At 41.4% G+C, this 72,089-nt stretch overlaps 4 protein-coding genes across 5 annotated transcripts in view; 2 read left to right on the top strand and 2 right to left on the bottom strand.

Annotated features, from left to right (window-relative positions):
- The window catches only part of LOC307266180 (cytochrome P450 2K1-like), a gene marked incomplete at both ends in the record, with an annotated part of 4,993 nt that extends 1,416 nt beyond the window's left edge, over positions 1–3,577 (bottom strand). Inside the window, 7 exons of the mRNA XM_080048127.1 lie at positions 1–42; positions 377–518; positions 1,145–1,324; positions 1,540–1,700; positions 2,312–2,461; positions 2,585–2,747; positions 3,371–3,577. The exon at positions 1–42 is cut by the window's left edge and continues 143 nt beyond it. Coding sequence (XP_079904253.1) covers positions 1–42; positions 377–518; positions 1,145–1,324; positions 1,540–1,700; positions 2,312–2,461; positions 2,585–2,747; positions 3,371–3,577 — 1,045 coding nt within the window. The remainder of the gene's footprint in view (positions 43–376; positions 519–1,144; positions 1,325–1,539; positions 1,701–2,311; positions 2,462–2,584; positions 2,748–3,370) is intronic.
- Positions 3,578–10,415: 6,838 nt separating this feature from the next.
- On the bottom strand, positions 10,416–15,139 carry LOC307266181 (cytochrome P450 2K1-like; the record flags this gene model as incomplete). Its single annotated transcript, XM_080048128.1, has 9 exons — positions 10,416–10,599; positions 10,866–11,011; positions 11,339–11,523; positions 11,851–11,992; positions 12,869–13,048; positions 13,364–13,524; positions 14,123–14,272; positions 14,396–14,558; positions 14,939–15,139. The coding sequence occupies 9 exons, from the start codon at positions 15,137–15,139 to the stop codon at positions 10,416–10,418; spliced, it is 1,512 nt and encodes a 503-aa protein (XP_079904254.1).
- A 4,563-nt stretch (positions 15,140–19,702) lies between these two features.
- On the top strand, positions 19,703–31,846 carry LOC307265722 (uncharacterized protein; the record flags this gene model as incomplete). Its single annotated transcript, XM_080047517.1, has 8 exons — positions 19,703–20,235; positions 20,430–20,759; positions 20,860–21,135; positions 21,864–21,950; positions 22,038–22,066; positions 22,538–22,594; positions 24,315–24,383; positions 31,733–31,846. Exons 1-8 carry the CDS (start codon positions 20,175–20,177, stop codon positions 31,844–31,846), a joined length of 1,023 nt encoding a protein of 340 aa, XP_079903643.1. The 5' UTR covers positions 19,703–20,174.
- Positions 31,847–40,107: 8,261 nt separating this feature from the next.
- vash2 (vasohibin 2) lies at positions 40,108–66,545 on the top strand (the record flags this gene model as incomplete). 2 transcript variants are annotated; one of them, XM_080048362.1, is made up of 9 exons in its annotated part: positions 40,108–40,266; positions 41,009–41,186; positions 50,811–50,899; positions 51,385–51,441; positions 51,851–51,925; positions 58,313–58,550; positions 59,278–59,421; positions 62,628–62,746; positions 66,476–66,545. In XM_080048362.1, the coding sequence occupies exons 1-9, from the start codon at positions 40,121–40,123 to the stop codon at positions 66,543–66,545; spliced, it is 1,116 nt and encodes a 371-aa protein (XP_079904488.1). In that variant the 5' UTR covers positions 40,108–40,120. The 2 variants fall into 2 exon arrangements, with proteins under 2 accessions (XP_079904488.1, XP_079904489.1); XM_080048363.1 differs by having other exon boundaries at positions 40,108–40,270; positions 41,028–41,186.
- Positions 66,546–72,089: the final 5,544 nt, after the last annotated feature.

Raw genomic sequence — 72,089 nt, 5'->3', positions numbered from 1 at the left:
GACGGCTTCCTATCACTCTGCTCAGTTCCTCCTGGACCTGGTCTGAAAGACACATTGTTTTTGTCATAAAAATTGTTTTGATGATTATATAGATGATGTCTGCGGCAGTAAAAACCTTGCTTGGACTGTTGTGTGTGTATTAAAGTTACTACGAGGAACTTTTAGTTTTTGTCAATTCTTGCCCTTTGGACAAAAGTGGTAGTGTTTTTATCACGCCAGCTGTTGTTCTTGGGTGAGCGTATACCCATGACAAAGGCATTAAGTAAAACTATATAAAAATAGCATTCTTTGCACTGATGGTCTCGTTTGCTGTTACATATTATGGGACCATTTCAGAAATATTTAAAAGTGCCTGTAGCTAGTTTAAGCTCCCTACCTTGTATTTTTGGATACTTGGCCATAAGCAAAAGTCCCCATCTCAGTGTGGTTGCTGTGGTGTCAGTTCCGGCAGCAAACAGGTTATTAACCGTCACCATAAGGTTTTCCTTGTGGAAGCGACTGTTGGTATTCCCAGAGTCCTGCAGGTAAAGATGAGAAGGTTAGACAAACAAAACAGATGCAACATTTATTTTTAAATTAATTTTAAATACTTTTTATTATTTCTTTTCGGTTTGTTTTAAATATAGAAATTGATTGGGTTGTCTTATCAATTTTAACTCTACATATGGCCTTGGAATTGTGTCCACACAGTTTAACCTGCCAAGACCTCTGTGAATTATTATTTTATATTTGCACTCCTACTTTGTGTTGCAACTGTTGCAAAGATCTTAAAGGTGCACTATGTAACTTTGGGTGTGTCAGAAAGGTGAAGATTCTCTAAGGTATATTCTCATTACTGAATAAATAAACTTTAATCACAGGAACATGTGACCCCAGGAACACTGTTTGAAGTCAGAAAGCTTCCTGAAAAGTTACTGTTTCATTGTTGTTGTTCACAGCAACCAAACCCACAGTTTGGTTTACAAACATATTCTAGTCTTACGTTTGGTTGATTAACAAATAACTCAATTCTAAGAACCACACTTTTAGACTGAATATGTTTTGTAAACTAACTGCAGGCTCTTCAAATGTAAAGGCGTACCTCTCCCCTGAAACGGCGTAGTGCACCTTTAATGTTGTTTAAAGTGATGAAATGTTTCCAAACCTCCAGATTTTGCTTTCGGACCAGAAAGGCGTCTACAAATCCTCTGCACATCTCTGGATTGAGGGTCTCCTTCAAACGGCTGAACAGACTTAAATTCTGTGTTTTATTGGCTTCATTCCATTTGAGGAGTTCTCTCGTGTGAGAAAAGAATCTACCTATCCATGGGAATAGGTTGTACAACTGTTTGAACAAAATTAAAACAGGCGTATCGTTAGGCCTTTGTAAAATGTCTATTATTCACTATATTAAAGGTGCTTTGAGGAACTTTCCGTTTGTGTTAATTCTTTCTTTAATTTCTTTCAGAAATATTTAAAAGTTCCTCGTAGCTACTTGAAAAGCCCTATGTTGAAAGTTAGACTATAAAAAACATAAAAAACAAACATGTTTTTTGAGACCTGTATTGATGGGGATCCCGCAAGTTGAATAATTCTATTTGCTCGATGTACCATGGCCGCAAAGTCTGGATCATCGTATTCAAACCTGCTGCCATAAACAATGGAGCAGATTATGTTTGAAGCGGCATAATTCATTGGATTGGTTGTGTCAAAGGCTTCTCCTGTAATAAGGCAAGGCAAGGCAATTTATTTATAAAACACAATTCATACACGGCTGCAATTCAAAGTGCTTTACAGAGAAAAAACTAAAATAGGTCATTGCAAAAAACAAACAGACCTATTACAATTAAAAGTATGCAAGAATTAAAAAAAACGTATTAACGTAAGACTAATAAAAATTAAAACAAGTGCAGATATGAAATAGACAAGAAAAGACAAAAATAATATTTTAAATTACATCAGGTAATAGGGGAGAGTGGGGTGAGTTGTGCCACTTTTCACTCAAAGTGACTTTAAAGTGAGGCCTCTACAGTAATGTCTCCAACTAAAATATGTAGGCCTATGTATACTTGAGGATGTGGTGCATCCCTGGCAAAAATACCTTTTGATCTGAAATAAACTGTTTAAGAAATATAGCTTTCGGAAAAAAGCTTTCTTTAAAAGATTGTTAAGTGGTAGCCAACCTCAAAATCTGGGAGCTTATTCCAGGCATGAGGGGCATAACAACTCAAAACGGGAAACAAGAGAAACAGGTCAAACTAAATCATGAAGGTGTGTCTTTTTCTAAAGCCTGATTTGTTCGTTAATATGCGACTGGTTATAAGACACATACCTTTACATTTCTTAAACACTTCAACAAGGTATTCGCATTCCTCAACGATTTTGTCCTCAATCGCCTTCTTGCCCATCCCAAAGTCTCTCAGGTTGGTCAGAGCAAAGCGCCTCATCTCCTTCCATGTATCACCATTGGACCATATCACCCCTGAGAAAAAGTGTATCAACAAAATATATCTAATAATTCTCTGATTATGGACAAATGTTGTAAACAAACAACAATAATGATATCGGATGATTTTTAAAAAAATTTAATTATGTCTTTCTTTACCCTGTTCGTTACTAATATCTTTTAAAATTTTCGGGGGATCTCTCTCTCCAAACTCTTCGGCGTGAGTGACGAGGGCTGCCTTCACTGTCTTGTATCCGGCCAAGACGACCACTTTCTTTGAGCCGAAATAGAAGGTGAACACGGATCCATATTTTTTGGAAAGCTAAGAATAGAAAAAAAAACACACACACACAGTAGTCAGGGCTATAACTTAAAAATTCATGGACATTTTTGAGTGAAAGTTGTCATATTGCATATTTCTGAAAGTTCAATTTGTTTGCTCAGTTTATTTATACAGGTAAATCCCATTGCAACCGGAGACTCTTTTTCAATGGAGACGTGTTCCCATTCACACACCGATAGCAAGCAAAGTATCAGGAGCAATTTAGGGTTCAGTGACTTGCTCAGGGACACCTAGACGTGGGAATAGAACCACTGACCCTGTAGTTGAGAGTTCACTGCCCTACCCACTTGGCCACAGCCGCCCTTCATGTAAAGGAAACAGCAGTGGCGAAGTGGGAAGCGCAGTCGTTCTCTGGGCTGCAGGGTCGGAGGTTCGATCCCTGCCACATGTCCAAGTGTCCTTGGGCTTAGAGACATTGAACCCCACATTGCTCCCAATGGTTCAGAGAGCACCTTGCATGGCAGCTGCTGCGTATGAGTCTGTGTGTGAATGGGTGAATGTGGTAAGAAATTAAAAGTGCTTTGGGGCAAGGAAAATCAGCTAAAAGAGCGCTATATAAGTCGTCAATTCCAATTACCATTTAAATCGTAATACTTCCTCACCTGCTGTAGTGTGTGGTGGGGTTTCTTCAGATCCAGTTGCAGCAGATTGCCTAGTATGGGAAGAGGTTTTGGTCCCGGAGGCTCTTTCCCGTTCTCCTGGGAGCTGAAGGCGGATGAAGAGATGAGATAGATGAGCAGGAGGACCACCACAGCCCCCAGCACTGAGGCACAACTGAAGGACTGCACAAATAGATCTAATGTCCCCATGATTTAGACAGGAAAATGCTATCCAATATAATCCAAGCTGAGTTTAATGCCCTGCTGCTTCAAGTGTTGTGGGCAAAACTTGCAAAGCAAGGACCTATGTATGAAGTTCCCAGAGTGGGCAGGGGCCTGTTTTTACTGAATCTGGTAAATAATTTATCGACACAGTCCTCCGTTGTAGAGGAAGAGGGTGGTCAGATATATAAAAGCTGAGGTCAAGTTACTGGGCCAAATCCTCTTCATGAATAGGTAAGAGATTAAGGCCAGAGCCTACATGTGGACTCCAGTTAGTTAGTTAGTTAGTTAGTTAGTGGGAACATGTAGCCTGTCTCTGCTTAGAAGATAAACTAATCTAATCACTAAATGCTCCTTTTCTGCTTGTTGTGACTTGTTTATTTACCACGTTATCTTGAAGAAGAGGGGATCGCTATCATGGTAAAAGGCCTCATAGCTCAGTGGTTAGAGCACTGGTCTTGTAAACCAGGGGTCGTGAGTTCAATTCTCACTGGGGCCTGGAACCTATATTTGTACCTTGATGAACTTAAGACCTTACACAAACATATGTCATCATCCAAAGGACCAGTGAATCCTGGACGACTGATGGATAGTTTCCACCTTTGCTGATACCTGATACGCATTCCTGACCTATTCTGAGCATAACTCCTCCCATGTCAGCAGGCCTGTGTCGGCATGTGCACAGAATGAAAGACAGACAGAGACGGAGAGCAGCAACGTACACAGACATTTACAGTGACCTCATGACGTTGCTCTCTTGCTGTAAGTCATTACTGAGGGCTCAATCCAAACAAAAGCCATGAGTAAAGTAGCAGGGTGTGTCCTCCCTTTGTCATTAACAATAAAACGATGTTCACATTTATACGTGAACAGGTAAGGCCTCATAGCTCAGTGGTTAGAGCACTGGTCTAGTAAACCAGGGGTCGTGAGTTCAATTCTCACTGAGGCCTCAAATCTTTATTAGTAGGGTCTCGATGACCTTTGGAACGGGCAAAAGTGACCCTACTCAAAACTGTGTCTGTATAATCACACTGGCATCAGCTTGACTTGTTCATCGCTAAACTTGACTCCTTGAACACTGCTATAACACTAAAGGGCTGATTGTGACACAGACCACTTCATGATTGCTTAAAGGAATAGTTCAACATTTTAAATTTTTAGTGATTTGCATCACTTCCCGGCTCATTATAAGGCGACAGAAACCTTCCCTTTAACTGTGCATGCATTTATGATGAAGTTTGGGGCATAAGCCACTCATCCAGGCTAGCTTAACCCTCCTGTTATGTTCATTTGTCAGGAACAGCAATGGTGTTCCGGGTCAATTTGACCCGGGACATGTTTAAATCTCCAAAAGATGTCCTAAACCAAAAAAAATCCTAACAAGCAGTGTGAACATATCATTACCAACTCCATTACTAACTATTCTATCAATATTTAGTGCAATGTGGTGTTCCTTACCTCTAACAGGTAATGGTTCAATAAGGATAATTCACTCGTTTTTCATTAAAAAAAATACATGTTCAAACTTTTTTTGTAATGTTTCACCACTTTATTAGGGGGCCAAGCCCGAGTAGGGCTGGGAACCCTATTGTTCTTGTAGGGATTATTCCTATTTTTCTCCGCGTAAAACTGATGCTGCAGCCCAAACCGTAAAGGGTAGGGACATGCCACTTGCATGACTAGATCCAGGTCCATGCCTGGTACGCAGACAAAAAAATTCAGACATGCCGGCCACTAGGTGGCGCTACAAAAAAAGGAAAACGTGTATAACTTCCACACCGAAAGTCCGACAGTCAAAAACTTTATATCCACAGATGCCCACAAGTCAGCTGCATCTTTTGAAATAGGCCACGCCCATTTGCGATAGGATAGATTTTTTGCTACGTCGCAAAAACTGTGTCAGTCAACAAAACATACTCCTCCTACAGTTTTTGCCCGATTTGGACCAAACCAAAAGCATTATGCTCTACCAACTCCCACGAGCAAAAGTTGGTCAAATAATTTTTCTACGACCATCGGAAGACCAAACGCTAGAGCTTTAAAGATTCGATTTTTCGATATTGAACATTTCTTCTACTTTTTATTTGAAATGGTGCTGCAGCCCAAACCGTAAAGGGCTGGGACATGCCACTTGCATGACTAGATCCAGGTCCGTGCCTGGTACACAGACGAAAAAATTCAGACATCCCGGCCACTAGGTGGCGCTACAACAACGGAAAACGCGTTTGAGGCTTTAACTCCCACACAGAACGTCCGACAGTCAAAAACTTTATATCCACAGATGCCCACAAGTCAGCTGCATCTTTTGAGATAGGCCACGCCCATTTGCGATAGGATAGTTTTTTGCTACGTCGCAAAAACTGTGTCAGTCACCAAAACATACTCCTCCTACAGTTTTCGCCCGATTTGGACGAAACCAAAAGCATTATGCTCTAATGACTCCCACGAGCAAAAGTTGGTCAAATAATTTTTCTACGACCATCGGAAGACCAAACGGTAGCGCTTTAAAGATTCGCCGATTAGCTTCCTTGTAATACCTTGTACGTAAGTGATCATAAATCCAAAACTATACATCGTATCAAGACAATATTTTAGAAATATGGTCGTACTGTCCTAATGAACATCCTCAAAAAAAATTGGAAAATTTCGCCAAAAGGGGGCGCCAAAAACACAAAAAGTATACATCTCCTTATCCACTTGAGCATCTTTCTCTGCAATTTCTTTGCCTTTTGGTCTATAACAACCAAACCGAACATCCCACATTCAAAAACTTTACGTCCCCGGATTCCATGAAGCGAGGGGCCGGCGCCGCGGACGACGACGCCCGATCCCGAGTTGCGCAGGAGGCTTGGCCCCCGTTCACAACTGCTCGCAGTTCTAGTTAGGGGGCCAAGCCCGAGTAGGGCTGGGACCGCGTTTTGCAGAGCAACGCGGTTCCCAAGCCCTGCGGGGCAGGGAACCCTATTGTTCTTGTAGGGATTATTATTCTTTTTATTTTTCCTTACGTAAAAGTGGTGCTGCAGCCCAAACCATAAAGGGTTGGGACATGCCACTTGCATGGCTGATCCAGGTCCGTGCCTGGTACGCAGACGAAAAAATTCAGACATCCCAGCCACTAGGTGGCGCTACAACAAAGGAAAAGGCGTTTTGGGCTATAACTTCCGCACCGAAAGTCTGACAGTCAAAAACTTTATATCCACAGATGCCCACAAGTCAGCTGCATCTTTTGAGATAGGCCACGCCCATTTGCGTATATATACATTTTTTGCTACATCGCAAAAACTGTGTCAGTCACCAAAACATACTCCTCCTACAGTTTTCGCCCGATTCGGACGAAACCAAAAGCATTATGCCCTCCTAACTCCCACGAGCAAGAGTTGGTCAATTAGTTTTTCTACGACCATCGGAAGACCAAACGGTAGCGCTTTAAAAATTTGCGAAAATCTGTAAAAAAAAAAAAAAAGAGGGATTTTCTTGAAACTCAAGGGAGACTATCATGGGGCATACTTGAGTCTATCAAAAAAATATGGGCAAGAAATTCCTTTGTGGGCCGGACTTATTAAAAAAAAGAGTTTTTCAATTTTTTTGCCTGTTTTCGCCATTTCCTAAGTCTTTCGGCGGGAAAATGGGAAAATTCAAATAAGTGTCTTTACAATGGAGAGGTTGACAATTTGATTTTGCTATAACTCCCCAACCGAACATCGCACATTCAAAAACCTGACATCCACTTCTTCGGTACATTGAGCCGCATTTTTCTACCCAACGTAATTTTGCAAATGTCATCCATAGGGGGCGCCAAAACCACAAAAAGCAAAGAAAACGCGTTTGGGGCTATAACTTCCACACCGAACATCCCACAGTCAAACACTTTATATCCACAGATGCCCACAAGTCAGCTGCATCTTTTGAGATAGGCCACGCCCATTTGCATATGGGATTTTCTTTCGCTACATTGCAAAAACTGTGTCAGTCACCAAAACACACTCCTCCTACAGTTTTTCTCCGATTTCGACGAAACCAAAAGCATTATGCTCTACTGACTCCCACGAGCAAATGTTGTGTAAAGAATTTTTCTACGACCATCGGAAGACCAAACGGTAGCGCTTTAAAGATTTGCACATAGCTACCTTTTACCAAACTGCTCCTAAATCCAAAACGATTTATCCTATTAACACCAAACTTCACACATGTGTTTGTCCTATGGTTCTCAGTCTGGTTCTACTTTTTCCTTAAATTGCTCCAAAAGGGGGAGCCAAAAACACACTTCAGCATCTTTCTCTGCCATTACTTTTGTCTTTTGGTCTATAACTCCCAAACCAAACATCCCACATTCAAAAACTTTACATCCCCGGATTCCGTGAAGCGAGGGGCCGGCGCCGCGGACGATGACGCCCGATCCCGAGTCGCGTGGGAGGCTTGGCCCCCGTTCACAACTGCTTGCAGTTCTAGTTATTATTATTATTCTTCCATGTTTTAAAGTGGTGCTGCAGCCCAAACCGTAAAGGGTTGGGACATGCCACTTGCATCACTAGTTCAGAGCCCCGGTCTCTCAGCATACAAAAAAATTCAGACATCCCGGCCACTAGGTGGCGCTACAACAAAGGAAAACGCGTTTTGGGCTATAACTTCCGCACCGAAAGTCCGACAGTCAAAAACTTTATACCCACAGATGCCCACAAGTCAGCTGCATCTTTTGAGATAGGCCACGCCCATTTGCGTATATATAAATTTTTCGCTACATCGCAAAAACTGTGTCAGTCACCAAAACATACTCCTCCTACAGTTTTCGCCCGATTTGGACGAAACCAAAAGCATTATGCTCTACCGACTCCCACGAGCAAAAGTAAGATAAAGAATTTTTCTACGACCATCGGAAGACCAAACGGTAGCGCTTCAAACATTCGCGCAAATCCCCCCGAAAAAAAAAAAAAAGGGAATTTTCTTGAAACTCAAGGGAGACTATCATGGGGCATACCTGAGTCTATAAAAAAAATCTGGCCAAGAAATTCCTATGTATGCCGGATTTATTCAACAAATTAGTTTTGCACTTTCACTTCCTGTTTCGAACTATTTGGCGGGAAAATTCAAAAACGTGGAGAGGTAGACAATTTGATTTTGCTCATAACTCCGCAACCAAACATCGCACATTCAAAAACTTGACATCCACTTCTTTGGTACATTGAGCTACATCTTTCTATCTAACGCAGTTTTGCGAATGTCATCCACAGGGGGCGCCAAAACCACAAAACGCAAATAAAACGCGTTTGGGGCTATAACTTCCACACCGAACATCCCACAGTCCAAAACTTTACATCCACAGATGCCCGCAAGTCAGCTGCATCTTTTGAGATAGGCCACGCACATTTGCGGGGGGGGATTTTTTTTCGCTACATCGCAAAAACTGTGTCAGTCACCAAAACACACACCTCCTACAGTTTTTATCCGATTCGGACGAAACCAAAAGCATTATGCTCTATGGACTCCCACGAACAAAAGTTGACTAAATAATTTCTCTACGACCGTCGGAAGACCAAACGGTAGCACTTTCAACATTTGCACATTAGCTACCTTGTACCAAACTGCTCCTAAATCCAAAACGATTCATCCTATTGACACCAAACTTCACACATGTGTTTGTCCTATTGTTGGTTCTACTTTCTCCTTAAATTGCTCCAAAAGGGGCCGCCAAAAACACACTTCAGCATCTTTCTCTGCCATTTCTTCGCCTTTTGGTCTATAACTCCCGAACCGAACATCCCACATTCAAAAACTTTACATCCCCGGATTCCGTGAAGCGAGGGGCCGGCACCGCGGACGACGACGCCCGATCCCGAGTCGCACGGGACGGCTTGGCCCCCGTCCACAACTGCTTGCAGTTCTAGTTACTTTTGAAACACTGGAGAAAATGTGAAAAGTCTCCAGAGACATTGTGGCTTGAAATATAGCCCTGCCAGGATGAGGCGCCCCAAATACGCATCTAAATGTGTTTTGTCCAGCTCCTTCCACTTTTCTCCCAAAACACACCTCCCTTCTAGATTAGTCATTTCCAGAATGTTTTTCTGTACGTAATGAACTGCTTTAACTTTGCTTTGCAGGATTAGTAAATTCCCCTGATGAAGCAAGTCCATTGCTGTGAAACCAGTCCCTCAAAAAGTACCAGTTTAAAATTACCTACCTTATTTACTTCAATATTGTTCTTCAAGTATCTTTTTATTGAGCAATTCAATCCCACATATACATTCAGGGCATTTTTGTGGCCATTACAATTGGGCAATGTGCATATAGAATTGGAATCATCATGAAATAAAATTGTATATTAAGCACAAAAGTAATACATAAAACAAAGGAGAACAGGTAACTTAGGGTAAGCGTACATTAATTAACTGTTGCTTAAATAAGGCTTAATAAGCATTTACTAAGCATTACCAAACTGTTAATAAATGCTTAATAAACATAAATTAAGCATTAACTAACTGTTATGCTTAGGTTATGCTTAACTAGGCATTAGTTAACGAAGCATTAATTTACTATATATAACTAAGCATTAACTTGGCACTAACTAACAGTTTACTAATGTACCCTTATTGTATTGTGTTGTGTTTCCGGAAAGCAAAATGTGAAACTACCTCAATATTGTTGAACACATATATTACTGTTAAAGTGCATGGTGTGTTATTCGTTTTTAAGCCCCTCTTGTCACTTTATTTAAAAAAATTAAAAATGTTAACCTTCATTTATACAGGTAAATCTAATTGAGACCGGACACTCTTTTACAAGGTACCGGTTTCCATTCCCACACAGCACATTCATACACCGATAGCAGCTTTCACATGCAGGGTACGGCACACAGTTTATGGATTGAAGGGTTGAGTGTGAGGCCCACACGCGGAGTCAGATCCAGTTCACCCTCTGATACTCCGGGCGGAGGAGAGAAACGGAATCTTTGCAGGAGGGTCGCGAAGAAGATGAAGAGCTCCATTCTGGCCAGACCTTCTCCAAGACAAATCCTTCTACCTGATGGGGACAACAGTGCGAAATGTTCACAATAGGGGTGGTTAAAAACACTGATTCATGTAAAAATCGTGATTCCTAATGTCTGCCATTTTAAATCGATTAACAATTTGCAATAAAAAAGTCTTGCTCAGGGACATTTGGACTTGTGGCTGGGTGACTGGGAATCGAACCACCAACCCTGTAGTTGAGGGTCTACCACCCTAACCACTTAGCCACAACAATGCCCTAACAATGATCTTAAAGAAGTGATGTCTGAATTCACCGACCTGCAGAGAAGGGCATGAAGGCGTCTCGCTTCAAGAACTTCCCGTCTTTGTCCAGGAAGTGAGCGGGATAGAAGGTGGTTGGCTTCTCCCACTCGCTCTCATCGTACAGAACGGAAGACAAGAGAGGATACACCGTGGTGCCCTGGACACAATGAAGAAAACCGGGTAGGTTTAAATAAAGTGTCTGTCTGTCTGTCTGTCTGTCTGTCCGTCTGTCTGTCTGTCGTTTCTCTCTGTCTTTTTTTTTTACTTTTTTTAACTTTTTTTAATCAGTTTTTGAAGACAACCACAAATAAACATACATTTAGTGTGTAGGAAAGAGGCACAATGAAAATAAAAATAAATGTTTAAAAAATAATATAATAATAATAATTAAAAAAAGTAAAATAATGTAAATTTTTTTTTTTTTTTTTTAATAAATAAATAATAAAAGGAAAAAAAACATATATTTATCTACTGTATATCTAACCTTTTTAATGAAGTGACCCTCGAACGTTATATCTTGGCTGGTTTTGTGAGGCAGTGACATGGGGAGAATGTTGGCAAATCGCTGTGTCTCATGGATGACTGCGTCAGTGAACGGCAGATTCTTTCTGTCCTCAGTCTGCGCTTGACGACTTCCTATCACTCTGCTCAGTTCCTCCTGGACCTGGTCTGAAAGAGACATTATTTTTTCATTTAGATGATGCCTACGTCAACAAAACACTTGCTTGGACTGTTGTGTGTGCAATGAGGAACTTTTAGTCTGTGTCAATTCTTGCACCCCCTTTGGACAAAAGCGGTAGTGTTTTTACCACACCAGCTGTTGTTCCTGGGTGAGCGTACCCACGGCAAAGGCATTAAGTAAAACTATATAAAAATAGCATTCTTTGCACTGATGGTCTCATTCGCTGGTACATGTAATTTATGATCTTCAGAAGAAAAATTAGACTGTTTCAGAAATTATTTAAAAGTTTCTTGTAGCTAGTTTAAGCTCCTTACCTTGTATATTTGGATACTTGGCCATAAGCAAAAGTCCCCATCTCAGTGTGGTTGCTGTGGTGTCAGTACCGGCAGCAAACAGGTTATTAACCGTCACCATAAGGTTTTCCTTGTGGAAGTGACTGTTGGTATTCCCAGAGTCCTGCGGGTAAAGATGAGAAGGTTAGACAATCAAAACAGATGCAACGTGTGTGGTTAAATTAATTGTACATACTTTTTATTAATTTTTTTGTTTGTTTTAAATATAGAAATGGATTGGGTAGTCTTGTCACTCTACATGTGACCTTGGAATTGTGTCCACGATCAGAATTGAGGGTCATATGATTAGAAATTACCTAAACATTTTCCCATTGATACTTCTTCAGCATCTTAAATTGGCGTTTTTCGGAACAAAATTGGAATATACAGCAACCGTAACCCTAATGGCTCGGACAGACATAAGGCTATAGCTTCAAGCTTTGGTAAGGGCCTTCGGATCTGGGGAGGCCGGAGCAAAGTCCAGAAAATATAAAGTTAAAGAGTCAATAAAGATGGGCACTGCTTGAGTTTAACCTGCCAGGAACTCTGTGAATTGTTATTTTATATTTGCACTCCTACTTTGTGTTGCAACTGTTGCAAAGATCTTAAAGGTGCACTATGTAACTTTGGGTGTGTCAGAGAGGTGAATATTTTCTAAGGTATATTCTCAGTTCTGAATAAATAAACTTTAATCAGAGGAAAATGTGATCCCTGGAACACTGTTTGAAGTAATAAAGCTTCCTGAAAAGTTGTTTCACTGTTGTTGTTTACAGCAGCAGGGCCCACAGTTTAGTTCACAAACATATTCTAGTCTTACGTTTGGTTGATTAATGAATAACTACATTCTAAGAATTACATGTAGAGCCTGCAGTAAGTTTACAAAACATATTTAATGTTTTGTAAACTTACTGCAGGCTCTTCAAATGTAAAGAAGCACCTATCCCCTGAAACTGCGTAGTGCACCTTTAATGTTGATAAGTGATGAAATGTGATTCCAAACCTCCAGATTTTGCTTTCGGACCAGAAAGGCGTCTACAAATCCTCTGCACATCTCTGGGTTGAGGGTCTCCTTCAAACGACTGAACAGACTTAAATTCTGTGTTCTATTGGCATCAGCCGATTTGAGGAGTTCTCTCGTGTGAGAAAAGAATCTACCAATCCATGGGAATAGGTTGTACAACTGTTTGAAGAAAATTAAAACAGGCCTATCGTTAGGCCTTTGTAATATGTTCACTTATTCACTATATTAAAGGTGCTTCGAGGAACTTTCCGTTTGTGTTCATTGGATAAAAGCGGTATGAGTTTTTACTACGCCAGCTGTTGTTCCTGGTGAGAGTACCCATGACAGAAGCATTTATAAAAACTATATAAAATAGCATTCTTTGCACAATTTTTTTTTTTTACTGTTTCAGAAATATTTAAAAGTTCCTCGTAGCTACTTTAAAAGCCCTATGTTGACAGTTAGACTATAAAAAACATAAAAAACATTTGAGACCTGTATTGATGGGGATCCCACAAGTTGAATATTTCTATTTGCTCGATGTACCATGGCCACAAACTCTGGATCATCGTATTCAAACCTGCTGCCATAAACAATGGAGCAGATTATGTTTGAAACGGCACAATTCATTGAATTGGTTGTGTCAAAGGCTTCTCCTGTAATAAGGCAAGGCAATTTAATTATAAAACACAATTCATACACGGCTGCAATTCAAAGTCATTGCTAAAAAACAAACAACCCTATTACAATTGTACTACAATTAAAATTATGCAAGAATAAAAAAATAAGTATAAGTAGTATAAGTATAATAATACATAAGACAATTAAAAATGAAAACAAGTGCAGATATGAAATAGACAAGAAAAGACTAAATCTTTTTTTGAAATTACATCAGGTAATAGGGGAGAGTGGGGTGAGTTGTGCCACTTTTCACTAAAAGTGACTTTAAAGTGAGGCATCCACAGTAATGTCTCCAACTAAAATATGTAGGCCTATGTATATTTCAGGATGTGGTGCATCCCTGGCAACAATAACTTTTGTCCTGAAATAAACTGTTTAAGAAATATAGCTTTCGGAAAAAGCTTTCTAAAGTGGTAGCTAACCTCAGAATTTCTGGGAGCTTATTCCAGGCATGAGGGGCATAACAACGCAAAGTGAAAAACAAGAGAAACAGGTCAAACTAAATCTTGAAGGTGTGTCTTTTTCGAAAGCCTGATTTGTTTGTTATTGTGCGGTTGGTTATAAGACACATACCTTTAAATTTCTTAAACACTTCAACAAGGTATTCACATTCCTCAACGATTTTGTCCTCAGACGCCTTCTTGCCCATCCCAAAGTCTCTCAGGTTGGTCAGAGCAAAGCGCCTCATCTCCTTCCATGTATCACCATTGGACCATAACACCCCTGAGAAAAAGTGTTTCAGCAAAATACATCAAATAATTATCTGATTATGGACAAATGTTGTAAACAAACAACAATACTGATATCGGGGGTAAAAAAATATAATTTAATTATGCCTTTCTTTACCCTGCTCGTTACTGAAATCTTTAACAATTTTCGGGGGATCTCTCTCTCCAAACTCTTCGGCGTGAGTGACGAGGGCTGCCTTCACTGTCTTGTATCCGGCCAAGACGACCACTTTCTTTGAGCCGAAATAGAAGGTGAATACGGATCCATATTTTTTGGAAAGCTAAGAATAGAGAAACACACACACACACACACACACACACACACACACACACACACACACACAGTAGTCAGGGCTGTGACTTCAAAATACATAGACATTTTTGAGTAAAAGTTGGCATATTGTATGTTTTTGAAAGTTCAATTTGTTCAGTCTATTTATACAGGTAAATCCCATTGCAACTTGAGACTCTTTTTCAAGGGAGACCTGTTCCCATTCACACACACATTCATACACCGATATCAAGCAAAGTATTGGGAGCAATTTAGGGTTCAGTGTCTTTCCCAGGGACACTTTGAACCAACGACCCTGTGGTTGAGGTTCTACCGCCTTTCGGTTGCAGGGTCGGAGGTTGCAGATCTAAATCTTAAGTACTTCCTCACCTGCTGTAGTGTGTGGTAGGGTTTCGTCAGATCCAGTTGCAGCAAATTCCCGATTATGGGAAGAGGTTTTGGTCCCGGAGGCTCTTTCCCATTCTCCTGGGAGCTGAAGGAGGATGAAGAGATGAGATAGATGAGCAGTAGGACTACCAGAGCCCCTAATAGGGAGATTGAGCTGTAAGAAAAAAGATCTAATATCCCCATGACTTTAAAAAGAAAATGTGTCCTTTCAAGTGTAGTGACATAGGATACGTTTGCTGTGCTGCTCCCTTCTAGTCTGTGTGTGTTTTGATATGGAGGAATGCCTTTTGTATAGCTGCCAGTGACGCAAATAGTCCAGCCCACACAGGTAGGGTAAAAGTAAACCACTGACCCTTATCAGCACACTAGGAGAGTAAAGAGTGCTTGGTAGTAGTTTAATTGTGATGTTGTCTGCAGTTTTGTTATCTTAAATGCCATAATCTTAATGTTGACATGCGGATCATAAAGGGAAAGTTATTCAGTCTGTACAGAGGTGGGAAGGGAGAAATGAGGTAAAAGGTTCAAAGAGAAAGGTAACTATGAGCCACTTGTTTTCTCTTTGCTTTTGGATGTAAGATTTGCTAACAACTGGTTTAAAAAATTAACACTAAATGTAAGTTTTAAAAAAAATTAAAAGTTTGCTTTCAACTCAGTTTTTCTAGTTGTAATATGTGTTTAAAACTTGCTTTAAATAACTGTAGTCTATGTGACGTTTAATCCACCAGTGACAACTAAGCATATACTAATTTACTCTTTAAATTAATCCAAGGTTTGTGAGTCTTAACCCCCCAATTCTGTATGTTTTAAATCGAACAACATGTTGACATGCACTGATCTAGGAACCTGAACTCTCACTGACATAATAAAATATAAAAGTACACAGAAAGCTTTAAGTAATAGGTTAACAGGATATGTACTCACTCTCATGATCTCAGAGATTTCATTTAATGAGACACTAAACCCTGGTGGATGATACACTCGACTGGATCAAAGTTAAAGCTTATCTCCAAATTACCTCAAATAAAAATAAACTTTCTATTTGTACCAACATGCTTTATACAGTATGAACTCTGTTCTCAGTCGCAGTTGACCCATCAATAAAGTTGACCGAAGCCCCCCCCCCCCCCCCCCCCCGCTAGAAGGCTCATTCCTCTTCACAGCAGACCCGAGTCGTTCTCTGCATGTCATTGCCCTCTCTCTCCCCATTTCATCTCTTATCTGTCTCTCCGAACTTTGATAAAATGCCAAAAATGCCCTTAATCTTTTCCTTAGCCTAAAGTCTAGTTATAAGCCTAAAGCTGTTTTTTCTGTAGCTCGCCCCGCACTAAAAGTGACAAAACTATATTTTATAAATGTTTCTAAAATCACGAAATGAAGACGTGTACTTATAAACAAAAGAAACTTCGCATTTAGAAGTGAAACAGCATATTGGAAGTGAAGTGTGCTGTGGTTTGGTTTGATGTGGTTCTAAAAAACCATCAAAGGCAACAACCACATATTCAGGTTTCAGTTTCAACCTACGGGTTCCTGTCGTTAGATGAGTTTATATTTTGACCTGAAGTTTCTCTTGTTAAAGGTGCACTATGCAACTTTAGGTGTGTCAGAGAATTGAACATTTTATAAGGTATATTCTCGTAACTTAATAAAACACACTTTCTTCACAGGAAAATTGGATCACTTGAACACTGTTTGAGGTTAGAAAGCTTCCTGAAAAGTTTCACTGTTGTTGTTTACAGCAGCAGGGCCCGCATTTCGGTTCAATGACATATTCTAGTCTTAGGTGCTGGATAATAAATATTAGTTTTGATTTATAATGATAGAATTATTCAAAACTAAAGATTTCATGTAGAGAAAATATGTTTAGTAAACTAACTGCAGGCTCTGGGAATGTAAACAAATATTCCCCTTCCTTAAAACTGCATAGTGCACCTTTAACACAGACTAAGGTTAGGTTGTCATAGTAACATCTGTGAAAACACATTAGTGGCTTCATATACATTGCGCCACACGCTCCCTTCCTGCTCTGCTTCCCCATTTAGTATTTAAAAAAAAAAAAAAACCTCAGTTAATTTGCCTGCACTTCTCCATTCTGCACACACACTCACCCAGGCCTCAAATGATCTTTTTCAGGCTGCTGTATGTTTGAACTCATTTTGATTCTGGAGAACGCTCGTTGTCAAAATCATTGAATATCTCCTCATGATCAGCTACTTGTCCATACTGTGTGTGTGCGGAAAAAACGGGTGTTAGTAAACAACCTAGCCTCTTTAAACTGTTATGTAAACAATGTGACTAACAACATGCCTGTTTGTTTACAGAGCCTATGCTGTGTATTATCACTTTAATTATTATTATTAACAGTATTGACAGGTAGTGGATCATGAGGAGATCTTCACTGATTTTGACAAAAAGCATTCTACAGAATCACTGACTCCACCTTTAACTGCAGTAAATGACTGAGATGTAAAAAATAAATGAAATAAAAAAGTATTTGGCTTTTTCTGAAGTCGGGGAAATGGAAAGCTGATTTTCTCCGGGGGGAAAGTACACGGCAACAAAGAGGAAGTGACACATTACTGTTCATGGGAAGAAGATTCTTCATTTTTTCACTCCGAAATGTGGAAAGCGAGAAGAGAGTTTGTTGGTTCGATCCCCAAACAATCCAAAGCGCCTTTGAGTCTCAGAAAATCAGTGAAAAGCTCTGTATAACTCAAGTCCATTTACCATTTATATCTTTAAGGACAGTTCATATACCATTCATGTTCCTGGATGAATTGATTCATAAGATGCTTTAGAATAAATAAAATGCTGATACTTTGCTGATGGGCCTTCAGTGCACCAAACAGACTAAAACCGATATTCAAAAGTGGTGAACAGTAAGATGTAGATACTGATTCAAACTTGAAAACGTAAAATAAACTTTTTAATAAACAATGTTTGAAAAAAAAATGTTATGCAATTTTGAAAATAATTTAGGGATGTGGCCATTCTGCAAAAGGAAGTGAATGCAGTACACTCATCTTAGAGATGCACAAGTTACCAAACACTTTTCGGGTTAGGAACAAGAGAAGCGAGATGGCTCAACTCAGACGGATTAATATTTATTTCTTTGTGATACTGCTGCTTCACTTTACAGGTAAGAATATACGCAACACAGAAAATACACATTAGATAACATTACTAATAGTATTGAAGTATCTTACACTAATTAAAGTAAGACAGCCAAGTTTGGCGTTTGTATTTTTTGTTTGTATTTAATATAATCCCCAAAAGTAACTACAAACATTCTTATTTTCTTTTTCATTTATCTATATTCTTCAACAGCAGTCACCGGACAAAATCCCCTATTCTTCACTGTCAGACGAGGAGAGGAAGTCACTTTGCCTTGTGACAATGTGATAGAAAATCAGCTCAACTGTGACATTACTACATGGTTTTCCTGTAGTGGTTCTAGCAGTAACTCAGTAGAGCTGGTTACTAATGGGCAGATTAGTGATGAGATTGACAGGAAGAAAGCCGACAAACTGAGTTTGACAGAAAACTGTTCCCACACACCTATACACGCGAACAAGACCAACAGTGAACTATCAGGTTAAATTGACCAAGTGTGGACTTCTATTTCTGGTCATTTAAAAAATACAACACAATAAAATATTTACTTTTAAGGCCTTCTGTCATAATATTACTTACATTTTTTGAAGAAGTTGTCAAGGGGGGACTCGAATCCTTGGGGGATATCAACATATCAAAGAGGGGACTCCATTCACTGCAGCAATAGAGCTGTATGTGCCTATTGTTTCACTCAATGAGTGTTTGCTTGCTGCACTTACTGTGTGTGTGTTTTTTTTAAATGGATTATATAACTTTAACTTTAACAATGACTAAATATTTCCCTGTGATACAAATAGTATGAACATAATCATGGCTTCTAACTGCAAATACATGTTTTACTTTGAAATGAGAAGTAACTTGCTGCATGCACTTATATCAGGGACTGAAGTATTAGCAACAACATTTTCTTTATCTGAGCTTTAAATAAATGTGTTCTTAATGTTACATCTTATATATTAATAAAACCACTATGGTTATGGTTAGCTAGTTAATTCTAACCCTCACCCTAGTTTAATTAATTAATTTAAAGCTAGCTGACCCCTAACCCTAGCTAGCTTTAAAGAAATGTGTTCTTAATGTTACATTTTAAAGATTAATTAAACCTCTACTGTTTTAGTTTTTTCTGTTATAATTGGCCCCTCTAGCATTATCCATAACTGATATCCATAACATAATTTAAAGCATGTCCAAGAAGGGACCTGAAAGAAAATGTCCACTGTTAGATCTGTGTCCCATGTTGCTATGCAGTGGACCTGGTTGATTAGTGCACACACACACACACACACACACACACACACACACACCTCACACTAGCATAACCAGTGGACCTGGTTGATTAGTGCACACACACACACACACAAACACACACACACACAGACACACTCAGACACACACACGCACACACCACACACACACACACACACACACACACACACACACACACACACACACACACACACACACACACACACACACACACAGCAGCCAGCCAGGGACTTGTGAGTTTTCCCCACACCTGCCCAGAGCTGAGCCCAACCTTATCTAGTTTGTATCGCTCGACCCTCCCCCCCCCCCCCCCAGGAAAGTGACATTCTACGTACAAAATCCGAATTTCGTTGCCTTAGTTCAAAACATCCAGAACTGCAGGTGGTGAGTCCATACAGAGACCTTTACGTGTTTACAAAGAGTTAACTGTTTGTTCCTCATTTTGTCATCTTTTGTGGTTAACACCTTCAGAGCTCTGCTGCTGCTTAACCCACGTAATGACCAAAACACCTCCCCCTCATTTCTCAGAAAATATGACCAAACTGCAAAGAGGAACTAACTATTCATTCGTGTGAAAAGACACATCGTTGGGTCATGTCTTTTGACTGCACACCGAACGACGTCTGGCTTTTTGGCTCTTGGGATTTGTGCAAGAAACTCATTGAGACGAAAACCTGATTGACTCTGTCTTCAAAGATTCAACGATTGGAATAACCGAAAAGGAAGATTCAAGTCAACACAAGGAAAGGGACACTTTACTAATACCAGGAAGTCAATTGCGGTAACTCTCTTAAAGAAACAGAAGTTCACAAAGTTGCGACCGTGAGAACAAGACATCAAGATGGCTCAACTCGGAGGATTTAACATTTCTTTCTTTGTGATACTGCTGCTTCACTTTACAGGTAAGAATATACACAACACACAAAAGGAAACATTAGAAAACATTACTGATAGTGTTAAAGTATCTAACTTAAAGTCAGACAGCTACGTCTGCACTTTGTATTTGTTGTTGAACTTGAAATCCTCACACATATAGTAAGTGTGAACATTAAATCTATTCTTATTTTTGATTATTTTTATGTCTTATCTTCAACAGCAATAACTGGACAAAATCACCCCGTCTTCACTGTCAGGCAGGGAGAGGAAGTTATTTTGCCTTGTGGAAATGCGATACAAAATCAAGCCAAATGTGACAGTACTACATGGTTGTTCGCTCATTACGCTAGGAGAGACTCAGTAGAGCTGGTTGATCATGGGCAGGTTAAAAAGGAGTTTCCTAAAGCCGACAGACTGAGAGTTACAGAAAACTGTTCTCTGGTCATAAAGAATGTCACAGCTGAGGATGTTGGTCGTTACTACTGCCAACAGTACCAATCAGACGGAAAACAAGGTGCCGATGCTTTGGTTGATCTGTCTGTTGTTACCAGTGAGTATTAAGGTCATGATGTTTTCAACAATACAGTTATTTTGATTACAATGAAGAAGTAATTTCTACTCTTGTTGTCTCTATGTTGTCTCTTCACCAGTAACTGAACAGCAGGCGGACGAAGGAGTCATCTTGACCTGCTATGTGTGGGCTTATCGAGGGTGTGATCATCACACAGTGGAGTGGCTGTATGAAGGCGACACGAGTGACGTGGATATATCAACACTTTCCTGTTCAGCCACGGCGGAATATTCAACTTCTGGTCTGAATCAGAAGCCAAACTATTCTGAGTTACTGAAGTGTAAAGTGACAGATGATAGGACTGAACAAGTGCTGCTGTGTGGCGTCGGCCCCGGGCCCTCATCTGTGAAACCAGGTACGTTTGTTTGTTTTTTAATTAATTTTAAGTTTTAATGTTATGCAAATCATTTTCATTCAGTCTCTTCAGATTGTAAACATGAGGTATTTAGCTGTTTGTTGTTTCTTATGATATTCTACAAAATCAAAAGGGAAAGACACAACAACATCTACAGAGGATGGAAATTCAAATAAACAATGTAAAGACTTAATGTCTTACATCTCTCTTTCCTTATAAAGACGGCAGACCAACACTTGGCCGTGTGAAGATATGTTCTCGTATCCACACGTCTGATTCTAAAACGTCCTTTTTGCACACGTATTTACCCACAAAAGCCACGTAAAAACGTATACACATGGTGGCATGTTGTTTAAAATTCTTCATGATGACAGAAAGAGAAATTATAAAAGAAAACACTTTTTTTTCAAACAACACTCAAGACAATGTAGTGAATACATTTTTAAGGTTTTGTGTTTTTTGTGTCTTATATATTGTAGATGGTTTTACCAAATCTTAATCACATATATGTCAAAGTTGCTAGAGATACTAAAAAAATAAACAGTCAGATTCAGTCAGTGTGGACATGATAGTTGTTTAATGCAGATCACTACAGAAATAAACTAACTGAACGTAATTTGGAAAGAATGTTCCAAAACTAATGCAAAAAAAGGCTGTGAAAAGTCTCCTCTTTTCGCTGTGTGATGCTAAACAGAACATAAAACTGCAAACAATTCTTCTTTTTCCAGGTTTCATCCCTTACATCATTGTGGCGGTGGGGTTAGCAGCACTCTTGATTATCGTTGTGGCAGTTATCAGATGGAAGAAAACTAAAGGTGAGAGAATTCACAGACCAAACTACTTAAAACAATATATAATGACTGACCTGGATTTTCACTGTCATTTCCCCTTTGTCTTTACAGGGACCAAAACAAACAAAGATGTGGACAATGTGAGTTTACAGTCTTACTTTTTTTATGTCAATATTTATTTATAGAGTCAGATGTCGACTGAAACTGAGTGTGGTCGCTTGTGGTGTAGTGGTTAGAGCCCCTCTCCCCCCCCCTCCCCTCAATAGAGTCTCAGTCCTCTTCACAGCAGACCGGATAAGAATCCAGCCCGGGTTGTTCTCTGCATGTTATCTCTGTTTTATAAGGAAAAAAGAAAAAATGCCAAACAAAAAAATCTTTAAAAAAAAAACGTTTTTTACTGTATTGTATTGACACTACTTGGTTGTAGTAGCACAATTAACATAACATGAATCTATATAGTTAAGATTGATAGTGATATTTTGAGTAAAAAGGGGAACTAGTGCATAAATGTGAATTGACATCATGGCACATATGAGTATATGATATGATGATATAAGTGATGAATATACATTGATGTAAATGGAAACTGTAACCACGCTGTATGTTTGCAGGGACAGAGCGTGAACCCTGCTGTGACCCGGCCTGATCCGGAAACCAGTCATGACACGGTGAGATCACTCACACTACAAAGTCACACACACACACACACACGCACACACACACACACACACACACACACACACACACACACACACACACACACACAAACACACAAACACACACAAACACACACACACACACACGCTTGTTTTTCCTCCAAATGAGTCTTAACTTCCCTCTTCAACAAATATAAAAAAAGAAGAAGTAAAGTTGTGCAACTACTTAAGAATGCCCACATGCAGGGGCTCTATGTGACGTAGTGGGTAGAATGTGTACCATACAAGCTCAGTCCAAGTCTGACCCGTGGACCTTTACTGTATGTCACCCCCCCCCCCTCTCTCTCTTTCTCTTTCTCTCCCCATTTCCCCTCTGTACTCTCTCCCCTCAACTATCAATAAAAAGCTTAAAATACCTTAAAAAGAAAGAAAAAAATCCCCACATGCTACTGTGTGTAAAAAGTCACACAAGCAAACACACACACACACACACACACACACACACACGCTTGTTTTTTCTCCAAATAACTCTTAACTTCCCTCTGCAAAAAAAGAAGTGAAATTGTGCAACTACTTAAGAATGCCCACATGCAGGGGCTCTATGTGACGTAGTGGGTAGAGCGTGTACCATACAAGCTCAGTCCTTGTCGCCGTGGTCAAGGATTCGAATCCGACATAGTGACCTTTACTGCATGTCATTCATCCCCCCTCTCTCTCTTTCCCCATTTTCCCTCTGTACTCTCTCCTCTCAACAATCAATAGAAGGTTGAAAATACAAAAAAAAAAAAAAAAAAACGGACGTGCTACTGAGTTGTTGTTACTGTGTGTAAAAAGTCACACACACACACACACACACACACACACACACACACACACCCACGCATGTTTTTTCTCCAAATAAGTCTTAACTTCCCTCTTCAAAAGAAGAAAAAAATAAGTGAAATTGTGCAACTACTTAAGAATTCCTACATATACGGGTCGTGACCTTGCAGAGACGACCCGTGGACCTTTACTGCATGTCATCCCCCCCCCCTCTCTCTCTGTCTCCCAATTCCAACTCTCACCTCTCAATTATCAATAAAAAGGTTAAAATACCTTAAAAAAAGTTTTTTTTAAAGAGAAAAATGCCCACATGCTATATAAGCTGTTGTTACCGTGTGTTGTCCTCTCTGTGTTAAAGAGTTTCAGACACACAGCAGGTCCATATCAGTGTAAAATACATAAAGGCAAAAGATGTATTCATTGCAGTTCAGAGATCTCCAGTGATTAAAACACATATAGACCTTTGTTCCAATGTTTCCAAAAACAACAAAAGAACCTTGTGTCAGTTTGTGCCAAGGCCATTAAAATAAAATAAATTATATATAGCACTGGAAAGAATTAAGAGACCACTCCAAATGTTCAGTTTCTTTCATTGTATTATTTATAGGCATATGTTTGAGTAGAATTAACATTTTGGTTTTATAATATAAACTACTGACAACTATTCTAAACACAATAAGAATATTGTCATTAAGAGCACTTCCATTAAGTAATGTAGAGATGAAAATTTAAGAAAAGTCCAGACCGGTCTCTTAATTTTTTTCCGGAGCTGTATATATAAATAAATCAACATTTTTGCATAAAATTCCTGAAAACAGCGTGGTCTGGAATTTAAAAATTAAAGTAGTGAGACAGTAAAGATCTTCATGTAACTGAGCATCCATTTTGTTTCTCTGTCTTCTCTGTGCAGGCTGATCCTGAAGAGGGTGTTGCCTACGCCTCCGTCAGCTACACCAAGAAGACCAACAGTGAAGCCCAGGTAAGATGTCTATGTAGAGTATTAGTAAATAGACTTGACTTATATAGTGCTTTTTAGCCGATTTTCTCAGCCTCAAAGTGCTTTACATTTTTTACCACATTCACACACACTCACTCATACACCGATGGCAGTAGCGGCCATGCAAGGGGCTCTCTTAACCATCGTTGGGAGCAATGTGGGGTTCAGTGTCTCTTTGCCCAGGGACACTTGGACATGTGGCGGGTAGGTGGGGGATCGAACCTCTGACCTTGCAATCCAGTGGACGACCGCCCTACACAATTCACCACTGCCGCCCATAAGTGCTAGCAGAAAGAAAAAGTATATGATTTGGAACGCAGGGCAGATCTCTTGCACTTCAGCTATTGATGTTTAAACATTAAACAATAAACAGACACCACAACTTCTTCTTTACAGAAACAGTAATTTAATGCAGTTGTATTTATTATTATTATTATTATTATTATTATTATTATTATTATTATTATTATTATTATTATTATTATTATTTATTCTATATATATATATCACAGAGGCAGACATGCAAAAATATGATTGAAGTATTTATTTTATTTTTATTTTATTTTTGAATTTTTTTCAGGATGAGAGGTGAGAGTGAGAGAGAGAGGAAAATGGTGGAAAAGAAAGGGATGAGGGAGGTAGAGAGAAGGGAGTGGAATGAGGGACGGGGTGAGGAGATGGAGGGTTGAATAGAATGAGTGGAAACTGTTTGAAGAAAAATGTAACGGTTGGTGTGATTTTATGTGAGTCTTATGTTGTATTCAAGGTGAGGAGATGGAGGGATGAATAGAATGAGAGTGGAAAGGGGAGGTGAAGAAAATGTATAAAGAGTGGATAGAGTGAATGAAGGGCTCCAAGGGGTGAGATTGGAGAAGTCTGGTCTGGACTAGGAGGGAGCTATACAGCAGCCTCCTCCACCTTCCAGTCACCCTCACACTTCTCCTTTTTCTTACTCCAAAATCCCTTCTTTCTCTCTCTCTTCTCCACCACTTTCTCTCTCTCGTTCTCCAACTTATCCTCCTTCTCTTTCTCTCTTTTCTTCTTTATTTCATCCTCCTCTTTTTCCTTTATTTTCATTTCTTTTTTGTCTTGTTTACTTTTTATCTTGTCTTCCTCCACCACCTCTGTCTGTCCGGTCGTCACCCTCCTGACTTGAGACCAGAAGCTCCTGTTGTTTTTCACACAGACTTTCTCCTCCAGTTTCTCCTTCTCTTCCTCCAAATATCGTACACTTGTTTCCAAGCGCTGTACGATCGCCGCCATGTTTGTTTTGGCTTCTTCTAAGCTTTTTACTTGAGTCTCCAAGTCCTCTAGTTCGTCTTCCAGTTCATTCTTATGGAACTCCACCTTCATGACTTCCGTCTCCAAGTTCCAGTTTTTTTGCTCCAGCTGTAAGATCTTCGTTTCCAGGCTGTTTGCTTTCTCCACCATTTTGCTATTTTCTTCCTCTATGGTTTTAAGGTGAGTCGTCAAACAATGATTTTTCTCATTGTGTTCTATTAACTCCTTCTCCATCTGTTGAGCTCTGTCCTCGTTGCATTGTAGAATCTGTTCCACGTTCTTCTTCTCTCCCTCTAAACAAAGTAAACTTGTTTCCAAGCAAATGACTCTCTCCGCCATTTTCTTCTTGTCTTCTTTTATGGTTTTTACAGTAGACTTCAGGTTGACATTTCTTTCCTCAAGTTCTCTAAACTCCTTCTCCACCTGTTTGCCCATTAATGCAATGCCTTTAACCTGGTCCACCATTTTCCTTTTCTCTTCTTTCTGGTGTTGAATGGTTGTTTCCAGGGTGTGGACTCTCTCCTTCAGGGCTTTATTCCCTCCCTCCACCTGAACAACCTTCATCTCCAAGCTGTGTACTTTCAGCTCCATTCTTTCCTTTTCTTCCTCTAGGCTTTTTACAGTTGCCTCCAAGCACAGATTTCTCTCTTCAATTTTCTTCTTCTCTTCTTTTATCTGTGTTGATATCTTCTTGGCGCTATTCTCTTTCTCCTCCAGTATGTCTTTCATCTGGTCCTCCATCCACTTCACACTGTCCTGCCAGCTCTGGTCTTGTTCAGCCAGATCCTTGCTGAACTTCTCCTCTCGAGCGTCGTACTTGGCCTGCCACAAGGCCTCGCTCTTGGTTACTTCTGCTCCTGCGCTCAAGATCCTTTCTGAAAGCGCTTTATTCTCTGCCTCCAGTCTTGCCGCCATGCTATCAAACTCCTGCTTGTTTAGGCTTTTCAGAACATCCATTTCAACCTCTTTAAGATTCAGATTGTTCCTTAATCCGGAGATCGTAGCTTCAAACACCTTGGTGGCCTCTTGGTTGCGTTCCCGCTCCCCTTGGAACTGCTTCTCCTTGGTCTCAAGAAGCTTTTGCAGTCGGGTTATCTCCACTTTGTTCCTCTGCAGGTTCTTGTAGAACCGTTCTTTCTGAGCGTCCATCTTGCCCTGGTTCTCCCACATGGCATCTATCTGGCTCTTCAGATGGTGGATCTCAGTTTGAGCTTCACGGAGGGAGTTCTGTAAATCCCCGTTCACGTCTTGGCGTCTTGGTCTCCTGCTGCCCTGACCAACACATCCGTCCCTGTGTCTCGGGGTTTGTCTCTGAGTCGTGTCTGGTTCTGCTCTGGACTGTTGCTGTCTGTCGCTGCTGCAGACGATTGTCCTGGCAGATCGACCCTTCTGGACTGTGATGAACATGACTTGTGTGTAGTCGATACAACAAGTTAGTTTTAGTCTATTGGGTTCTGAGGTTCCTATAGTAGACAGTAGTAGTGGCTGTCTGTAGTAGGCCTACACTGTGTATTGTCTGCTGTAGACTGTGTGGTTGTTTGTAGATATGTTTCCCAGTAGTAGATTCCTTCTTGACTGTGAAACACTTTGTATGCACCTGATACGATGATGAGTTAGTTTTACTCTGTCGGGTTCTATAGGTACTGTAACAAAACACAGTTATTGGAATGTTGTGATGTAACTCTAGAAGTTCTAGAATGTTGAAGCCTTTGAAGCCATTTGATCTTGGCCCGTTACATCATGTTGCCTTTGATCCTTTGATCTTACAATGACATCACAACATTCAAACACCTTTTGTTTGTTACAACACAACATTCTAGAACTCTGAAAACTTATAAATAGGAGTACCTTTAGAACCCAACAGAGTAAAACTTACTCATCATCGTATCAGGTGCATACAAAGTGTTTCACAGTCGAGAAGGAATCTACTACTAGGAAACACATATCTACAAACAACCAACAGTCTACAGCAGACAATACACAGTGTAGGCCTACTACAGACAGCCACTACTACTGTCTACTATAGGAACCTCAGAACCCAATAGACTAAAACTAACTTGTTGTATCGACTACACACAAGTCATGTTCATCACAGTCCAGAAGGGTCGATCTGCCAGGACAATCGTCTGCAGCAGCGACAGACAGCAACAGTCCAGAGCAGAACCAGACACGACTCAGAGACAAACCCCGAGACACAGGGACGGATGTGTTGGTCAGGGCAGCAGGAGACCAAGACGCCAAGACGTGAATGGGGATTTACAGAACTCCCTCCGTGAAGCTCAAACTGAGATCCACCATCTGAAGAACCAGATAGACGCCATGTGGGAGAACCAGGGCAAGACGGACGCCCAGAAGGAACGGTTCTACAAGAACCTGCAGAGGAACAAAGTGGAGATAACCCGACTGCAAAAGCTTCTAGAGACCAAGGAGAAGCAGTTCCTAGGGGAGCGGGAACACAACCAAGAGGCCACCAAGGTGTTTGAAGAAACGATCTCCGGATTAAGGCACAATCTGAATCTTAAAGAGGTTGAAATGGACGTTCTGAAAAGCCAAAACCAGCAGGAGTTTGATAGCATGGAGGCAAGACTGGAGGACGAGAATAAAGCGCTTTCAGAAAGGATCTTGAGCGCAGAAGTTGATATCTTAAAGAGCGAGGCGGCGTGGCAGGCCAAGTACGACGCTCGAGAGGAGAAGTTCAGCAAGGATCTGGCTGAACAAGACCAGAGCTGGCAGGACAGTGTGAAGTGGATGGAGGACCAGATGAAAGACATACTGGAGGAGAAAGAGAATAGCGCCAAGAAGATATCAACACAGATAAAAGAAGAGAAGAAGAAAATTGAAGAGAGAAATCTGTGCTTGGAGGCAACTGTAAAAAGCCTAGAGGAAGAAAAGGAAAGAATGGAGCTGAAAGTACACAGCTTGGAGATGAAGGTTGTTCAGGTGGAGGGAGGGAATAAAGCCCTCAAGGAGAGAGTCCACACCCTGGAAACAACCGTGCAACACCAGAAAGAAGAGAAAAAGAAAATGGTGGACCAGGTTAAAGGCATCGCGTTAATGGGCAAACAGGTGGAGAAGGAGTTTAGAGAACTTGAGGAAAGAAATGTGAACCTGAAGTCTACTGTAAAAACCATAAAAGAAGACAAGAAGAAAATGGCAGAGAGAGTCATTTGCTTGGAATCAAGTTTACTTTGTTTAGAGGGAGAGAAGAAGAACGTGGAACAGATCCTACAGTGCAACGAGGACAGAGCTCAACAGATGGAGAAGGAGTTAATAGAACACAATGAGAAAAATCATTGTTTGACGACTCACCTTAAAACCATAGAGGAAGAAAATAGAAAAATGGCGGAGAAAGCAAACAGCCTGGAAACGAAGATCATACAGCTGGAGCAAAAAAATTGGAATTTGGAGACGGAAGTCATGAAGGTGGAGTTCCATAAGAATGAACTGGAAGACGAACTAGAGGACTTGGAGACTCAAGTAAAAAGCTTAGAAGAAGCCAAAACAAACATGGCGGCGATTGTACAGCGCTTGGAAACAAGTGTACGATATTTGGAGGAGGAGAAGGAGAAACTGGAGGAGAAAGTCAGTGTGAAAAACAACAGGAGCTTCTGGTCTCGCGTTAGGAGGGTGACGACCGGACAGACAGAGGTGGTCGAGGAAGACAAGAAAAAAAGTAAAAAAGACAAAAAAGAAATGAAAATAAAGGAAAAAGAGGAGGATGAAATAAAGAAGAAAGGAGAGAAAGAGAATGAGGATAAGGTGGAGAAAGAGAAAGAGAAAGTGGGGGAGAAGAACAAGAGAAAGAAGGGATTTTGGAGCAAGGAGAAGTGTGAGGGTGACTGAAATGTGGAGGAGGCTGCTGGTATAGCTCCCTCCTAGTCCAGACCAGACCTCTCCAATCTCACCCCTTGGAGCCCTTCATTCACTCTACCCACTCTTTAAACCATTTCTTCATCTCCCCTTTCCGCTCTCATTCTATTCATCCCTCCATCTCCTCACCCATGAATCCTCCTCTTTCAATTCAATTCACAAAAACTTTATTGCCTCTCATATAGTGACAGAAAATTTCCTTCAGTTTGAGGCTCAAACAACATGAATACGACATAAGACTCGCATCAAATCACACCAACCGTTACATTTTTCTTCAAACAGTTTCCACCCTCATTCTATTCATCCCTCCATCTCCTCACCCCGTCCCTCATTCCACTCCCTTCTCTCTACCATTCTCTCTCTCTCTCTCTCTCTCTCTCTCTCTCTCTCTCTCTCTACCATTCTCTCTCTCTCTCTCTCTCTCTCTCTCTCTCTCACACACCTTTCTTCCCGAGAGGAAAATAAAAAATAAATAAAAATAAAAAAAATAAACATTCCATCATATTTTTCTTATGTCTGCTCTTGTCAATAAATATATATTTTTAAATAATAGACACAGCTGCATGACGATTGAAGTATTCATCATGGTTGTGTGTGTCAGTGTGGTTCAAATGTTAAAATGTAACTGCTACATAAACTTGAATGTTCTTCTATACAGACTAGAATTTACTTGTTTAGTACCTTGACATATTTCGGTTTAAAAAGTTAATAGTCTGTATTTAACAATTTTTAAGTTTATATATCTAGACTTAATTACACATTTTAGATTATCACTGATATTGCTGAAGGATCTGAAATTTGTCCTGCGTTCCAATCCCCATACTTCCCTACTATTTAGTACGCCAGAAAAAGATTTAGGACGTCCCAATACATGCAAGTCAATTGTAGTATGCTGAAAATACATACATGATCCCCCTCTAACTCCAATAGCATTTTGTAGTATTCGTCTTTATTCTTGACATTTCTCAACATAATGAAAAAAAAAATCCTTATCTGATTTTTTCCGTTTTCTGTGGCCCTAAAACTCTTCTGAACTTTAGTATGTAGTGTAGTAAAAAGAAAGAGTATGTGATTTGGAACGCAGGGTAGGATTGTTGTAAATGTTTAGGAAGTTTATTTGCACCTGCCACTATAGACCAACAGAGGGCAGCATTCTCCAGTCAAATATTCAGCTCTGTTCTGGAGAATGCTTCTTGTGGCTCTGTAAACGTGCATGTTGCTAGCTGTGGTGGGCCCCCTTTGTTTACCTTTGTTTGCATACCCTTTTTACAGAGCCTATGCTGTGTATTAACACTTGAATTCTGTTTCAGTGCGCGCACACACGCAGTATGTGAAGCTAGCAGATCATGAGGAGATATTCACTGATTTGGACAAAAAAGTTATTTTAACAACAAGCGTTCTACAGAATCACTGACATAGATAGAGTAACCTTTATTGCCCCAAGGGGAATTTAGCTTGCATTTGGGGACATTTAAAAAAACATATAAAGCAGCACATATATAGGTACACATACAGACTCAGACAATGATGGATAAAGTGACAGACTAATACAAACACACAATAAACATATTCAATTAATTTCAAATTCAAATTCAATTCAATTCAATTCAATTCAATTCAAATAACTTTATTCGTCCCCGAGGGGCAATTTAAAGGGGGTACATGACAGTATAGCTTAAAAACACAAGACAATCAACAAACATAATCAGCGCACACACATCACACTCACACACATTACACAATCACAACCAAGAGACAGAGAGACTAACAAAGAGACTCCACCTTAAATGCCTCTCTTAAAGGTGATACTCATATTATTAGAATATCATGGAAAATTAATTGGAATTGAGGCCAGAATTCATTCAAAAGGGGCCCAAACCAAGTACTGAATACATATCGATGATTATACTTTATATAGGGCCGACATTTCTGTATTTAAAATCCCTTTTTTATAGATTTTTATGTAATGTTAAATTTTCTGAGATTTCGAATTTGGGGTTTTTATAAGCTGTAAGCCATAATAAATACAATTATAACAAATGAAGGCTTGAAATATCTCACTTTGCATGCAATGAGTCTATATAATATTTTAGTTTCACCTTTTAAGTTGAATTACTGAAATAAATTAACGATATTGCACGATATTCTAATTTTTCGAGTTTCACCTGTATGTGCTATAGGTTGGGGGTGAAGATGAAGCAGTGACCTACGCTTCTGTGAACGTTCCTTCTTCTGCTGCCGGAGCCTCTGCTGATCCCAACGCTCTCTACGCCACCGTCAACAAACCAAAATAAATAACAGAACGCAGTGTACAGCTCCGGAAAAAAATTAAGAGACCTGTCTGGATTTTTCTTAAATCTTCATCTCTACATTACTTATTGAAAATGCTCTTAATGACAAAAAATTATATTGGAATTTGGTAGAAATGTTGTCAGTAGTTTATATTCTAAATCAAAATTTCCATACTTAAACATATGCCTAAAAACAGTAAAACGAGAGACACTGAACATTTGGAGTGGTCTCTTAATTTTTTCCAGAGCTGTAGATACAGCTAATTTAGTTTCAGTTGTTTAGCCTATCTGGAAAAACAAAACAATTACGTTTTAATTTGCAGTGTTTTTCCGTAGAATTCCCTTTACCGCGTTTCTTAAATGAATTGATTTATTCAAGAAAATGTATTTGTACACTAGTCAAAATCCTGGATAATAAAAATATATATATTTATTTATATTTTTGTATATAACCCGATTGATTTAACCAGACAAGTTATAATTCAATTTGCCAGAAATAATTTACCAAATTAATATATGAAGGAAGGAAACATGAAACTCAATTATGTCTGATTGTAATTTATTTTGTAGTTTAGGTATTTTACTTCTTACATAAACATGTTACAAGGTTTTCTGTTACAATTATTTTACTGATCATTTTGAAGATGTTTTGTTTCAAAAAAGTGTGTGTGTGTGTGTGTGTGTGTGTGTGTGTGTGTGTGTGTGCGTCGTTTGTGTGTGTGTGTGTGCAAGGTGAAACCATCTTGATGCTTTATTAAATACATGAGAAAATGTGCATAATAATATGATATATTTTGCTTTCAGACACTGTCTATTATTGAGCTCTCTGATTTTTGCTGATACGACTGTACGATTATGTTGAATAATTGATGAAGGTGATAAAATGACCTAGAGCACTGTTAGCTGCTGCCTAGCAACCGCGTTTTATCAACCAAATGCATGAATAAGAAACCAGCTATCATTATCATTATCATTACACGTACTGTACATTCCATGTTTTACATTATTTGGCTTTCTAGTTTATAAGCTTACCATAATTCACCTGTTATGTTGTTATCATAGACTGCATATAAAAGAGGTTGTTTTCATACATTTCGTTTCTCTGTATTTGTCATTTTCAGGCTTCATTGCTGTAAAACGATTTTTGTCGAGAAGGTGGTAGTGTAGGTTAACTAACAAAATGTAGAAGTAGTGACCAACATTCATACCAACAGAGGTAGAGAGAGAGAGAGAGAGAGAGAGACACTTTCATAAGAGAGAGAGAGAGAGAGAGAGAGAGAGAGAGAGAGAGAGAGAGAGCGTTACACTGGTACTATCAACACTGCGCCAGAAGGGGGAGTTGTAGGTTAAGATGCTACTGCAATGTTAAAGTAACAGGACAACTCAATTCATAGTAAATACAACACATTTTGCACAATGAAGTAGCTTTTTAGGAACATGTGAGGTCATTTTTTGTGGTAGTTAAAGGATTTTTTCATGTAAATCAGGATTACATCCCCCTATAGTATCATATAGTCATACTTACTTACATCCATATTTGGAACATTGATTGAAACTGGTATTCTGTCTGTATTTGATGAGGTGTGTTACACCATGCAAAATATAACATGGAAGAACACACAAGAGAATACAAAATATTGTATATTATATATTGTAGTGATCTTACATAATTCACCTATGGAACTGAAGTTCCGGGGTTCCGGGGGAACTGTTATGACTGGGGGAATTTCCTGTTTTGTCTTGTTGGCGTTTTGAGACTATCAAGAGTTTACTGTCTGCTCCGTTGTTGTTACTCGACAAGTGTATTAATGTCATTAAAGCAGTTAGCTCCGTCTTTTGACACTCCGCCTCCGACTCCCGTCTCTACACGCCACATTGGTGACCCCGACGTCAGTCCCGCTGAAGATTCCGAGACTGATTTGAATATCGATCGCAACAGCATGGCGCTTTCCATCGTTCTCAAACTGCCGAAGTTCTGGGAGACGTCCGCGGCAACGTGGTTCGCACAGGCAGAGGCTCAGTTCACCCTCCGTGGGATTACGGATGATGCCACACGCTATTACCACGTCGTCTCAGCACTGGAGAGCTCCACTGCAGCCAGGGCAGTAAGCTTTATTACATCTCCTCCTGCCCAAAATAAATATGCAGGGCTCAAGGCTTACCTCCTCAAAATCTTTGAACTGTCAAGATCGGAAAGAGCCCGGCGTCTTCTTGCCATTCAAGGCCTGGGGGACAGCAAACCCTCCGAACATATGGAAATGATGTTAAACCTGCTGGGCACGGAGGTACCAAATTTCCTTTTCATCGAACTCTTCCTGCGACACATGCCACCACACGTCCAGACAGCGCTCGCGAATACATCCATCACGGAGCCACGGGCTCTGGCAGAGGAGGCAGACAGGTTCTTTCTGGCCACCCAGCGTTTCGCCCCGGATGTGCTGGCCCCGACACGCAGTTACACTCGTGCGGGCAGCAGCGCTCCCCTTGGCGGAGGACACGCGTCCACCGACAGCCTTACCGCTGCGGGCTTGTGCTATTTCCATGCACGTTTCGGGGCCAAGGCAAAAAAGTGCCGCTCTCCGTGCACTTTCAACGCGGCGGGAAACGCCAAGGCCTGCGCTCAGTAGTGGCCGTGAGCGCAGGCACAAAGGGCCGGCTGCTGTTCATCGTGGACACCCTCTCCAGGCGTAAATTCCTTTGCGACACCGGTGCACAGAGGAGCGTGGTGCCGGCTACGGTGGACGACGCCGCCGGCGGGTTGCACGGCCCTCCCTTGACATCTGCCAACGACACCCCGATCCGAACGTATGGCACGAAGTCTGTGGATTTATGTTTTGGAGGTCAACGGTTCACATGGGATTTTGTTACAGCCGACGTCTCCTTCCCCCTCCTCGGCGCAGATTTTCTGTGCGCTCACGGGCTGCTGGTTGATGTCAAGAACGAGCGCCTGGTGGACGCATTGACCTTCTCCTCGTTCGCATGTGTCTGCGATGAGGGGACATACGACGGCCTTTCTAGCTCGCTCTCTGAGGGTGACAAGTACCAGCGGCTGCTCAGAGAGTTCTCTAGCCTGCTACAACCAACCTTCTCGTCCACGTCGACGAAACACGGTGTGGAGCACCATATTGAGACGAAAGGGCCCCCTGTCCATGCCAGGGCCCGACGGCTCGCTCCGGAGAGACTGGCGGTTGCTAAGGCTGAATTCGCCAACATGGAGCGCCTGGGCATCATTCGCCGTTCCGACAGTCCGTGGTCCTCGCCACTCCACATGGTTCCGAAGCAGGATGGCGGCTGGCGCCCATGTGGAGACTACCGCCGCCTGAATGACGCCACCACGCCCGACCGCTATCCAGTGCCCCATATTCAGGACTTCTCCGTGCATCTGGCGGGGAAGCTCCTGTTTTCCAAAGTCGACCTTGTGCGGGGCTACCACCAGGTTCCGGTGCACCCTGCGGATGTCCCGAAGACAGCTGTGGTCACTCCGTTTGGGTTGTTTGAGTTCCTCAGGATGCCATTCGGCCTGAAAAACGCGGCCCAGTCCTTCCAGCGGCTGATGGACTCGGCGCTGAGGGACATGCCTTTCATCTTCGTCTACTTGGACGATGTCCTGGTCGCCAGTTCCTCGGAGGAGGAGCACCTCACACACCTCCGGGCCCTCTTCACAAGGCTCGACCGCCACGGCTTGATCATTAACCCGGCGAAGTGTGTTTTTGGGGTGCCGTCCATCCAGTTCCTCGGGCACCTCATCAACAGGGATGGTGCCGTCCCCCTTCCGTCGAAGGTGGAGGCTGTTTCCAACTTTCCCCGCCCACGTTCGGCCCGGGGGCTCCGGGAGTTCCTGGGGATGGTCACCTTCTATCACCGATTCATACACCGGGCGGCCCACACTATGCGCCCGCTGTATGAGGCCCTCAAGGACAAGGCGCCCGGCCAAGACGTCGACTGGACTGCAGAGAGGGACAGAGCGTTCGAGGACACTAAGACTGCATTGAGCCGGGCCGCGTTGTTGGTCCACCCGTTGCCCGGAGCTCAGGTGGCCCTCACAACCGACGCGTCCGACTACGCGGTTGGCGCGGTGTTAGAGCAGTGGGACGGTGACGCCTGGCAACCGCTCGCCTTTTTCAGCCGCCAGCTGGTACCCCGGGAGCGCAAATACAGTACTTTCGACAGGGAGCTGCTCGGCGTCTGGCTGGCAATCCGTCATTTCCGCTTCGCCCTGGAGGGCCGTCAGTTTACGGTTTTTGTGGACCACAAACCCCTCACGTTCTCCATGTCCAAGGTAGCCGAGCCGTGGTCCGCCCGCCAACAGCGCCAGCTGTCATTCATCTCTGAGTATACCACGGACATCAGGCACATCGCTGGCAAATCCAACGTGGTCGCGGATTGCCTCTCCAGAGTGATCGTCGGCGCGGTGCAGCTGGATCTCGACTACTCGCGTATGAGTGCGGAACAGGCCACGGACCACGGTTTTCAGTCCCTCAAAGACTCGGACACCGGGCTGCGCCTGGAAAAAGTGGCGATCGGCGACTCAGGGGTCAGGTTATGGTGTGACCTCTCCACCGGCCAGCCCAGGCCACTGGTCCCTGCCGGCTGGCAGCGGGCTGTTTTCGAGGCAATACACGGCCTGTCCCATCCCGGTAGGAGGGCGTCCGTGAGGCTGGTCTCTCAGAAGTTTGTCTGGAAAGGACTGAAGAAGGACGTACGGGCCTGGGTCGACTCGTGTGTGTCCTGTCAGCGTGCAAAAGTGCACCGCCACACCAAGGCCCCGTTGGAGCCATTCGTCGTCCCTGGTAGGAGGTTCGACCATGTCAACATCGACCTGGTGGGGCCACTCCCCCCTTCGCATGGTTTCACCCACCTCCTCACGATGGTGGACAGGACGACGCGTTGGCCTGAAGCTGTGCCACTCACCTCGACATCGTCTTCCGATGTGGCCCGTGCGTTTATCGGCACGTGGGTCGCGCGCTTTGGGACACCTTCGGACCTCTCCTCCGACCGGGGTGCACAGTTTACCTCGGAGATCTGGAATGTGGTTGCCAAGGATCTGGGGGTTAAACTGCATCGCACTACCGCATACCATCCTCAGGCTAATGGTTTGTGCGAGCGGTTCCATCGCTCCATGAAGGCGGCCTTGCGTGCCAGTTTGACGGACGGCAACTGGTTGGACAAACTTCCCTGGGTGATGCTGGGGCTCCGGACGGCGCCTAAGGAGGACCTGCAGTCCTCGTCTGCCGAGTTAGTCTACGGTCAGGTGCTGCGAGTTCCAGGGGATTTCATTCCGAACGCCACAACACCCTGGTCGGCGGCCAGGCAGCGGTCCTCTCTGCTGGAGGTCGCCAAGCAGTTCGCACCCGTCCCCACTTCGCATCACTGCACCCCCGTTTCCCTGGTGCCACCCAATCTGCACACGGCGGAGTTTGTGTTCATCCGCCACGACGCCCACCGTGGACCGTTGCGCCCCCCCTATGACGGGCCGTTTAGGGTCTTGCAACACGGGGATAAGAGCCTGGTCGTGGACGTCGGTGGTAGGCCCGAGACTGTCTCTGTCGACAGGATCAAGCCTGCCCACGTGGACATTTCCAGACCGTTGGAGTTGGCCCAGGCTCCGCGCCGTGGACGCCCCCCGTTGCCACGCCCCGCTGGGCTCCCTGCCGCCTTGTCGGTGCCGTTGCCGCCCAGTCCTGGGCTTGGTCCTGCCGCACCCACCACGCCCCTCCCCTCTTCGGCCCCTGCCACTCGTTCTAGTCGCGGCCGGGCCATCGTGCCTTTCCGGCACGGGGACTTTGACTATGGGTGAATTCTGGGGGGGCTTGTGTAGTGATCTTACATAATTCACCTATGGAACTGAAGTTCCGGGGTTCCGGGGGAACTGTTATGACTGGGGGAATTTCCTGTTTTGTCTTGTTGGCGTTTTGAGACTATCAAGAGTTTACTGTCTGCTCCGTTGTTGTTACTCGACAAGTGTATTAATGTCATTAAAGCAGTTAGCTCCGTCTTTTGACACTCCGCCTCCGACTCCCGTCTCTACACGCCACAATATATTGTATAATTATAATGAGATGTACCTATAAATACATGAACAAATGTATTATAAACAGATGTGGACATAATGGAGTAGGCATATATAGTAGGCTAGTATAGTGTGTATTGTATTCTCCTCTGTTCAGTTGTATTCTATAAATAGATGTAAATAAACTGGTCAAACACCCGAGAATGGACAAAATGTGCGAAGAAAAAAAAATCAACAGTTGTTGCTACAAAGGCCAAAAAAATCCCATTTGTTGCAGATATTTCACTTGTTGACGCCTTCGTCCATCAACATCCACCAATCGGAGAGTGCCGTCACTTCCCTATGCGTCCAAAGTCCCGCCTCTCATTGTTGGCTCGACCAATGACAAGCCGCCAAACGTTGGCGAGTGCCGGGCATACGATCAACGGAGCGAGACAGGGGAACAGTAGGTAGCTAGGAGGACCGTTTTATCCCCAATGATTTAATCATGTGAGGGATATAAGAAGCCTTTTCTCATCGATATGAAGCCGGATTTTATAAGGAGATAGCTGATACAGAGGCACCGTGTTGTTTGCTGGCGGGAGGAATGCACAGAGGAGGTCATTTTTCTCGGACTGGGTGGTGGGAGGCAACGGCCCCCGCAGAGGACTGGTGTCAGCTAGCAAGAAAAACAGCACAACTACCGGTGAATATTTTTCAAAATAAAGAAAACTCAGACGTTTTCAGTGACATTTTCGAGATTATGCCTTTACGGATACACTCGAAAAATTAACCAGATGAATTCATAATAGGGTTTTGACTATGCTTCAGTGATTTGTTGTTATTATTCTTTATACACGCAAGATCTAGAAACGGTTATGCTTTTACTTTATTGTGATTTTCCGGCCCAACGGTTGTTAGCTCATGCTAGCTTGACACCATTTTAAGAAGAAGGTGTTGAAGTTACAAAGCGTCAAAAGCCTCTGACCAAAACAAGACTTTTACAGCCCTACCGTGGACAGCGACGCCTTGTTATGAATGGGACCTGTGTCTTTTAACTGTGTGTTTTACAAGTCAAACGCCCTTTTAACCGAGCGAGAAAACGTTTCATGTGAAAATACGCTAACGGTTCGTTGGGAGTAATTAATAACGGTTGGGATATTTCAGCGGATGGACCAACGGAAAAAAAAAAATTCCCCCACTTTCGATTATGAACTTGTGTCTTTGGCAATCAGAAGTGGTGAGTTTTAAAGACATTATCCGATGTTATTAATTTTTACCTTTAATTTAGTCTCAGGTAAAACACATTTAAAATAAACTAGCATGTTTTACAAGCTAACTACATTCACTATACGGACTACGACCGTGTTACTATGTGTGGATTTTATAATAATCTCTTTGTATTTCACCGTGTATTGTAGTCTACACTTGATTCTTAATCTTGATTATATCCTTTTTTAAAACGATTTATAACCCCATCACATAATGTGGTACTATTGGATGTTCTGTAGGTCATATTGGAGATATTATTTGACAACACAATTTTTCAGTTTAAGCCCTCGTATCTATATCTATGTATTTTACATTAAATGAGTGTGCTGTTGCTAGAGTGTGAAGTGTGTTTACATGTTGTCAAGGCTTCATATTCCTCTTCCAAACTAGGAAAGGCAAAGATCTGTGTGTGTGTGTGTGTGTGTGTGTGTGTGTGTGTGTGTGTGTGTGTGTGTATGTGTGCATACCTGTCCTAAAGCAATTTATTAAAACACCACCGTGCCTTTTTATGGAAACCCATTTTTAGAACAGATCCTAACAATACAGACATTGTACTATACTGTAGTAGACATATTTCAAAAAGCCTTCTGACATTTTTGCTGCATTGCAAGTACTAGTAGGGCTGTTTTAAACAATCTATAGGCCTACAGCAATATATAGTTATCAAGAAGATTTTCGTGATATCTGTATCATATCTTAAGCTAAACAGTCGTTGTGACCTAACATCGTAGGGTTAGACAGTGAGACCATAAAACACTCTTTCTGCCTTTTCTCAGGCTAGGATGATCCGATTTCTAACATTTTTGCATATTTATACTACATAGGATCTCAGCGTTCAATACACCTTCATATTTCTACCGGTGAAGTAGGTCTTTAAGGTTAAAGTTTATTTTTGGCTATGTTTTTCCTTTACCCTGCCATAGGTTTGGCTCTTAGCATCACCATGTGCAGTCGGACGCTGACCAACCAGAAGCAGCTCTAGTAGCAGGAGGAGGATTTCCCCCAGCAGCGCTCTGATGACGGGGCCGACCTCCCCGTCGCGTAGCGGGACGTCCCAGGCCAAGCTGAGCAGACACGGCCGCTCCAAGAGCTCCAGCTCACACTGCCTGCTCCGCTGCAGCCCGCAAGAGGACTCCTCTGCCTCCACACCCAACAACACTGGGTCAGTACAGGGGCTGGGAAGGCTGGGAAATGTTTTGTGTGTGTGTGTGTGTGTGTGTGTGTGTGTGTGTGTGTGTGTGTGTGTGTGTGTGTGTGTGTGTGTGTGTGTGTGTGTGTGTGTGTGTGTGTGTGTGTGTGTGTGTGTGTGTGTGTGTGTGTGTGTGTGTGTGTGTGTGTGTGTGTGTAAGCAAGCAGGTAGTTTCCATGGGATTTATTTTTGTTCTTTACCCATGGTTTATTTATTGATTGACAAAGTGGAATAGTACGGATAAACTTTTTGTACATATCATATCTATTAAATTGTTTTCCCAAATCCCAGGCTTCCCAGTAACAAATGGCTAACACAGACACAAAACTTAACACACACGGATACATACATATACAAATCTTGTGTTTTCAAAGTTTGAAATGTGCTTGAAATCTGGACACATTAGTACTGGAATATGCTGGATCTTTTTCATATTGACTGGATTGACCCTCCATAAAATACTGTCTAGTTTACAAATAATAGATTTTTTTCCCCAATAACCCACAGAGAAATACACAAGACACACCTCTGTAAACTGGATTTTAGTACTTCTTCTATTTTGTATCAATATTTTCATAGAAAAACCATTTGTTTTTATTCAATAGCTTGTCAAATATAATATGTATAGCTTTTGATACCTTGAAAAATTTATATTGTTATCTTGAAAGTGCTTGAATTCCCCCCTGTTAAAAACGCTGTGTGAACCCTGTAACAGGTCCCGATCTCCCGGTGAGGAAGAGGAGAAGGATGGGGGCGTTCTCTTCTACGTGAACCGGACGGGGTTCCCCATCGAGGGCGTGACGTGGGACCGGATGTGGTCCCATGTGGCGGCCGTTCACCCAGACGGACAGGACATGGTGGAGCGCATACGCAACGCTGCGTACCTGCCCAAGGTAAGACCGCTGGACCTGGTTCATTACGCAGTGTTACACCTCACCAATAAATGCTGTGTTCTTTTTTTCTTTTCTTTTCTTTTATCCCTCAACAGAAACACATACATACATACAAAACAGTCAGTCATGTTGGACAGTGAGACCATGAAACACTCTTTCTGCCTTTTCTCAGGCTAGGATGAACCGATTTCTAAAATGTTTTGCACATTTATACTACATAGGATCTCAGAGTTCAATACACCTTCATATTCCCACCGGTGAAGTAGGTCTTTAATTGATTTTAAATAGAATAATCAAAGAACCAACCATACACAGATCCTAGTTGTGAAATGTGGCAGCATTTTGTTTGTAGGTATCAGTGAAAAATGATCAAATCTCGTTCCAGGAGCATGTAAATATCACAGGGTTGTATCAAGAGAGATGTGAAAAACCAACACAAGTGGACGTGAGTGTTGTGTTCACATGACTGCAGCGATAAGTGTGAAGTTCACCAGAGGGCGTTCAGTTTTAATACTGTCTTTTATAAAGGGTTTCCCCGTGGCTATGTCTCTGTGAAGGAATCCAAAGGTCTCTGCATATGTGAATGTTATAGGAAGCAGCCCTGTTATAGTCTGGTGTGACTGCTAGACATGACAGATGAGTGGTATATCAGCTCAGGTTTCTCCCTTTAAAGAGTATGCTAGGATAGGCTATAGGCTCTGCACTGGCTATTTGACAGGCCTGTGTGTTCATTGTGTTTGATAGGTTGGCAGGTGTCTTTGTTACCCTACTGTAAGAATTTGGGGTCTCTGTTTGTATAGAGTGCGATTTGTGTCTTTATTAAAAAAAGCTAAGTTGATTCTAGCGTCCCCTTTGGACGAAAGCAATAGTGTTTTTACGACGCTTGTGTCTGCTGTCCTAAAGTTCTGTCCTAAGAGAGAGAGGGGGAGACTCTTGGTGGCTCCTGACTCACACACAAGTCAAATACAAACCAATTTTTTTCATCTCGGCTGTTGCTTTAATAGAGTGTCTGTGTGTGAGCTAAAACAACAAGTTCATGTTTCACGTTCAAACCACTAACTCAGAATAAGCCCAGAGTAAACAGAGATCCACACGTGAAATGCGGAAACTCCCACACCTGTGAAGAGTCCTTGAACAGGGCTTTAGAACCAGGACAGCTGCAGTGGTGCAGTGCTCTTGTTCAGCTGATATAATGACCTATCACTGCCTTGTAGAGAATTTCATCTTCTTTATAACATTTACAAACCTATAAAACGTCAACCAACCCCATTCTTTAACCATAGGGAGATCTGTCTAACGGTTCAATGTTTTATAGTATCCCCTCAGCAAAAATATCAGAAGTCCAGAATTTATTAACAGCAATAATTGACACGATGATTTAAAAAATGCTTATCAATTCATTGTTTAAGTTATTGGAAGAAATTTGTCAAACATTTTCTGGGTCCAGCAGCCTAATAAATATGACGTTTCTTTCTCCTTTTCCCTGCTTTTTTGTAATATTAAATTGGATGTTCTTAAAATAATCATGATACATTTTTTTTCGCCATCTCCTGATATTTTACAGACTAAAATATTGATGAATAAAGACATCAACCGATTAATCAGTAAAAAAAAAAAAAAAAATTGTATCCCTCTTCCAAATTCGTGTAGAACCCCCTAGAGTCAAATTAACAACAGAAATTCAGCATAACATGTTACCATCTGCCACCTTCAGCCAAGTCATTAAAAATGCATTAGCAACATTAGCAGCAGCGAGCAACAGCATTATTAATAGTAACATCAATGTATTCCCTCTGGTCATTTTTTTAGTAGAATAGAAACTCTAGTAGTACTATAAAATAGACAGAATCCAGTGAAAAACTAAAAGATGTGCCCAATAGAGGCCCACATTCTACTCCTAGTTTCCCACTCAGTGATTCCCATCAATGCTTTGTCGCTGTTGTTGTTGTTGTTGTTGTTGTTGTTGTTTAGAACGGCTGAGGGAATAATCTGTTGGTTGTTTAGCTTGTGCTAATTGGCCATGTGGTCATCAGTGACCCAGTTGGCTTAATGTGCCAAACTCCCACACAGGCCGACTGCTGTCCTGACCAGAAGGAAGACACACACGCGCACGCACGCACACACGCACGCACAGACACACAGACAGACCGACACACACACACACACACACACACACACACAATAAGAAACGCTGCAGTTTTAGTTTGAAAGAAAATGGTAAAATGACCGAAAAAGAAATGGGTTTATTTTTTATTTTTTTGTCTGGTTCCATGTAAATGCAAAAGACGTGCATCTCTTGAGGAAGCGAGTGAAAGAGAGACGGCAGGATTACTAATGGTAATGTGACAATGGTTATCGTTCATAAACACAGGCTGCTGTAAATCGCTTTGTCTGTGTTGGCGAGGTTTCAGACCCGAGCAAAAGCATTAAGAAAAAGATGTATATAAAAATATAATTCTTTGCACTGATGGTCTCGCTTGCTGTTACATGTCATTTATGATCATCAAAGGGAAAATGAGACTGTTTCAGAAATATTTAAAAGTTCCTCGGAAGGAGGTTTAAAGTATTTTTGCTTTGTTTTGCTTCTCTATCGTCCTGGTTACGTTGTTAGGACGTTGTTATGTGCAGTATGATGCTGTATGCACAAACAGGTGTCGGTTGGTTTATGTAAGTATTGCTCTGTTGTTGATATGCAACCTGACTCTGTAGTGTGTGTGTGTGTAAGGTGTGAGAGGTGTGTAAGCAGGTAGTTACCATGTGTGTGTGTGTGTGTGTGTGTGTGTGTGTGTGTGTGTGTGTGTGTGTGTGTGTCTGTGTGTCTGTCTGTGTGTAAGCAGGTAGTTACCGTGTGTGTGTGTCTGTGTGTAAAGTGTGTAAGCAGGTAGTTACCATGGATACAGTTGGTGGTTCACTGACCCAGATTCGTTAGTGTATTTAGAGAGGGAAAGAGGAAAAGAGAGGAATAACTTTAAGAAGTCTAAAATGATCATTAAACATTAAAATGTAATATATGTAAGTCTGTTTCATCATCATTTTGTTAAAATAGGCCAGGTGGGTGGGGGGGGTGTAGGTTTTGTGATCGGGAATTTTAGTACAGCTGCTGTGTTTAGCTATTTTCAGCCACCAGGTCAGTGTTTTGGGGGGAAATTTGATAGATTGCTGTGTAGTAAATGATGGTCCTGAGTGCAACGTGTGTTTCCTTCATGTAGAGTTAAAGGTGGAGTCAGTGATTCTGTTAAATGCTTGAAGTCAAAATCACTTTTTTTCAATATCAGTGAATATCTCCTCATGACCTTCTACCTGTGTATGTGTTTGCTGGAAAAAGAATCAGTTTTGATACACAGCCTAGGCTCTGTAAACAGGCATGTTGCTAGCTATGGTGGGCCCCCTTTCTTTACATACCAGAGCCTAGACTGTGTATGAACACCAGATTTCAGCACACACACAGTATGGACAGGTAGCGAATCATGAGGAGATATTCACACATGTTCACAAAAAAGTGATTATTTTGACAACATGCATTCTCCAGAATCACTGACTCCACCTTTAAACACAGTGTAGAACATGTGTTATTGTCAGAGACTAGAATGTGTGCTGTCATGCTCCCTGTCTGTGCCCTCATTAACGGAATGGGAGACTTGGCACTGGGAGAGAGTAATCCCTCTTAATACAATCTGGGTAGTGAGGTTAAGCCCTGGGTACCAACTGGGCCAACCAAGGACTTTCAACAGCAAACTAAACTGGATAGAACTCGCCGGAGCAATGATATGTTAAAGCTCTCTCAGCAGATCTAGAGAAATAAATATTTTAATTCTAGATATGTATACTCAGTATCTTTCAAATACACAGCTCTGGAAAAAATTAAGAGACCACTCCAAATGTTCACTGTCTCTCGTTTGACTATGTGAAGGCATATGTTTGAGTAGAATGAACATTTTGGTTTTATGATATAAACTACTGACAACATTTCTACCAAATTCCAGTACATTTTTTGTCATTAAGACCATTTTCAATAAGTTATGCAGAGATGAAGATTTAAGAAAAACTCAGACTGGTCTCTTCATTTTTTCCAGAGCTGTACATTGTTACAAGTGGAAAGGAGTTACAAAAGAAGGATAATAGAGTCATTTTTAAACAAAGAAAGTTTTAAGCTGTTGCCTTTTTCAGAGGGGTTCACTTTTCATTTGTTGAATGTTTTTTAATATCAAATAAAAACTATTGATTCATTTTATTCCGCTACCTGTCCTGTACCTGTGTGTGTGCTGGAAAAAAAAACACAGCCTATGCTCTGTAAACTGGTATGTAAACAAAGGAGCCCACTGTAGCTAGCAACATGCCCGTTTACAGAGCCTAATAATAATAATAATAATTTGAATTTATATAGCGCCTTTCAAGGTACCCAAGGTCGCTTCACAAAAAAGGGGGGAAGTACAGTGATTGTGTACACAGGGGGGTGGGGGCGGGTTAGAGGTCATAGGCCTCTGAGAAGAGGTGGGCCTTCAGGAGCTTCTTGAAGGACTCCACTGAAGTGGCACAGCGGATATGGAGGGGGAGCAGATTCCACAGAGTGGGGGCAGACGCACAAAAGGCCCTGTCCCCAAAGGTCTTGAGTCTGGTGCGGGGAGTTGCCAGCTGGTCCTTAGCAGAGGACCTGAGGGACCGCAGGGGGGTGTAAGGATGGAGGAGGTCAGAGAGGTAACGGGGGGCCAGAGCATGCAGGGACTTGTAGGTGAGTAGGAGGATTTTGAACTTGATCCGGGACTTAACTGGTAACCAGTGGAGCTGGTTGGCTGGTAGGCTGTGTATTAACATAGTTTTTTATCCCCCCCTGTGCTCACACAGTACGGACCGGTGGAGGATGTAGAGGATCATGAGGAGATTTACAAAAACATTTTTTAAATAGTGACAACAAGCCTTCTCCAGAATCACTGACTCCACCTTTTAAATATATCTTAAACATTTTACCATTTGCAAAAGTAGAAGCAGCTCCATGAAATATGGGCTACCTCAGTGAATAGGGCTGTGGTGGTTAACACATCATAAAGTCAGCGCTGTCTGTCTGCTAGAGCTGGTTTAAAAGGACATCTATGTTTGGAAGCCGGCCAGCTTGCATCAGTCTAGACAGATGTGCTCCGAGGCAAAGAATTCTGAAGTGACTACAGCTGTAGAGTTCTTTAGTTTGATTACTGTTGGTGGATGTAAGACACAGACAGGTACTTAACAGCTGTCATCACCTTTTTACTATGGCAAGAAACGGCACGTCTCACTGTGAGATTTGGCTTAATCGCTTGTTTCTCTGTGTAGTGCCACCCACGTACACAGACAGACAGACAGACGCACACACACACACACACACACACACACACACACACACACACACACACACACACACACAGAAAGAAGAAATAAAGAAAGGCCATTCTCGGGGATGTCTCCTTGACATCAGGAAACTTGATCCGTCTCCCTTCCCCCCCTCTTCTTGCACACAAAGCAAAAGTGCTTCCAAGGTGACCGAGGGCACACTGCAGTGTATTATCTATTCGTCTCATTGGTTCTATTAGCATTATAACCTTTATTTATCATGAGATAATTCAGCAGTTAGCCTCATTGGCAAGCACCTAGAATCAACACAATACTAGGTAAAAACACAGTAAGAACAGTGTCACGACGGGCTGAAGTTCCAAAAATCATTAAAAAAATTCAATAATTGATAAAGATTCTAATTAAATAATCAGTCTTTTTGCTGTTAATGGTCATGTATAATGATCAGAGGAACATCTTTCATTAACATTTAAAGGTTCCTTGTTTGAGGCTTAACTTTAGAGTTTATGGGCCTGTTTCGCAGACATGGATTAATCCTAGTTCGGGACTAAATTGTACTTTCAATGGACAATCTCCATTCAAAATTACATTTAGTCGAGGACTAGGCTTAATCCATGTCTGTGAAACTGGCCCAAAGTGTACTGGCGGTCATATAAGTGATTAAACTTACAGTATACGTCTTGTTGACTTTTTGTTTCTCTTCCGTTGACTCCCCCTCCCACCATTTCCTTCCAACATGTCGAGATTCAAAAAACCAGGAAGGTCATAACCGTTACTGTAAGAATTCACTCTATTCTCTCTCTCTCTCTCTCTCATCCTCTCTCTCTCTCTCTCTCTCTCTCTCTCTCTCTCTGTCTCTCTCTCTCTCTCATCCTCTCTCTCTCTCTCTCTCTCTCTCTCTCTATCTGTGTGTGTGTGTGTGTGTGTCTGTGTGTGTGTGTGTGTGTGTGTGTGTGTGTGTGTGTGTGTGTGTGTGTGTGTGTGTGTGTGTGTCTGTGTGTGTGTGTCTGTGTCTGGAGTAGAGAGCTGTTGGTAAAAAAAATAATGTTGTAGGATATGAGAAGATAACAGTGTGTGTGTGTGTGTGTGTGTGTGTGTGTGTGTGTGTGTGTGTGTGTGTGTGTGTGTGTGTGTGTGTGTGTGTGTGTGTGTGTGTAGGTGGGTATGGTGGGGAGAAAACAGGAAACGAGGTGGAGATAGATTAAATACCAGTCTAAACTTGAACTCTATACTGATGCTCTCCCAGCTGAACTCTTTAACGGTGAGGAAGCAAAACACAGTAGAAAACAATGTTTGATCTCTAATTGGCGTATGACCTCATTTATATGTTAATGCTTTGGCCATTTAGCTGCCATTGTTTTTCAGTGTGTGTGTGTGTGATGTGTGTGTGTGTGTGTGTGTGTGTGTGTGTGTGTGTGTGTGTGATGTGTGTGTGTGTGTGTGTGTGTGTGTGCGTGCGTGTGTGAAACATAAGATCGTCCGTTGGTTCACACAAAGTTTGAAAGTAACGGACTGTGACAGCTGTAACTGCTGTAACCAACTGCTATTTTTTTTCCGGCATCTTCCAATTCCATTAGACACGGATACTGCTGGCTCATATCAGTCTGTGGACACACAGAATTCTGCAGTTTGTATTAAACCATTAAAGCATTTATGTTCAGTGCTCCATTGGAATTGATTAATAATCAACATTGGATCTGTTTCATCTCTACCTGTTCAAAAATGCTCTTGAATTTTGTTTAGGACCCCCCCCCCCCCCCTTGAAACCTAGATATGTTTGTAACAATTGTTGAGGTCTTCCCAGTAAACTTACATTTACTTCATCTAAAAAGAATAGATGAACAATCTATTGCCATCTTTAAAAAAAGATTATGTAGTAGATCTTGTCTGTAGCCTGCTGTAGCTCAGACTGTAAGCAATCATGTCAGACATTCACCAAGTCACTCACTCAATAGAGAAGCTATTTAGCCACACGCACGCACACACACACACACACACACACACACACACACACACACACTCATTTAGTGGAAGATCAGCAGTAGGAGCAGTTAAAAGGTCAAATTAGCCAGTCATTAAGGGGGTAATAAAACAATCAGCCCATTGGTCTGTCTCGTAGTCCACTCAACAGCTATTGAGGTCATAAACCACAACTTCTGCCATCCGGCCAAGAGCAGTAAATAGCAGGTTCTACTGCAGCATAATCTCCCATGTGGAGAAATCCTCACTAAAGCGTAACTATCTCTCCCTCTCTCTGTCTGTCTCTCGATCTCTCTCTCTCTCTCACACACACACACACACACACACACACACACACACTGTATCTCTCTCTCTCTCTCTCTCTCTCTCTCTCTCTCTCTCACACACACACACAGTCTCTCTCTCTATCTCTCTCACACACACACTCTCTGTCTCTATCTCTCTCACACACACAGTCACACACACACACACACAGTCACACACACACACACACACACACACACACACACACACACACACACACACACACACACACACACACACACACACACACACACACACACAGACAGTAAAGCTGCTTTCTGCTGGGTCAGGGAGTGAGATGACTTGTGATCCCTCTCTCTTATCATCCTCACTGCTGCTGCTGCCATCTTTCTGCTGTCGCCAACACATTCAGCACGGAAACTTATGGAGACAAAAAAACGGTCGATTTTAATGTGTACTACAAAGTTTAAGGCAAGGCAAGTTTATTTCTATAGCACAATTCAAACACAAGGCCACTCAAAGTGCTTTACAGGGGCAAGATTAGAATACATATAACACATTAGAAGACATTTAAAAGCGAATGAAAAGAAGTAAAACATTTAAATAAAATAAAAAGTACAGGTTAAAATGGAAACAGAAAAGTCTTCAGACTCGATTTAAAAGAACTGAGGGTTGCAGCAGACCTCAAGTTTAAGTGACTTTATTGCTACCATTTCTTTATAGGTCCATGATCGCTACTAACAGCCATCTTGCTTTTTAGATTGTTCTTCAGCAAGGCACCAATACAGGGCTCTCCCCTTATGTTGCTCTGTTGTCTCCAGCTCGGCTCTTTGTATGTTGTTAACCATCAGTGAAGTTATAAAGAAACACAGGAAATGTTAGGGCTGGTGATATGGTTCACACTTCCTACACACACACACACACACACACACACACAGAGCGCAAACACACACATAGACTAACACACACACACACACACACACACACACACACGTACGCACACACACAGAGCGCACACACACACACACACATAGACTAACACACACACAAACACAGGCTACTGCTTGTGTGTCAGAGGAAGTGTCGGTTTTGTGTTAGAGTCTGACTCACTCTCATAAAGACACATCTGTTAACTCTGTGTGTGTGTGTGTGTGTGTGTGTGTGTGTGTGTGTGTGTGTGTGTGTGTGTCTTTGTGTGTCTGTTTCCTCTTTGAAAAACAGCTGTTGTTGATTTGAAACGTTGGTGTGGTTTTCAATTGTCACCAGAAGTGTTTTGGCTTGGAGGTCTAACCCTAACCCCAACATTCAGGGTTAGCCGCCGGTCTTTGTCAGGTGTCATCACTCTATTCATAGGATTCCCTGTGGTTCTGCCCACTGACTGATTTCTAACACAGATTAAACATGATGAGAAATGTATCTACAGCTTGAGGCAACACTGCCTGCTACCACATCTACCGCTAGTGGTAAATGGTAAATGGACTTGACTTATATAGCGCCTTCTAGCCGATTTTCTCAGCCCCAAAGCGCTTTACATATCTTACCACATTCACCCATTCATACACACACTCATACACGGATGGCAGTAGCTGCCATGCAAGGCACTCTCTGAACCATCGGGAGCAATTTGGGGTTCAGTGTCTTGCTCAGGGACACTTCGACATGTGGCGGGGAGACAGGGGATCGAACCTCCGACCCTGCACTCCAGAGGCGATCTCCCTACCCACTTCGCCACTGCCGCCCCAATGATAATATTAGCTATTGTATGTCATTGTCTTGTTTTACAGATGTTTTTTCAAAGGCTTTTTAGTCCCTATGACCATAATGTTTTGATGGAGGAATAAGCTGCAGTCATTAAAGATGGATTTAAAGCTATAGTGCGTAACTTTCTCATACAAATAAATTATAAAGAATGTTACGTTTTGAAAGTCAGGATCTGCTGCAAATAATGTGTACTTTTTCTCTCTCTCTCTTCCTCTCTCTCTTCCTCTCTCTCTCTATCCCTCTCTCTCTCTCTATTCCTCTCTCTCTCTCTCTCTCTCTCTCTCTCTCTCTCTGCAGCACGCTGTTCCCTCCATCCCGACCTTCAAACCGTCCATGTCTGTCCCTGATTGGCTGGTGGCCATCCAGAACTACATGAAAGCTCTGCAGTATCCTTTTAACACACACATACACACACACACACACACACACACACACACACACACACACACACACAAACACATGACCACTCCTGTCAGGCTAAGCTTTTCTGTCTCTCATGACATTCCACGATATTTAAAATTGTCGGGCCCAACAACGTGACACTCGCTTCAGGAGCACTCTGTCAGTAGTGCATACCAGTGTGATAACAACAATCAACAATGAACAGCTGCTCTAATACATCTATTTTTTATTTTTTTACTATGGAAAAGGGGTAGGATTAAATAAGTGTATACTTCTTCCTGCTCCTTTTCAGGCATATCTCAGCAATACAGATAATTTGTTTTCTTTTATTTATTTATTTTGTGAAAACATAATTTTTGTTTATTGTATTTCCATGCTTTTCATTTTGTTTTGTATGTTGATATGTCTGAAATAAATCAAATCAAATCAAATCAAATCAAATCTCTGTTGTCCCTAACAGTTCTGTCAGATACAACCACACAGGAACACAGTTCTTTGAAATCAAGAAGAGCCGTCCCTTGTGTGGGTAAGTGGACTGCAACTTTTATATAAGATTTAAAAAAAAAGATAATAAACTTTATTATCCATTACATTACAAGAAAAGGGAAAATGTGCCTTTGCATTCTGGCAATGGAATAAAGGTTAAATTAAGGGTGAGATTAAAGGTGGAGTCAGTGATTCTGGAGAACGCTTGTTGTCAAAATCAGTAAATATCTCCTCATGACTTGTCTGTACTGTGTGTGCAATTAAAAAAAAATCCAATGGTAATACACAGCCTATGCTCTGTAAACGGGCATGTTGCTAGTTACGGCGTGCCCCCTTTGTTCACATACCATTTGTTTACACACCAGTTTACAGAGCCTAGGCTGTGTATTAACACTGGCTTTTGAAGTGACTGCTTTGAAAAATAACATTTATCTTCCTTTCTCCTCCAGGTTAATGGAGACGGCAAGAGAGATGATCAGAGAGTCTCTACCAATCAAATGTCTAGAAGCCGTCATCCTGGGAATGTATCCTTTTACCACACACACACACACACACACACGCACACACACACACAGACACACACACACACATACACACACACACACACACACACACGCACACACACACACACACACAGACACACATGCACACGCACATGCACACACACGCACGCACACACACACACACACACGCACACACACACACACACGCACACACAGGTTATTTTGTTATCTTCGGGTGAAATCAATGAGACACGTTGTTGTACTGTCCTAATGCATCCTCCATCACCACCGCTGCCAGCGTCTCCATCTCTAGCTGAACTCTGTTGCCTGGCAACAAGCCCTCTTCAAAGTTTAAGCCCCCCCCTAACAGACACACATTACACACACACACACACACACACACACACACACACACACACACACACACACACACACACACACACACACACTCTTACAGGCTTAGTATGATTTGATGGAGCTTAAATATTAAAGCAGCAGTGTAGTTTTTGGCAACAGCTTCCACAGTTACTTTCCAGAAAACCTGCAGTTTTGTTCCGTCCGAACAGATTTAACGCCACATTTTTTGAATTCATATATTTCGGTAAAGTTTCATATTTTTCCAAAAGTCATTCACGTGTTAATTTGATGCAATTTGACATTCTGTGTAAAACAAAACTAAGCATTGAAGAAATTGCATTGACCAAAAAGGAATAGGCTTATTATGCCTTCCTTCACTACTCATTCACTATTGAATTTTTAAAGGTTATAATCAATGCACTTTCAACGGGATATTAAGCTACATCCAAATATACAGACACAGGACGTAAAGGATCTCATATCCATCGTCAACAGATGAAAGATTGTGTCCGTGTCTCTGTGAATGGTCGGTCCAAACCCTCGGTTTCACATTTGCTAGTTTCAACATTGTTTTTTCTCCAGGGCTGTCAGGGTGGAAACCGACAGTGACTTTAATTGAGACTGGCTTTAGCTCACAGATGAAAGGAGGGAGAGAAAGATGGAGGGAGAGAAAGAGATAGATTGAGAGCGAGAGAGAGAAAGGGTATTTAGAGAGGGGGAGAGAGAGGGATAAAAATGGCAAGTGCCCAACAAAAATAAAAATGAGCCCTTGCCACAGGGGGTGAGAACAAGGACTCGGGTAGACGAGACAATCACTCAGTTTGAATGATGATCTGCTGCTCTTTACCCTCTGAGCAACCTCACACTGTCACACACACACACACACACACACACACCCCATCGGAGGAGGATGGCACGCGTGTTTGAGCGGTGTCACCTTTCATCGAGTTGTCCAGACCCGAAAAAGAAGCAGGCCCCAGCGAGAATTGAACTCGCGACCCCTGGTTTACAAGACCAGTGCTCTAACCACTGAGCTATAGGGCCCAACCTGGTGCTTACAGTGTATGATTAGCGTCTTGAATGTTAATGTCAGGGTTGGGATGACACACCCTGTTGACATACCTAGCCTTTGATGAGATCATGTGATACTACCAACCCAACCAGTTAGCAGTTGATGACTTATTTATCTTGTTGACTCCTTGGCCACATATTTGTCTGAGGATTTTTGTTCTAGGGAAATGTCCGAGGAGGTTAAAGCTTTAGTGTGTAGCTTCTGTCGCCCCTGTGAGGAATTCTGAGTAATTACAACAACACTGCCAGAGCATTTACATGAGTTTAAGCATTCGTGGATCACACATGGATTTTATACCTTCCCGCTGTACGTCCAGGTTTTTTCTTAGCAGTAGAATCAACAACTGAAGCATTTCTTGGGCTCTTCTTGGGATTTTTCTGAGCTCCTCCACCAGTATCGGGGGGGCGGGGAGGGACACACCAGTTTTTAAACGCTGCCATACTGAGAAATACAGAGAGAGTTTTGTGGAGCTGATAGGCATAATCAACTCTGTGTCAACTCATTTGGCGATGACTTGAATGCAACCGACATTCATTTATATGAAAAAAGTTACGCACTATAGCTTAAGACAGTGTGTAATAAAGTGAAACAGTGTTAGAGGAGTAGAGAGGAGTATATATAGAAACCTAAGGCAGAAAAGGCAGTCGGTAAAGAGGGATGAATAACAACTGTTGTGCTAGTGTGTGGCAGAGCGGTTTGTCTGTCTGTGGCTGTCTGTCTGCCTGCCTGTTGGTCTGTCTGTCTGTCTGTCTGTCTGTCTGCCTGCCTGCCTGCCTGCCTGTCTGCCTGCCTGCCTGCCTGCCTGCCTGTCGGTCTGTCTATCTGTCTGTCTGGCTTTGGTCTGTGCTATGCCGCTGGATGTTTTCCTTCCGTCCATGTTAACTCTGATCTAAAGTCTCTCCAGGATATTTGTGTTTTTTCTTATGTCACACACACCAGCTCTGAGTTTGTGTGTGTGTGTGTGTGTGTGTGTGTGTGTGTGTGTGTGTGTGTGTGTGTGTGTGTGTGTGTATGTGTGTGTGTCCGGTGTGTGTGTGTGTGTTTGGCTGTGTCTCGATGTATTAACCGTCACTGACTGGTGTTTGGCAGTGCACTAAGCAGCCTCAGGTTAACTTATCATCATAATTATTTCTACATAACTTTAAAAAAGGAGTTTGAAAAGATATTTGATTTACATTTATAGTATTATGGAGCCATTTGCCCTTTTAATCAACAGAGTGGTATTTCCATTTGAAAGCATGAGTTTTTTTATTTCACATTCAGGTTTTGGAATTAGTCACACTGAAGTTTCTTCTATTTGCACCTAGATTTACTCTGATTATGCTCAAACTGTGTGTATGTTTGCCCTTAAATGAGCCCTTGAAGGCATTATTGGGCTGTTTGTAGACCTTTTTTATTGATAGTTTAGAACAGATTGTTGACTTCAAGGAGATGCAGTAAAGAGCTTGGGTTGTAGTCAGACCTGTGTCCGCTGTGATAAGGACTTAGCCTTAATAGTAAGGCAAGGCAAGGCAAGGCAAGTTTATTTATATAGCACAATTCAGACACAAGGCCACTCAAAGCGCTTTACAGGGGCAAGATTAGAATACATAAAACACATTATAAAACATTTAAAATCGAATAAAAGAAGCAAATAAAATAAAAATTGCAGGTTAAAATGGAAACAAAAAAGTCTTCAGACTCGATTTAAAAGAAGTGAGAGTTGCAGCAGACCTCAAGTTTTCTGGGAGTTTGTTCCAGATTTTTGGTGCATAATAACTAAAAGCTGCCTAGTACACACTATCTATCGGTACCAGATTTCAAATTATTTAAAAAAAAATATATATTCTTGAACCTGGCCTTGTGTGGGAAGGCATTGTCTTAGTCAGTTGGCACAATTTTGGAAGCGTACTATTTATCCTTAAAGCTGCAGTGTGTAGAATTTTGGGTTTTATTTCCTAGCAGATTTTGTAGAAAGTAATTATAATATCCATAAGTACATTTAATTTAGTGCATAATAGCTGAAATTTTTTTTTTAATTATTGTTATTTTCCTTAGAAAGGGTCTCATATATGTCCATATTTCTGCATATTTTGGACCAAGGCCTAGTGCCGCCATCTTGAAAGTGTCATAGTTGGAATGTCATCAGGTGCATTGTTTAAAATGTAGAATTGTTCTTGTCCTTGAAGGCCACTGTAGCTTCTGTTATTATTCGAAAGGGGTGGGGTTACCCAGGGAGCGTTGCATTCTAGAACTTTGTAGAATTTTCTTGATGATGTCATATTACACACTGCACCTTTAAATATCATTGTGTGCTTTAGTATTGGGATTTACTTTAACTGGAACTAAAAAAACAACCCTAACAAAAGCTTCAAGAACAGCCCCAGATTTGAGCATCCACATACATTTGTCCACATTTCCAGGATTTTTCCCCAAGCAGCCAATGAAGTAACACAGAGGCTGCAGTCTGCGTATAATGAAGACATGGAAAGCACATGACAGCGGACATAAAGAGGATGTCATGCTGCCTCTATAACAGCATTTTTTTCTTATCTTGAATCTGTTGCCGCTTAGAAATTTCAGCGAGTAAGGGAATGTAGAGTGTAAGAGAGAGAGAGAGAGAGAAAGAGAGTGGGGGAGAGAGAAAGCGAGGGGGAGAGAGAGAGAGAGAGAGAGAGAGAGAGAGAGAGAGACGACTACCGGGATGAAAAAAAAAACTAGGAAAAAAAGTTGGCAGTGAGATATAAACAGACAGACACTCTTTCTTAGATTACTATATTTCCCAAGCAGTAAAGCATGTGTTAGATGGAGTGAGGTGATGTAGCCCATTCGCTGTGTTAAAACTGCCTAGTGGTTTCTATGGCAACAGAGAGAGAGAAAGAGAGAGAGAAAGAGAGAGAGAAAGAGAGAGAGAGAGAAAGAGAGAGAGACAGAGAGAGAGAGAAAGAGAGAGAGAAAGAGAGAGAGAGAGAAAGAGAGAGAGAGAGAAAGAGAGAGAGAGAGAGAGAGACAGCTACTGTTTAGAGGCAGCGTCACATGTCCTCCATCACAGAAGTGAGTTTGTTTAATGAACCATTCATTAGTGAGGAACCACATAGCGGAACCTCTGTTACTATGATGAACACACACACACACACACACACACACACACACACACACACACACACACACACAAGTTCCTCTCAGACCTAAACATTTAGCTTCTAGACGTGTTGTTTATCATTAGAGTTGTGTGTTTTTGAATGTGTGTGTGTGTGTGTCTGTGTGTGTGTGTGTGTGTGTGTGTTATAGCTTCTCACAGCATAATTCATCATTTTCTTAGCAGTGAAATGAAGCAACAGGAGTCTTACTATATCCAGTCTGTGTTCTGCTCTAACCTGGACTGGACACACACACACACACACACACACACACACACACACACACACACACACTCATATTGGTACACACTGATATACAGTATGTGTATTTGGTCTGGGGTCCATTAGTGTTGAAAGCCCTTTTTAAATATTTAATGAAAACACAGCAGTGCTGAAGCATCCAGGCTGGCTCCATGCACCGAACATAGCAGATGGTTGGCTACCGGTCAGAGATACTGTCCAGATCCGTGTGTTGTGTGTGTGTGTGTGTGTGTGTGTGTGTGTGTGTGTGTGTGTGTGTGTGTGTGTGTGTGTGTGTGTGTGTGTGTGTGTGTGTGTGTGTGTGTGTGTGTGTGTGTGTGTGTGTGTGTGGTTGCACAGATTGCTACAGTTGGATCCATGTCAGTGCTGAACTCTGTGAATGTTTGTGGTCCACAGCATATGAGAGAGATGGCTATATATAGGCTTAATTTAGATTCAGTTAAGTTAAGCGTCCTCACAAGTATAGCCGTACAAAGGTGTGTGTGTGTGTGTTTGTGTGTGTGTGTGTGTGTGTGTGTGTGTGTGTGTGTCGGATTTTAAGGCATTATTGAGTGGAAAAGAAAGCATGAAAAGGAGGATTGCTCAAACACAAACACTGGCAGTCACACAGCCTCTGTTTACCCCGTGGTATTTTCATAGTTCTGCCCTTTAGAGACTCACACTGAATCTCATTTCACACTGACTAGTAGCTATGAATAAACCAAGCAAATACACTATCGTAAATGTTGTTTCTCGTTCCAGGTGTGTAGTCAGGTGTTCAGCTCAGGGCTCTAGACTTATAGGCAAGGCAAGGCAAGTTTATTTATATAGCACAATTCAGACACAAGGCCACTCAAAGTGCTTTACAGGGGCAAGATTAGAATACATAAAACATATTATAAAACATTTAAAAGCTAATAAAAGAAGCAAATAAAATAAAAATTGCAGGTTAAAATGGAAACAAAAAAGTCTTCAGACTCGATTTAAAAGAACTGAGGGTGGGAGCAGACCTATAGTGTGACTCAGTAATTCCAAGTGGATGCCAAAGTTTAGTTGTCACTTCTAAATTGAAAGTAAGGGTCTGTAGAACAATTTTTGGTTTAAATGTAAAGAAACCAGACCACTTTTTTTTTATTATGATTATTTTTTCCCATCTTCCAAAATGGCCACACTGGAAATCATGAATTTTTTGAAGGGTTAATTCAGTTTCTTGACACTCAAACTGAAATGGTTCTATGGACCCTTTCCTTTCACTTAGAAGTGAAAACTAAACTTTCACATCAACTTGAAATGAATGAATGAGTGTCCAGGCAAAATGAAACAACTCACCCAACATGTAATAAGTTGTTACATTTTCGGTTATGTTTTTACGTTATACCACGTATTTTTTTTTAATAACTTTTCAGGCCGTTACATTATGGACCAAGGTTCAAGGTTGCTTCATTCAGACCTGTGGGTAAATTTGGTTTGCAGGTCAAGAAAAAGGCATTCACTTTGCATTCACAGTACAAAAACACACAACAAAAAACAGAAGACAAAAATCACAAATGTGCTCAGGGCTCTTACAAGGCAGTTGAGCAATACCTTCCAGAACCTTCCCTAACTCCATTGTTTAACCAGTTATCTGACCAACGGCCTGACGTCTCTGGAGCGGTTCCCCATCAGCTTTAAGACCCAGTTTTCGGGTCACTGTTTCCACCACGTTGTTCTGGGCGTCTACTGCAACGGGCGCTACGGCTCTCTGGGTATGAGCCGGCGGCCGGACCTCATGGACAAAGGCCTCACACACCGCACACTGGGAGAACTGGTGGCCGAGTTCGAGAGCTCCTACAAGAGATACCAGCACACGCTCAAGAAGGTACCAATAGAAAAAAGTGGTTTGGTTCGGTTTGGTTCATCGAATTATTCAGCGGGCTACACTGTGTCCCTCTGCTATGATGTCACCATAGTTATGTAGCTGCCTGTGCCCATAGTCTGTATTTACAGTATGTACAGTATATATATATATATCAATATTTACATACACTTTGACCGCTGCGGGCATATACCCAGCTTACCAAGTAAGGGTGCTGTCTGCAGTGGAAACACAAGCCAGATTTCTAGGGTTACTGTTTCATACCATATCTAACCAAACCGAACCGAACTGTGCTTCTTAGTGTAAACGAGGCCTAACTAGCGGTGCGTTTCAAGATTCCAGATTCATCCTATTGTCATTTAAAGCAAAACACAGAAACACATTAGGCCAGACGAAAATATGAGCATGGCTCCTCTTCTTTTTTTTTTAACCTTTATTTAAGTAAATCCCATTGAGACCGGATACTCTTTTGCAAGGGAGACCTGTTCCCATTCCCACGTTACCATTCACACACAAATTCATACACCGATAGCAGGCTGAGTATCGACATTCACACGAGCCAAGGTGGGTGAAATGTTTTGCCCAAGGAGACAATAACCATGACAGAAGTGGCAGGGCGGGGATCGAACCGCCAACCCTTTGATCATACCACCTGAGCCACTGTTGCCCTCTAAAAACACAGATACAAAATGGTTATAAGAGTTTGGTTCTAACCCCTGCTCCTCCCCAGGTAAAGATCGGCCTGTATGTGCCTCACGACCCTCACGTCTTCCAGCCGATCGAGTGGAAGCATCTGGTGCTCAATGCCTCGCGCCTCGGACCACAGGAGATGAGGAAAGAGCTGGAGAAGCACGGACGAGACATGAGGATGAAGGTACTTAACGCTCATCCACACATTACATACACATCTAGGGTTTGATACCGATATTCTTTATTCCAAAATAAATAAAATAAATTTTTCGTTCAAAAGAAATCCAACTATTTAAAGTAGCTACGAGGAAAATATTTCTGAAATGTTCCTAATTTTTCCTCTGATGATCATTAATGACATGTAACAGCAAACGAGACCATCAGTGCAAAGAATGCTATTTTTATATAGTTTTTCTTAATGCCTTTGTCATGGGTATACGCTCACCCAGGAACAACAGCTGGCGTAGTAAAAACACTACTGCTTTTGTCCAAAGGGGGCGCTAGAATTAACAAAAACTGAAAGTTCCTTGTAGCACCTTTACATTTTTTTAAATTTTTTTTTATCACCAATTTAAAGGTGGAGTCAGCGAGATTATTATTTTTTTTTCTTAATGTGTTCCTTGTTTAATATATCCTTTTTTAAATTTTCATATATATATTATGAGTGTAATGTATTCTTCTAAACAATAGCGAAGGTAATGCATTGTCGGTATTGGATTCTTGAGTAAAGTAGTTTCGCTTCAGCCACAAGAGGAAGGATAGATGCAGTTTCCTTTGGGCTGAGCACGGAATCTAAACTGTCTGGAATGATTGAGGGCAGGAGATGAGGAAGGAAGTGTGTGTGTGTGTGTGTGTGTGTGTGTGTGTGTGTGTGTGTGTGTGTGTGTGTGTGTGTGTTGGTTTAGGGTTAAATATTTTATAAACCCTTGAGTCTTTATTTGGAATTTTTCTATGTTTTATTGGTTTGTAAGTGTTTGTCTGAAGGCTGTGTGTGTGTGTTTGTGTGTGTGGTGTGTGTGTGTGTGTGTGTGTGTGTGTGTGTGTGTGTGTGTGTGTGTGTGTGTGTGTGTGTGTGTGTGTGTGAGTTTCTATGTTTGTGGTTGCATGGTTGCATGTGAGATGCCAGTGTTGTGGTATAAAGATGGCATGGGATGTCAGCAAGATATGTAGGTCAGCTAGTTTGCAGCTGTCACACACACACACACACACACACACACACACACACACACACACACACACACACACACACACACGTGAAAACATAGACACACGCACAGTCTGACTGGTCGGCTGCATAGTGGTTTATGAGACTTTGGTATAATCCACTGCACTCCTGAGAATGTGATTTCATTAGGGACTTTGGGGTGTGTGTGTGTCTGTGTGTGTGTGTGTGTGTGTGTGTGTGTGTGTGTGTGTGTGCGTGCCTGTTTGCTCATGTATTTCTGTCTTTGTGAGGACCCAGTTGAGTTTTCCGACCTTGACAGAGTGGGAGCATTTTGTGTGCAAGGGATTTTCAGACATGGTTTTAATGTAAAAAGTGGTTAGGGTTTGTGTTAGTGGCTATGGAAAGCACTATAGCAAGTACATATTATAATACCTACACAAGTATATTTACTTAAAATGTTGTATTATTGATTCTGAGGAACTCACAGTAACACACTACCAGACTTCTATGTATGTACTAAACTAGTTTTATATTTGAACACAGTAATAGAATAATAATAATAAATTGAAATATTGAAGCTATGTTAAAGTTAAAAAAGGATGCTTGGCACGTGAGGAACACACACACACACACACACACACACACACAATGACCCAGTGTAGTATACAGTATATATATATATCTTATCAAAAGCACATGACTAACATGACCAGCTGTTATATGAGCAACTTCCTGCTTTTTCTTTTTCTTTGGCCGGGAAAAAAACTTTCCATCCTCCGCGCTCATCCGGCAGATTTCCTCCTCCCACTGAGATCTTAATGATAGCTTCAACTGCTGTTTATCACACACACACACACACACACACACACACACACACACACACACACACACTCACACACACACACACACACACACACAAAATGCCTCATTTGTAGTTTTAAATTGTATTCTCTGCACGGTTCATGTGTCGCAGCAGTTTTTCACGAGATTTAGGGTGATTAAAAACAAAACATAAACACACACACACACACGCACACACACACACACACACACACACACACACACACACACACACACACACACACCCCGTGCCCTGCAGCTGAACATCAGTGGTGGTAGTTGGCATCATTTCTTTACATTGAATATCCTGGAGGAGATGTTTTAGTGAGGATGTAGCCGGCTGTAAAATATAAAACCAGCTTGTGTCCGCCTTGGCTTCACTAATTATACGGGGTGAATGACTCTAAGAAGATTGAGACGGTTTAACTCAAACATAATCTCTGTATAGAGCTGATACTTGATTGACAAATGTGAGGATTTTCTGTTTTTATGATTGTAATCTAAATATCTTTGGGTTATGGACCTTTGAGCAAATGATTTGAAGATGTCCTCTTGAGCTGCAAGTAATTGTGTGACTGACATTATCACAGTTTGACATTTGGTTGACTTTCGTTCGACGTTCTAGGGGCAGAAAAAAAAAACAAGTTGGCAGATGCATATTGACCAACAATCTTTGCCTTAAAGGTGCAGTGTGTAATATGACATCATCAAGAAAGTTCTACAAAGTTCTAGAATGCAACGCTCCCTGGGTAACCCCAACCCTTTCGAATAATAACAGAAGCTACAGTGGCCTTCAAGGACAAGAACAATTCTAAATTTTAAACAATGCACCTGATGACATTCCAACTATGACACTTTCAAGATGGCGGCACTAGGCCTTGGTCCAAAATATGCAGAAATACGGACATATATGAGACCCTTTCTAAGAGAAAAAATAAATAAAATCAGCTATTATGCACTAAATTAAATGTACTTATGGATATTATAATTACTTTCTACAAAATCTGCTAGGAAATAAAACCCAAAATTCTACACACTGCAGGTTTAACATTTGATAAATAGAATGTTGAGTAGAGGTTGCAGATTTATACATTCAGCAGACACATTAGCAATAATAGTATTCATTTAAAGGTGCTCTTGAGTCTCACATTTTGTCTGCAGTTTCGTGATTGGCAGTTAGCCTACGCTGGGTTTCTCTGAGTTTACTGCTGAAAAATAAAGACTGCTTTCTGATACAGTACATTAGCTTTAACACCCAAATAATGAGCCAAAATAAGCTGGTGGTTTTGCTCAATATCAAGGTAAGAAAATATTGATTAATGAATGTCATCACACATATTTTAATATTGAATGTTAAATTGTGTTTTTTTTTTTTCTTCTCTCAGATCCTCAAATCGTCCAGCGCCCAGTCGCCAATCAAAGAGCGTAGCCGGGGGAAATCCTTATCACCACGACGACGCCAGAGCCAGAGCAGTCCACAGAGACGGCTCCGCAGAGACAAGTCGTGAGTCTTCATCACTTGTCTTATTCGTGCCTCTTTTTTATTTTTTTTTGGGCATTTTCAAGCTTTATTAGACAGTACAGAGTTGAAATGGGGAGAAAGAGAGAGAGAGAGAGAGAGAGACGGGGGATGACCTGCAGTAAAGGTCCACGGGTCGGATTAGAACCCGCGACCACTGCAACGAAGGCCGTAGCAAATATGGTACGCGCTCTATCCACTACACCACCGGAGCGCCCCATTCGCGTCTTTTAAATAGCTTACAATATCTCTTCTTTTTTTTCTATTAGAACGTTTTTATCAATTCTACAGGTAAAGTTACATCAAACATAAAGGGCTTCTGCGCACATAATACAATCAAATGGATAAACATTATATGAAACATGTAGGCACAAAGCTAAATAAGATACATATACAAAAGACAAGCAAAGAAAATACCTACATAATAGTAGTAGTAATGTTGATTTTTACTAATAGCATTTAACACTTTTTAATTGAGAAAGAAAGCAGGGAGTTCACCAGTGGATGCTGGCATTTATCCACCCTTGTGTGTTCCTTCCTTCCTTCTTCCTCTTCTCTCTCTCTCCCTCTCTCTCTCTCTCTCACGCGCACTCTCTCTCTCTCTCTCTCTCTCTCTCTCTCTCTCTTCAAGTCAAGGAGAGGTTAGACATAGTGGTGTGTCTAATTCAGCTGACACTAGGCGTTGTCATCATGGTGTGTGTGTGTGTGTGTGTGTGTGTGTGTGCCTCTCTTTCCTTCCTTCTGACTGAAATGGAGGATGTAAGGGGAACACTACATCCATAATATACAGTATATTTACAGGATAATCAAATAGAACATTTAACCAAACTCCATAGAGAAATATGGACATTTAAAGCCACCTTCACCACTAACCACCAAACCCATAAACATATAACTAAAGATCTTGTTTGAGTCATCATGAGCCACTCTTTAATTTGGCCTTAATACAGTGCTGCGTATATGAGAGAAAACTGCACTAGGAAATGGATTTTAATTGTGTGATTCCCTTACAATCGGGTTGTTGTTAAAGGAATTCTTTTATCAAAAAACCCAAGTGTTTTCAATAAAGAGAATCTGAGTCAGGCATCTTCAAAGCAGGTTGGTTTTTACTTGCAAACAGCTACAAGGGAAATCATGATTGAGACAAAGAACTGAACAATTGTGCAGGATTATATGCAGTGAAGATGGTGTGTGCGAAAACACCAGGTTCGTGTGTCCAGGTCATTGAGTTTCTTGCAAGATGAGTTTTAATTGCGCAGAGGTTCTTATCTGAGAACGGAATGTGGGAGTCTCTCTACCCCTTTCTGCAAGTTTTCTGCAAGGACATTCACAGTACCTCTCTTGTGAGGTCAAACAAAGTTCATAGCAAAACAGTATGTAATGTGTTACCTTCATCAAAATGTTATAATATATATAATGAAACAAAGTTTCGTTGACAGTTGTACTTTTTTCTACTACAATTGTACTCTGTTTGAAGCAGTGATAATAATGTGTAAATTAATTAATGTTGTTGTTATTCATGTAGGAACTCTTGCAAAATGAATGGTGTATGAGAAAGTGTGTTCAAACTATCAGTTGAAACCTAGGATGAAATTCTTCCAAGGTTAGCAGCTCTCACAAACAGGGGCTGACTCACCACTCCGATTCTAAGGCAGGGGAACTGTGAGACACACACACACACACACACACACACACACACACACACACACACACACACACGCAAACACACACACACACACACACACACACACACACACACACACACACACACACACACACACACAGGATGCTGAGTATGTTTGCGTGTGCTGCCAGCCGTGTGGCGGGTTTTGTAACACAATCTGACTTGGACAGCAGCTGCAGCCCGGCCGCAGTGCAGTGTCACCACACACACACACACACACACACACACACACACACACACACACACACACACACACACACACACACACACACACACACACATATACACACACACACACACACACACACACAAACACACACACACACATACACATACACACACACACACACGCTGCACCAGAATTAGTGACAGTCGCGCTGTTGCCATTTGACGTGGCACTGCGAAGCTCAAAATATGTTAAACTGGAACTATTTCTTGAGAATAAGAAATTTATTTTTTGATAGAAAAGTAAGAAACAAATAAAGTAAAGTTTAAGACAAATGAGATTCTTAATACTCTTATTCCTTATTCCTTAATAGAACAAATCCCCCCCGCCCCCCCCCCCCTCCTTCAGCGTTCATTTTCATTTTCACCAAAGTTAAATAGTCTCCCGAGATGAGAGAAACAGTTGAAGTGAACAGCACATTGCCACTTTAAAGCCCTTGGATGTGGCACTTAGAAAGCTATCACTGTTATCAAGCTGACACACTTAACAACATGTTGCCACTTCAGACCTAGGCGCTGTAATAATATGCTGCTGGTTTTAAATGCAGAGAGCACGGACACTGCCACCGCACGAACACGGGGTTATTTTAGCAGCGCGATGAAAAACAGCTCTGCCTGCTACACACACACACACACACACACACACACACACATACAACACAAAACTTAACCAGTGGAAATGACATTTAAAAGAAAGAATTATACATTGAAACATTTTCTTGAACTACATTGAAAACAACATTCAAATACATTTTGATATACAATTTAGTCACTTCACACAGGGTCAAAGATATTAAAGGTGCAGTGTTTAATATGAAATCATCAAGAAAGTTCTACAAAGTTCTAGAATGCAGCACTCCCTGGGTAACCCCAACCCTTTCGAATAATAACAGAAGCTACAGTGGCCTTCAAGGACAAGAACAATTCTAAATTTTAAACAATGCACCTGATGACATTTCAACTATGACACTTTCAAGATGGCGGCACTAGGCCTTGGTCCAAAATATGCAGAAACATGGACATATATGAGACCCTTTCTAAGGGAAAAAATTATAATTAAAAAAAAAAATTTCAGCCATTATGCACTAAATTAAATGTACTTATGGATATCATAATTACTTTCTACAAAATCTGCTAGGAAATAAAACCCAAAATTCTACACACTGCAGGTTTAACTGTCACTCCCTTATGAGAGATAACCAGAATCAGCTTAACCGGCTAAATATGTGTCCACACATACAAGGAGCATGACTCCTGGTTTAAGATGCTATAATGTACTAACAAAGAAATACACACGAACGCGTCATTAGACAGAAAGTCTTCAGATTGACTCCTGTGTAGCCCTCTGCTCTCATATCATCTCCTCCTCTCCATCACTCCTTTCTTCATCTTTTTCCTCCCTCGTTCATTTTCACGTGACAATGATGAACTTTGGCTTCAACACACAACACGTCCCTGATCTGTCAGACAGGGAACGCTCGAAGCAGAAATCCATCAGGAGAAAATAAATAAAAAGAGATGGATGAAGAAAAGAGAGAGAGAGAGAGAGAGAGAGAGAGAGAGAGAGAAAGGAGGAGATAGAAACAGAGGATTAAACGCGACGACTTTCTGGCTTTCAAAACCTTTTACTGAGAAATGACACAGAGCTGAATGTCTTTAGAAAATTGAGCGAAGTTGAGACTTTTTTTGTGAATGTTTTAAAAAACTGTTCTCTCTGTCTGTCTGTCTGTCTGTCTGTCTGCCTGTCTGTCTGTCTGTCTGTCTGTCTGTCTGTCTGTCTGTCTGTCTGTCTGTCTGTATTTCAGTCCGGCGTCTGTGGAGAGGAAGCCCCCTGAGCTCAGCACTCTAAACGACGGCTACCAGATCCGCATCTGATCCCCTAACTCCACCCGCCCGAATCATCCCCCAATCCGTCCGCAGTCTCCACCCCACAGACAGTGTTCCTATGGGAGGATTCTATGCAGCTGGTTCCACACACACACACACACACACACACACACACACACACACACACACACACACACACACAGGAATATGTTACAGGAGATTTTTCTGAGCCTATTGAACTTCTTGGGATCCGAACATTTTATGAACCCATTGAGCAGCAACAAATCTTTGACAGATTTCGACACACACACTTGTTTGAGAGCGTCGGCTTTCATTTCATATTTTTTTTTCACACTCTGACGCATTTCAGTCATGTGGCTAAAGCACGAAGGACGAATTGACAATTGAAGAGTCAAATTTAAAAATGTTCAGAATTTTGTAGATAATTCCAATGTTTCAATCAACTGCCCGAAAGAAATTAAAGATTTGAGTGTTTGAGTGGCCTTGGTAAAAAGAGCTGGAAATTTTTTTTTTTTAAATTTTTTTTGCACTGTCAAACGTTGGGAAGGGTACAAACATAAGGGAACTGTGCTGTACCCCCTTTTGTTTTTGTCACTGTTTCGTTAGGGTACCAAGCCTCCACCAAAAGGGGTGGAGCTACAAACTGCAGTCCGTTGATTGGTTGTCACAATCATCATTTCCGTGTCAGAGATAAACCGCCGCTGTGTGTGTGTAATCACCCCGGCAAGAGTGAAGAGTCTTGTGTTTTGAGAAAAATGTCGGTGTGAGGCTCTGTTTCTGTTGTGTGGAGTTTTTTCTCTTCATTGAATTAATCACAAAAGTTTCCACAAAAGTTCCTGAAGCTTCAGCGGTTTAAATACGATGACTAAGACGATTGACTCCCATGTGCAAGATGATTTTCTTTATTGATCAAAACGCGCTGGTGTATAATTCAGTTAAGTACGCAGGGGGAAATCAAAGACACTGAATCGATAGAGAGAAGAGGAAAAAGAGGTGAGAAAAGTGTGTGTGTGTGTGTGTGTGTGTGTGTGTGTGTGTGTGTGTGTGTGTGTGTGTGTGTGTGTGTGTGTGTGTGTGTGTGTGTGTGTGTGTGTGTGTGTGTGTGTGTGTGTGTGTGTGTGTGTGTGTGTGTGTGTGTGTGTGTGTGTGTGTGTCTGTGTATGTGAAGTACAGAGGAGATTCACTGCAGAAGAGATGAGAGAGGGATCATTATGGCACTGCGGCAAAGCCCCTTAACACTCTCTCTCTCTCTATCCCCCTCTCTCTTTCTCTCTCTCCCTCTTTCCCTCTTTTTATCTTCCCCTCTCCCTCCCTCTCTCTCTCGCCCTTTCTCTCTCTCTCTCGCCCTTTCTCTCTCTCCCTCCCTCCTCTCTCTCTCTCTCTCTTTCTCTCGCCCTTTCTCTCTCCCTTTCTCTCTCTCTCTCTCCCTCCCTCCCTCTCTCTCTCTCTGCCCTCTGTGAACAAAATACTGAATACATTAACAGTGTCCTGTTATATATAAGATCTTTGAACTTGGCAAGAAACTCCTCACAAAGACAAATGGAAAGAATACAAAGTAGTGTGAGGAAAAAGTTCACTGTAGCAGTATCTGATGCTAAGTCTTTAGCATCAACTATTGTGACCGAAAGGCACTTGCTGAGATTTTACACGAAAGGTCCAAAGTTTAAGAACACCTACATTTTTCCAGTTTTTATCGCGAATTTCAGAAGGCAAGGCAAGGCAAGTTTATTTCTATAGCACAATTCAAACACAAGGCCACTCAAAGTGCTTTACAGGGGCAAGATTAGAATACATAAAACACATTAGAACTGTATTTACGTAGCACCTTCCAGTGCTTAACCAATCCAACTATCCAATCTGTTCTGTTCCAACACAATTTAGTCTAAGTTCCTCCTAACACTAAGTATGGAGCGACTCTGTTGGCTATGAGTTAAAGCGTACCGTCTTAAAATAGTAATAATAATAATAAAACTTTATTCGTATGGCACTTTTCAAACATTGCGAAAGTGTAGCGCAAAGTGATTTTTGATATAGAAATGACATGTGCTTTAAATAGTGAACACAATTCAATCACTAGTAATTCCAAAAAGAATAATTCGCAGAAGCCAAGTGTAGTTTGTGTGTGTGTGTGTGTGTGTGTGTGTGTGTGTGTGTGTGTGTGTGTGTGTGTGTTTGTTGAAACCAAATGTGTTCACACTAGAACCTTCACCACTAGATGCCACTAAATATTCAGATTTTACACACTGTTCCTTTAAAATCATCCCCATCCGTCAGTGTGTTCACTCAGACAAACAGATGTTGTTGGGTGAGTGGGCACTATTGTAACAAAAGCCTCATTCAAGTGTTGGAAAAGCCCTACTAACGTCCTACTCATACTCATTTTGACGTCAATTTGAGTATGTGAAGGTTGTGTATGCGATTGTGTAGGTAAGAAATGCCCGGGTTAGTACTTACTTGCAGGAAGATTTTGTGTATGCATCGATAGGTTACTTTTCCTACTCAACTGCCCTACAATGCATTACGTCTTTTCATACGGCATGGAAGGTTTTTTTTTTAATTCTTTATTGCTTGTTGTTGAGTATGTAGGAGGGAGGACGTTAGTAGGGCTTTTCAGTCACAGCCAGTTATGAGATATAGAGACGTAATAGTCGGCACAAAAACATAGGCAGTAAAAGATTAAGGATTCGCACTAGGACATTCAAGGGCTCTGGGATGATTTAGTTATTTGGTCCAAATAAGGATTTATTGAGATGTGTCATGTTCTAAATCTCAGCGTTGAATTTAATCCTTTTTGAAAACATAGAGATATGATTGTCATTTACAGCCAGAGGCAACCCACTGTAATCCTGCAAACATGACAGTGCAAAATACACTTTTGGCTCTGTGTGTGTGTGTGTGTGTGTGTGTGTGTCTGTGTGTCTGTGTGTGTGTTTGACAAGCTAAAACATAAGAAAAGTCAAGAGTATCAAAAAATTATCTTAAATTCTTTTCTTTTTTTAAAGGCAAAATTATTTCTGTCAAGACCATTTTTCAATCAGTACCTTAAATCTTTAGTTATTTGGAGGAGATAAAGATATGTCAGTACAACCACTAGGAAGAGTTCGGAGCTGTTAGAGTCCAATCAGTACTGTATGAACTGCTGTACGCCATGTGACATATCAGAAGGATAGGCCAACAAATTATAAAAGAAAGTTTGATTTTTTTTAAATATTTAAATTTTCTTTCGAATGTCCTTGTTTCAATATCACCACATCCTTTCAGAAGCTTGAAATCTCATGTCTTAGCTGAACAATTTTGGTTTTAAACAGGGGCAGCCTCACTTCATTCTATCTATTTTTTATTTTAATTTTTTTGGTCAAAGATTGTTTCTGAATGTCATCCGATTGTCTACATCACTTTTCTTTGAATGTTTCGTGCTGTCTTCCTCGCTCCCAGTAACACGTGTGTTTCATCGCCAATGGCCGACATCAAGGACAAACTAAAACTCACAAACATTTTTAACCTTAGCTTTTAGTTTCAACAACAAGCTATGCACACACACACAAAAACCAAACTCAAAAATCCTCGTCTTCCACAATCCAAACGATGGAGGAGGGAAGTTGTTTGCGACATTTGACCCATTTTCAAACCATCTGCACAGAAAAATATACAGTATCAACTTAGATTTAAACAGACTAGTATATAGACTACTGTTTAAACTTTACATGAACATTTAAGATTTCATTTATCAAGTTAGACTAAATTAAAAACAATTTGGAACAGTAAATAAAACCTCGGCTTTTTAGAATAATTCCATTTACCGCTTACAACTAGGGAGTTTCCGGTAGCTGCTTCTTTACAAATTACATAGATAGGACAACACTCAACACACAGCTTTATCTAGGTGTAAATGTATCCCTGGCCATTATCACTGATTCAAGGTGCTGAGAAAAAAAAATTATATATTTCTTACATATTTTGGCGAACAGTGGACCCTACAGCACATATGATCTGACGGCTTCATCACCAGCCATCTCAACGTGTGGTTTGGTGTGTTAACATATTTTCATGAATGTTTAAGTGTTGACCATTTCTGAAATGCTTTACGGACGTTTGTTTGGCATACAGAAGAAAAAGCACAAATCTTTATGCTTTTTTTTGGAGTATTCACAAAAGTCATATCGTGGTGGATGCATTACCACCCTTGAAGAAAAAGCCACATATCTCGGAGCGGGAGGACTTTTTTTTTCAGGAAAGACTTGCACTGATGTCAATGTGTTTTTCGGAGCTATACAAATGGATGTTCTACAGTTACCAAGGACCTAGAAGTTCACAAGTTCCTATCGAACAAACTCACAAACTTTGGACTTTTAAGGAAGGGCTCGATAGCAGGATTTGAAACTCACAACCCCAAAAAAACAGTGACTGACACAATGTAGCAAGCTGAACCGTCCATACGAGTTTGATTTGCAATACAGACGAAATGGGCTCGACAATTCATCTTATTGAATGTTTTTTTTTTTTTTTTTTTTTTGTATGGCTATGACGTTACGTTTGCAGTTTTACTTCTGAAATCAGTTTTTTCTCAAGACGTTTGGTTTTCGATTCGTTGATTGTACAATATACCCTGCGTTCCAAATCACATACTTTTTCTTTTTACTACACTACATACTAAAGTACAGAAGAGTTTTATTATGTCGAGAAATGTCAAGAATAAAGACGAATACTCCAAAATGCTATTGGAGTTAGTGGGGCATTTATATATTTTCAGCATACTACAAATGACGTGCATGTATTGGGACATCCTAAATCTTTTTCTGGCATACTAAATAGTAGGGAAGTATGGGAATTGGAACGCAGGCATTGTTTTTTCATGAGAAATATTTCTTTGAAAGTTTTTAAAGAAAAGGAACACCTTGTAGTTGTAGCAGGGGTTGTTTTTTATGGCCTTTGATTTGTTTTCCAAAGTGCTCACACCATGTTTCATAAATCTTGATTTCATTTTTGACTTTGTTGTGTCTTTCAGTGCGTCTGTTTGGAGAAGGTTCCCATGTGCGTTGTGCAAAAAAGTTACTGATTCCGCCATGACAATTGTATTTTATATATAAACATTTTCTTGAACATTTTAAAGGTGCAGTCAGTGATTCTGGAGAACACTTGTTGTCAAAATCACTTTTTTTTTTGTCAAAATCAGTGAATATCTCCTCATGATCTGCTACCTGTCCGTACTGTGTGTGTGCTGAAAAAAAATAATCCAGGGTTAATACACAGCCTAACAGCTCTGGGAACGGGCACATTGCTGGCCCTCTTTGTTTCCATTCGAGTTCACAAGGCAGTTTTTTTTTTCAGTGCACACACTACAGACAGGTAGCGGATCGTTAGGAGATATTCACTGATTTTAACAAAAAGTGATTTGACAACAAGCGTTCTCCAGAATCGCTGACTCCACCTTTAACACAGACAGATTGTGCTCTGTGCTGCAAATAACAAAAGGGACAGTTGGCCTTTTGTCAGAAGAAAAGCAAAAATTCAGTGTGTGTGTGTGTGTGTGTGTGTGCTTGTGTCTTTGTCTGTGTGTGTGTGTGTGTGTGT

This window comes from Ammodytes marinus (assembly GCF_949987685.1).
Source record: "Ammodytes marinus genome assembly, chromosome: 19".
Taxonomy (NCBI): Eukaryota; Metazoa; Chordata; class Actinopteri; order Uranoscopiformes; family Ammodytidae; genus Ammodytes; species Ammodytes marinus.
Note: the sequence above shows the minus strand (reverse complement) of the source record. Positions and strands in the feature narration are given on the sequence as shown.